The sequence below is a fragment of the Hibiscus syriacus genome, unplaced genomic scaffold (genome assembly GCF_006381635.1).
Source record: "Hibiscus syriacus cultivar Baekdansim isolate YM2019G1 unplaced genomic scaffold, ASM638163v2 tig00000477_pilon, whole genome shotgun sequence".
Taxonomy (NCBI): Eukaryota; Viridiplantae; Streptophyta; class Magnoliopsida; order Malvales; family Malvaceae; genus Hibiscus; species Hibiscus syriacus.
This window is the reverse complement of record NW_024061790.1, coordinates 3,402,615-3,460,174: the sequence shown is the minus strand read 5'-3', so window position 1 is coordinate 3,460,174 and position 57,560 is coordinate 3,402,615. Positions and strand designations below refer to the sequence as shown.

Here is a 57,560-nt window from a genome sequence, read left to right as displayed (position 1 = left end):
CTAGGATGCCTTGGTAAGTTTCGTTGTCAGCTTCTTGAGTGAAACTAGCATGTGGTCTTCAACAACCTGCATTTTAAAATAGAGATTAATGACAGAAGGAGTAAAACGAATAGAAATGCCACGAACCACCACAGCATGTTGATTTGGCTCGGATATGTTAGAGTAAAACTCCTTCACTAAAGTGGTGTTGACAACGGCGGGATGCTTGGTAAATTTCTGCCACTTATGTTTGGTAACAACGTCGAGAACCTCACTCCCTAAGGCAACATCTTCCTCCTCAAAGAAGACAAACCCTAACTCAAAAAAGACATGGCAGTTTTTGATTATTTGGAACCATTCGCGGGTAGAACCATCCATAAACCATGGTGGCGAAGATGGCGCATGAGGGCGGGAACGAACCATCGTTAAAAGAAAAAATGAGGAAAAAATGAAAAAGCTGGAAGTTTTGGACGGTTATGGCAGTTTCGGTTAAGGAGAGAAGAAGAAGATGAGATAAGAAAAAGTTAAAGGAAAAGTGAAAAGGAAATGGAGATAAAAACAAAAATGAGATTATGTGGGGGATAAAAATGAAATGGTGGGGTCTAGGTGGGAAGAAAACAAAAATCAAAAGTAAAAATTTTAATCCTAAGTAAAAGTGAAAAAGTTCCCTCCTTTAACTATTCACTTTTGACGCCCAAATTTCACAACCTTCATCCATACTCTTAACGTGCTAGTCATGTGGGAAATCTCTTGCACAAAAATAAAACAAACATAATTAATTAAAAATAAGAAAGACTAAAATAATGGTAAAGTACAAATTATTTATGCACAGGAGTAAATTTAAAATATCAGGGCATCCTTAAGATGTCGGACCAATGTCGACGTCATGCAAGAGCAGCGTCGACTTGTCACGTACAGGCGGGATTCCCTGGTAGGCCTTTAAACGCTGGCCATTGACTTTAAAGATAGATCTATCGTCCATGTTCTTGATGTCTACAGCGCCGTAGGCGTAAACATTATGAACTTCAAATGGTCCCGACCAATGTGACTTTAGTTTACCAGGGAAGAGTTTGAGCCTTGAGTTGAAAAGCAACACTTTCTGGCCCACATGGAAATGTCGTGGAAAAAGATTTTTGTCATGCCACTTCTTAGTCTTTTCCTTGTAGAGCTTTGCATTCTCATATGCTTGTGCTCGAAACTCCTCCATTTCATTCAAATCGAGCAATCGTTTCTCCCCAGCAAGTTGTGCGTCAAAGTTTAACTTGTTGATTGCCCAATATGCCTTGTGTTCTAACTCAACTGGGAGGTGCAGGCTTTTCCATATACCATCTTGAAAGGTGACATTCCTAGAGGTGTTTTGAATGTCGTCCTATAGGCCCATAATACTTCATCGAGCTTGGGGGACCAGTCTTTCCTTCGAGGGTTCACCACCTTCTCAATGATTTGCTTGACTTCTCGATTGGACACTTCAGCTTGCCCATTTATCTGCGGATGATATGATGTGGCAATCTTATGTCACACTCCATATTTCTGTAATGTCTTGGCAATTAATCTGTTATCGAAGTGGGTGCCCTCATCGCTAATGATGGCTCTCGGTACTCAAAATCGAGTGAATATGTTCTTGTGAAGGAACTTGAGACCCTCTTCAAGCGGTTCCTCGGTGTAGCAATTGCTTCAACCCACTTTGAAACATATTCCACCGCAAGCAAAATGTATAAATCTCCAAAGGAAGATGGGAATGGTCCCATGAAATCAATGCCCCAAACATCGAAAAGTTATATCTCCAGAATATTTTGCAGCGACATTTTGTGTCGTCTGGAAATGTTTCCAGTGCGCTGGCATCTGTTGCACGCTTTGTAAAATTTGTGGGCATCTTTAAATAGTAATGGCCAATAGAAACCCGATTGTAGGACCTTTGCAGCAGTCCTTGAACCTCCAAAATGCTCTCCACAGGTTATTGTGTGGAAATGCCCTCCAAAATTCAGCGTACCACGGAATTGTCGTGGCATATAAAATTTTATCGTCAGAGAATTCTTCTTTAATGTCAAAAATGGCATGACCTTCTAAAATGTTCTCTAGCCTAGATAAGTGGTCTGCAACCTGATTTTCAGTAACTTTCCTATCAATTACCTCTAAATCAAATTCTTGCAAGAGTAATATCCACCTAATCAGTCTAGGTATTCTGAATTCTTCTTTCTTGTTCACTAAGTATTTTATAGCTGAATAATCAGTGTGAACTATAACTTTGGTCCCTATCAAGTATGGCCTAAACTTGTCAAATGCAAATACCACGACAAGTAATTCTTTCTCAGTGGTAGTGTAATTAAATTGTGCATCATTTAAGGTACGGCTAGCATAATAAATCACATGAAACATTTTACCTCTACGTTGCCCAAGCACAGCTCCCACGGTAAAATCACTTGTATCGCACAATAATTTGAACGGTGCCGTCAAGTCTGGGGGAACTACGATTGGTGCAAAAATAAGTCTTTGCATCAGCTCTTTGAATGCGCCATGGCATTTCTGATCGAACTCAAACGGTTGGTTCTATTGCAGCAGGGTATACAAGGGCTTGGATATTATGGAGAAGTCCTTCATGAATCTTCGATAAAATCCAGCATGTCCAAGGAAACTCCGAATTTCCTTGACATAAATTGGCGGGGGAGCTTCTCGATTACCTCGATCTTGGCCTTATCTACCTCAATGCCCTTTGCATAAATCTTGTGGCCTAAAAAAATGCCTTCTTTTACCATGAAGTGGCAGTTTTCCCAATTCAGCATGAGATCAACCTCCTCACATCGCTTCAGTACCTTTACCAAATTGCCGAGGCATTTTTGAAAGCCGTCCTCAGAAAGAAAAAAATCATCCATGAAAATTTCAAGATAATCCTCAACCATGTCAGAGAATATGCCTTGCATGCAGCGCTGAAAAGTTACCGGGGCATTACAGAGTCCAAAAGGCATTCTTCGAAAAGAATAAGTGCCATAGGGGCACATGAATGTGGTCTTCTGTTGGTCCTTTGGTGTGATGACAATCTGATTATACCCCGAGTAATCGTCTAAGAAACAATAGAATGCCTTGCCAGCAAGTTGATCCAGCATTTGATCGATAAACGACAAAGGAAGTGATCCTTCTTGGTCGCCTTGTTGAGCTTGCGGTAGTCCATGCAGATTCGCCACCCGATAACCATGTGTGTAGGTATCAACTCATTATCTTCACTCGTCACCATGGTTATGCCTCCCTTCTTGGGCACGCATTGAACGGGACTTACCCACAAACTATCCGAAATAGGATAAATTACTCCAGCATCAAGCCATTTGAGAATCTCCTTTATCACAACTTTCTTTATGATTGGGTTTAATATTCGCTGCGGCTTTATGGATTTGTCGTGGCATTCTTCCAGCAGGATTTTGTGCATGCAGATTGTTGGACTTATTCCCTTCAGATCTGCCATCATCTACCCTAACGTTTTCTTATGGTGTGACAAAACACTTAGCAAACTCGATTCTTGGTTAGGAGTGAGGGCAGAGGAAATAATCACAGGTAAAGTTTTGTTACTACCCAGATAAGCATATTTAAGATGCTGTGGCAAATTCTTAAGTTCTAGGGTAGGAGCATGTTGTAATGAGGGTTTGGTAGGAACAAATTCTTCGAAGTTCAGAGGTTCAAAATGAGTACCTGAGCTAGCCTTGAGAAAGTTAACCTGCTGTTCCTCGGATGAAAAATCATTAGGCTCTCCGACCGTTAAGTCTTCCAGTAGCCTCTCATTATCATCCAGTTGAATGAAATTGTTCTGGAAAACTTTATCTGCTGCTTTTGTTATTATTGTATCCACTTCTAAAATGCTCTGGCATTCTTCAGAATCATCCATGTACTTAAGTGATCGAAAGACATTTACGATTACATGTTGATCAGCCACTCGTATGGTCAGCTCTCCCCTCTCACAGTCGATGAGAATACGACCGGTAGCTAGGAAGGGTCTCCCCAAGATGATGGGTGTTGTGGCGTCGACCTCACATTCCAGAATCAATAAATCGACAAGAAAAACAAACTTGTCAACCCGCACGATGACATCTTCAATTCGCCCATCTGGTCGAATATGTGAACGATCAGCTAATTGGAGGATGACCGAGGTGGGTCTCGCATTTCCTATCCCAAGCTTGACGAATATTAACTTAGGCATCAAATTCACACTTGAACCAAGGTCACATAATGCCTTCCCAACAAATTTGTCTCCTATTGAACATGGGATGATGAAGTTGCCTAGATCATGTCTCTTTGGTGACAACTTACTTAAGGAAGAGTAAAATTCTTTTGACGTGGCAATTGTTTCATACTGCTTAACCTTCCTCTTCTTGGTAACAATTTCCTTAAGAAATTTGGCATAGGTGGGCATTTGTTCCATCGCCTCCAAAAAAGGAACATTGATTTGCAGTTGACTCAAAATGTCAACGAACTTCTTAAACTGGATATCTTCGCTATGCTTCTTCAGTCTTTGCGGAAAAAGAGGTGGGGGTCTGGCTTCCTGTACTAACGGGGTGCGAACAGAAGTTGCCTTGACATTTTTATTAGCCCTTCAGTTTCCTTACTTAACGAATCCTCAGCCTTTTCCTCTTCTACTGGTGCTTCTTCTTGCACTTCTTGATCATCTTGCTTGATTATAGGGGGTGATTCATCATTCGGTCTTCCCCATAACTTGTCTTCAACATTAATTTATGTACCACTTCGGAGAGTCAGTACACTGCAGTTCTCCTTGCCATGAGGTTTGGTGACTTCAGTGTTACTCGGTAACTGTCCTAGTTTGTGTTCTTGTAATACCGCGGTAATTTGACCAACTTGACTCTCCAGCACCCTCAGCAACGAACTATGGCTCTGAAGCAGGGCCCCTTGATTTTTTATGGAGGTCGCATGATCTTGCATTGTGGTTTCCAAGGAACTAGTGTTTGATTAAGATGACTCTCCCTTGTTATAATTATGCCATGGCCTATTCGATTGATAACCCTGTGAGTCATTGAAATTCTGCCACCGAGCTGGTTGATGGACATTGTTGGATCCTAGATTTCCCCATAAAAAGTTTGGATGTTGACGCCATCTAGGACTATATGTGTTGAAATAAGGGTTATTGTTACCTCGATTAATGTTTCCTACAAAGTTGACGGATTCTTGATTGGTTGGGCAGTCACTCTCATTGTGATTGATGTGGCATAATAAACAAGTTGAATGGGTTGCCTTCACTTCTCTCACCTCACTTGGCCTTTGAAAATTTTTCAGCATGTTGGTGATAGCAGCAAGTTGGGTGGACATGTTATCTTTAGAATCTAGCTCGAAAGCTCCGTGAGTTTTTCGCCCAACTCCAAGCCTTGTGGATGGAAACTGATAATCATTAGTGGCAATCTTATCCAGAATGTCAAATGCCTATGCTGGTGATTTGTCAAGTAGAGTCCCATTTGCTGAGGCATCTAGCATCATCCTCATGGGTGCGTTTACTCCATTATAGAACATAACCACTTGCGTCCAATCTTGAAAACCATAGTTTGAGCACTTGTGAAGTAATGCCTTGTATCAATCCCAGCATTCATACATCGACTCGTCATCAGCCCGATGAAAGGAAGCAATGTCTTTCCTCAGTTGGGTGTTCATATTCGAAGGATTATATCGTAGAAAATTTGTTTTGCACATATCAGTCCACGACTCCATTGAACCCGCTGGAACGCCACTCAACCACGCCCTTGCTCGGTCACGCAGGGAGTACGGAAAAAACTTTAATTCCAGAACATCTTCGTACACCCCTTGTTGGCGGAAAGAATCACATACCTCCAAGAAGTTACGAATATGCTGCCTGGCACTTCATTTGACATGCCCCCAAACTGTCCTATGGAGTTCAACATATTGAACATGACAAGTTTGAGTTCGAAGTTGGCTGCCTGAATATCTGGGGCCACAATTCCAGGATTTAAATCCTCTAAGATCGAGTTTAAGTGATCATGAATGGCACGAGGTCTGGCTGCGTATCTTACATTTAAATTTTCCCCGAAATTCTGATCCTCCTCATGACCAATACCTTGATTTCCGATTTGGTACATGTTTACACGTTGAGAGCGTATTCTTTGTCTAAAAAGCCTCTCAATTTTAGGATCAATCGGTTCTAATGGCTCTTCAGGGTTGCTTCAGGTCATGTACCTAGAAAAATAAATGAAGAAAAATTAAGGAAAGTAGAAAGTAAAGCTAACTAAAAAGAAAATATGAACAAGTAGAATAAAAATGCTATGACAAATAAATTTAACTTCCAGATTCCAAGTCCCTGGCAGCTGCGCCAAAAACTTGTCCGCTCTTTGTGAGTACTATAAAATGAGTGCGGGTGTGTGTGCAAGTATACACAATCGAACAAGTAATACAGTGATAAGTGAGTATCGTCTCCACAGGGAATTGGGAAAATCAAATAGGTTTGTCAAGGAACTTTACTTTGTCACCTAAGTAAAGTTAGTGATGGTATACACAAATGAGAATGCTCTGGCAATATGGAATGATTGATGTGGAAATGAATGATGGCAGTGAGGTAGCAATTGATTATGTTGTGGCAAAGTGGATGGGAATGTCATGGCAAATTAAATTGTGTTAAGTGCAAACAAATGGAAATGTCAAGGCAAAATAAAATATAAAAACTAGATGTAATATATAGGACTTTGGTTTTCTCACACGACAAGCTGCTATGGGAATGACTGATAGGAGTCACCGGGAAAATCTAAGTCTACTTCACCAAATGATATTTCTTCTATGCCTAGCCTGCCCGACAGAGTCTACTAAGGTGCCCTATGCTATCTCTAGTAAGGGATTCGACAGATTAAAGATGTCCTGGCAAAACTGATTGGCGTAAACCCCAAGGCATTCTCTCAAACCCTCAAGATCTCCTAAGGAAATGCTACTCTCGTAGCTCCTATAACCTTAAAGCATTAAGTTTCACAAACAATACAGGTTAAAGCATAGCAAAGCAACCATTCATTGGAATAAAAACATAAACATCTAAGTGAACTCCCACCAAATAGGATTAGTTCATGGTGGGTTCGAATACACAAGCACAAAGCAAGTATCATTTGTTCCTTACAACCCGAGCAAACTGGCTCCTCTCGGATGCTCAGGATGCCACTCCCTCAGGCTTGTCAAGGAGAAATTACACGGTAAGTAGGATAGACGGAGAAAGATAAGACCTTCTCTCTCTAACTTTTTAATCTCAAATCTGGGTGGAACCAAAGTCTCTAACGTTATGGTTTCATCCTCTATTTATAGGGGAAAATTAACCCTTGAACTAAGAGTTGACTTTCCCAAACCATGGTGAACTCGCTCGGGAGTCGGGCAAGACAGGTGATGATACAGCCTGGGTAGCTGGCATGAGTGATCGGCATAATCCCGTTGCAGGAGCCCAAGGATAGACAGGATTTACAGGGTCAGGCGGCATCATGAGCAGAACCGGCAGTTACAGTGCCGGTCCCTCCAGGTGGATCTTCGAGGTGGATTTTTCAGGTAGAGCTCTCGGAAAGTTGGATACAGCTGGCTTCAAAAATATCTTCTTGCACTTTCGAAATGCCAGTCGAACTTGGCATTTTTCTTTAGCTCAGCAATCTCCTTATGTCACGGCATTTTCTTTCCTCTTTTCCTTGCTTTCAAAACCTGTAAATCATCAGACAAGTACCTTTCCCATAAAGTAGCACCGCTGTAAAAATAAAACGCCACAGCATACCGAAATTCACCACACAACTAAATGCTTCTAAATGCATCTATATGTTCCTAAATGAGCCTCTAGACATTCAATAACATAATTTAAAAGGTCCCAAAATGTGAACTTTTACGGAGTTATCAGTGTTAATGAACATAGAATGACATACATATAACATGTCATACATAAATCATCATTTCATTATAAAATTCACATTTGAGCATGTCAAATGGATTAAAAGTCCATTAATGCATTTTCAGTCACTTTTTAAGAACTCGCCTAGTCAGATATATCATGTTTGGCCATTAACAACTCTAGCAAGTGTATTATGCCTTATTAACATAGTGCAAAGCTGGTAAACAATGCAATTGAGGATCCATGTTTTAACTTTGATGTAATATGGAAACTAAAAGTCCCTCCTCGCATCCAAAGTTTTCTTTCAATGATGATCATCAACCGAGTTCCGACCAAGGCGGTTTTGTTATGGAGGTGATTTATTTGGATACTTTGATGTGCTGCTGCCCATGGTGTGATTTAGTAACGAAGAGTGACAACAATCTCTTTGTGGCTTTTGGATTCACTAAGCTATTACGGTCCAACGTTTTCGAATGGTGGAATTTATCTTGAACGACCTCTTTATCAATTAGAGAGTTGTGTAATTTATGTTTTAACATTTCATTGTTAAGGTTATTTAGAAGTATGCGGCTTATTAATTTTAGTGTTAATGAACATAGATTGACATACATATAACATGTCATACATAAATCATCATCTCATTATAAAATTCACATTTGAGCATGTCAAATGGATTAAAAGTCCATTTATGCATTTTCAGTCACTTTTTAAGAACTCGCCTAGTCAGATATATCATTTTTGGCCATTAACAACTCTAGCAAGTGTATTATGCCTTATTAACATAGTGAAAAGCTGGTAAATGATGCAATTGAGGATCTTTGTTTTAACTTTGATGTAATATGGAAGCTAAAAGTCCCTCCTCGCATCCAAAGTTTTCTTTCAATGACGATCATCAACCGGGTTCCGACCAAGGCGGTTTTGTTATGGTGGTGATTTATTTGGATACTTTGATGTGCTGCTGCCTATGGTGTGATTTACTAACGAAGAGTGATGATAATCTCTTTGTGGCTTTTGGATTCACTAAGCTATTACGGTCCAGTGTTTTCGAATGGTGGAATTTATCTTGAAAGGCCTATTTATCAATTAGAGACTTGTGTAATTTATGTTTTAATGTTTCTTTGTTAAGGTTATTTAGAAGTATGCGACTTACTAATTTTAGTGTTAATGAACATAGATTGACATACATATAACATGTCATACATAAATCATCATCTCATTATAAAATTCACATTTGAGAATGTCAAATGGATTAAAAGTCCATTTATGCATTTTCAGTCACTTTTTAAGAACTCACCTAGTCAGATATATCATTTTTGGCCATTAACAACTCTAGCAAGTGTATTATGCCTTATTAACATAGTGCAAAGCTGGTAAATAATGCAATTGAGGATCCATGTTTTAAATTTGATGTAATATGGAAACTAAAAGTCCCTCCTCGCATCCAAAGTTTTCTTTCAATGATGATCATCAACCGGGTTCCGACAAAGGCGGTTTTGTTATGGAGGTGATTTATTTCGATACTTTGATGTGCTGCTGCCCATGGAGTGATTTAGTAACGAAGAGTGACGATAATCTCTTTGTGGCTTTTGGATTCACTAAGCTATTACGGTCCAGTGTTTTCGAATGGTGGAATTTATCTTGAAAGGACTCTTTATCAATTAGAGAGTTGTGTAATTTATGTTTTAACGTTTCTTTGTTAAGGTTATTTAGAAGTATGCGGCTTATCAATTTTAGTGTTAATGAACATAGATTGACATACATATAACATGTCATACATAAATCATCTTCTCATTATAAAATTCACATTTGACCATGTCAAATGGATTAAAAGTCCATTTATGCATTTTCAGTCACTTTTTAAGAACTCGCCTAGTCAGATATATCATTTTTGGCCATTAACAACTCTAGCAAGTGTATTATGCCTTATTAACATTGTGCAAAGCTGGTAAATGATGCAATTGAGGATCCATGTTTTAACTTTGATGTAATATGGAAGCTAAAAGTCCCTCCTCGCATCCAAAGTTTTCTTTCAATGACGATCATCAACCGGGTTCTGACCAAGGCGGTTTTGTTATGGTGGTGATTTATTTGGATACTTTGATGTGCTGCTGCCCATGGTGTGATTTAGTAATGAAGAGTGATGATAATCTCTTTGTGGCTTTTGGATTCACTAAGCTATTACGGTCCAGTGTTTTCGAATGGTGGAATTTATCTTGAAAGGCCTATTTATCAATTAGAGACTTGTGTAACTTATGTTTTAATGTTTCTTTGTTAAGGTTATTTTGAAGTATGCGGCTTATTAATTTTAGTGTTAATGAACATCGATTGACATACATATAACATGTCATACATAAATCATCATCTCATTATAAAATTCACATTTGAGAATGTCAAATGGATTAAAAGTCCATTTATGCATTTTCAGTCACTTTTTAAGAACTCGCCTAGTCAGATATATCATTTTTGGCCATTAATAACTCTAGCAAGTGTATTATGCCTTATTAACATAGTGCAAAGCTGGTAAATGATGCAATTGAGGATCCATGTTTTAACTTTGATGTAATATGGAAGCTAAAATTCCCTCCTCGTATCCAAAGTTTTCTTTCAATGACGATCATCAACTGGGTTCCGACCAAGGAGGTTTTGTTATGGATGTGATTTATTTGGATACTTTGATGTGCTGCTGCCCATGGTGTGATTTAGTAACGAAGAGTGACGATAATCTCTTTGTGGCTTTTGGATTCACTAAGCTATTACGGTCCAGTGTTTTCGATTGGTGGAATTTATCTTGAAAGGCCTCTTTATCAATTAGAGACTTGTGTAATTTATTTTTTGTTTCTTTGTTAAGGTTATTTAGAAGTATGTTATTTAGAAGTATGCGGGTTATTAATTTTTGTGTTAATGAACATAGATTGACATACATATAACATGTCATACATAAATCATCATCTCATTATAAAATTCACATTTGAGAATGTCAAATGGATTAAAAGTCCATTTATGCATTTTCAGTCACTTTTTAAGAACTCGCCTAGTCAGATATATCATTTTTGGCCATTAATAACTCTAGCAAGTGTATTATTCCTTATTAACATTGTGCAAAGCTGGTAAATGATGCAATTGAGGGTCCATGTTTTAACTTTGATGTAATATGGAAGCTAAAATTCCCTCCTCGCATCCAAAGTTTTATTTCAATGACTATCATCAACCGGGTTCCGACCAAGGCGATTTTGTTATGGAGATGATTTATTTGGATACTTTGATGTGCTGCTACCCATGGTGTGATTTAGTAACGAAGAGTGACGATAATCTCTTTGTGGCTTTTGGATTCAATAAAGTTTATCTGAGAGGCCCTCTTTATCAATTAGAGACTTGTGTAATTTATGTTTTAATGTTTCTTTGTTAAGGTTATTTAGAAGTATGCGGCTTATTAATTTTAGTGTTAATGAACATAGATTGACATACATATAACATGTTATACATAAATCATCATCTCATTATAAAATTCACATTTGAGAATGTCAAATGGATTAAAAGTCCATTTATGCATTTTCAGTCACTTTTTAAGAACTCACCTAGTCAGATATATCATTTTTGCCCATTAACAACTCTAGCAAATGTACCATGCCTTATTAATTATTTATGACTAGTACAAATTCACAAATACACACAAGCTAAGTTTTAGGCATCTCAAGTCCCATTACATGCTTGAACATCTACTTAAATATGAACATCAACATGCTAACATACCAATTATGCATCACATTGTCTTCTTTTGGATTCAGTACAATATAATGTTTACTAATAAGAAAAGAATGATGAAATCAATGAAGTGTACGCATCTCATTGTCTTATTTTTTATTCTTTTGAACAAGTTTCTTTTTTGAGGGACTTGTTAATGTGCAATACGAAAAATAAGTGAAAGACGTTGTCATTCAAATACTTGAATTCAAATTATGGTGTAATTCTTGAAGAATATGTTGTTTCCATTATAGTTTTTGGTATAAATTCTATCCCTATAGGGTATTCTAATACTTGATTGCGAAGACTGAAAATCTTAATAGGCAAATGAAACATATTCTGAGGATAAACCTACATATACCATGGGAGGGTTAATGTTACCCCAAACTTTTTGGTCCAATGGTATTTTGGTCCCTATTAGTTTAAATTTTATCCAAGCTAAGCCTTGACCTTAATAATTTTTCGATTTAAATACTCAATAGGTCTTTAATTTTTAAGCTAAGCATCCTATCCCTTCTTGGTATTTGATCCTAATTTCGTCTGGAAGCTATAAACAAAACTAATATTTAGGAACTCTAATTCGATTATTTATTATTCTAGATATTTTGATTCTTGGTTGATATTTTGAGATATTTTGAGATATTTTAGGTTTTAATTGAGAAACCCTTTATTATCCGCTGTCTTTTGAGCCATCAATTCCCTTATTAACTACTTCTTGGTCAAAGAAACCAAAATGCTAACCCTCCTATCGAACACTGAATTAATTAAAGCGTCCTCCACATTTGCAGCAAGCCTTGCGAATAACTTGTCAATTATTGCATCTCCAAAATGATTGCAGATCATTGGCTCTATAACAGCTCTGATGGTATTTGCAATATTTTTCCCCATTTGCGTATAAATGTTGAAACCAAAGTCTTTGTTACGGAGCATCTCATTTGTATTTATAGGATCGGCATCCACTTCGAAAACTTGTAGATCAGTAATTTCAAATGATCCTTCCCTCTCCGCAATCTCAGCCACTTCTTTGCAAGGTGTATAAAAAGGAAGGCTGAATGAATCCACATCTCTCTCTTCTACAACTCCCTGCAATTCATAATTAAGTTAGTTTATTGCGTTCAACTAATCATAGAAATAGAGTAAATGGATCATCTGGCACCTGCGCAACCAAATCAAGAATTGATTTAGCAACAAGCTCCCAGCCATAGTCCTTCGTTGGAGGGTCGACATTTTTCCTAGCATAAAGGTTAGCACCATACGGCCTTGGGATATAATTTCTTTGGAGCGCAAGCTTAGAAAATTTGTGAAGTCTTTCTGAAATTGGTCGGCATATGCTTGGAAAACATTGGGAGGACTTGATCTTGCCATGTATACGTTTCCCTTATTGTTCTCTAGCCCAACTGGGAGCTAATGGCAAGATCAAAGTTAAATGAGATTAAAATAGATTCTTTACTAGATCAAAGAGAAGGATTTTGGTCAAGTAACCGACCTGTGTTAGCCGATGAAGCGCATACGAAGAATTGACAAAGTGGAGGCTTCTAGTTGAAAAGAGTCTGTCATAGAAAGAGCCCGCAACTCCTCCTATAAAACACCTTTCTTGCACCATATCTCCTTTCGTTTTCTTCATCCTCTCAATGAAATCAGGAACCGACCTAAACACAGAGTTGAAGTCATTGTCTGGGAGATCATTTAGAAGCACTTCAAACTCTGGAAATTTCAACTCTTCTCGCTTACATATCCCATGGATAGTGACAATAACTTGAGATATAGTGTGGAAGGTGTTAGGTTCTGAAGAGCAACCCAAGTCTGCCACCTTTATACAAGCTGGAGCCATTTCCTTGAACATATCTCTAATGGATTCTTCAAGGATTGGTGTTACCTTTGATATTACTGCTTTCTGCAAGCACAAAGAACTGGTTAGCATATTTTTTCAAAAAGAAAAAAACATCATGTGTTAGTTCTGAAGAGCAACCCAAGTCTGCCACCTTTATACAAGCTGGAGCCATTTCCTTGAACATATCTCTAAGGATCTTCAAGGATTGGTGTTACCTTTGATATTACTGCTTTCTGCAAGCACAAAGAACTGGTTAGCATGATATTTTTTCAAAAGAAAAAAACATCAAATGTAATAACGGACTTGGAAAACTGAATTATTATCATAGCTAATTTCATGATCTGCTGCATTCATGCGAAGAACCTTTGCTTCTGCCATTTTGCTTCCTTAATTTCTTTACAAACTTACGTACTTTACTGTTTTCTGGTGAGTTTTCCTTAACATTCTGCTGTATATATATACATATATGCATGCATGCATGAAACAATGATCATTGTTTAAACGCTGAAACTGTAGGGTTTTTCTCACATGGTTTTGTCATCAATTTTTAATTAGGTTCATTATGGTCAGATAAATTTTCGACATACTTTTGGATGAGCTGTCCAATAAAGACTGAAGCTTCTTTACGAATAAGTTTGTTAACAACAAGAAAATGACGAAATCAATGGTTTAATAATAAGGAAAAGATGTCCGCTAGCTAAAGCAGACAATGTTTGGTAAGCCTGGAAACAAAATGAAGAAATGAAACATTAAAATTGGAAGAAATTAAAACGTGGGATATCTATTTTATTTCTTCATATTTCCATGGTTTTCAGAACTGGTCAGGTTAGCGAACCGATCATGCTACCGGTTCATTGGTTCAACCGGTCGAACCGGTCCGACCGGTCGGAATAACCGGACGACGTCATAATTATTTAAAAATTAAATAAAATTACCAAAAATATTTAATAAAAAATAATTTTTTATATATATAAGTTAAAAACCATAAAATCAAGTGAAACAAAATTATTCAAATTAACTACAACATAATATTTAAGGTAAAACATATTAAATAATAATATAATTACATACTATAATTAAAAATAAATTTGGTGCTAAAAAAATCATAACAAAATGATATTGTTTGGTTTAATTTTTTTTATAAAAACGATCTCACATGGCTAAGAAACATAGAAGAGCATCCCAAATGTCCAAAGAGTAAAAATATGAGAACAAAACAATCCCACATGGCTAAAAAACATAGAAGAGCATCCCAACTAACTTCTATAAATAATAGAGGTAATTTGGCATTCAAAATCATGAAGCCTTTTGGTTAGCATTGAATGAAATATTCTTTCACTTCAATCGAGCTTCTTATTGTTTTTTTGAGTTCAAGCCTTTTCGAGTTCAAGATTCAATATTATATTTCGAGTTTGAGTTGAACTTGATAATTTTTAGCTTTTGAGTTTGAGTCAAGTTGAGCTTACTTTTAAAGTTTTCAAGTTCTAGTCGAGCTCAGCAATACTCGAGTTCGAGTTGGCTTGTTTAACAAACGAGGTCGTTTGGTTTAATTTTTTTTTTAAATAACAAAATTGGCAGTTTTTCCTGGTTTTTAGCCGGTCCAGTTCAAATGGTTCAGCGGTTCCGGCCGGTTCACTAGTAGCGGTTCAACCGGTGTAGATTGAATCAGACTAGACAGTGGTTCCCGGTTGAACCGGCCGGTCCGGTATGATTTCCAAAACATTGAATATTTCTTTAATACCAAATCAACCCCATTCCCCAAATAAATTCATTTTCTTAATTAATTACGCACGTGGAGCCTTGGTGAACTATGAAAAAGTAAATTAAAATAATATAGGGTAAAATATAGTATTTTTTCACTAAACTATGTCTAAGTTTATCTTGTTGCCGCCAACTATGAAAATTTATATTGTGATCACTCATGTCAATTCATTATCACTTTGCCCCTTTTATTATTATTCATCATATCTTATGTTTTTCATCAGTGGCCTCGCATTTCTTAAGTCGCTCCTTCTCAGCCCTCCTTGACGTCGTATTGTTTTTTAGGTCCCCTCTTCACTTTAGGTGTCAAACAAAACTGCAAGGGGCATAATCTTATGTTCATGATACTTTAATTTCAATCCTGCTATTATTAATGTATTCTTGAAGCATTCTAGGACATAGTTTAAGGAACAGATAAAAACCTAATTATGATGCATTTTCCACAACATTCCCAATGGTATGAGAACTATATGCTCATAAGCATAGAAATTCTAAACTTCTGAGGTGACAACTACATTTATTAACCCTCAGGCCACTGTCGTTTAAAACTAGTTATCAATTAGAGACTTTGTAATTTATGTTTTAACGTTTCTTTGTTAAGGTTATTTGGAAGTCTGCGGCTTATTAATTTTAGTGTTAATGAACATAGATTTACATACATAAACATCATACATAAATCATCATCTCATTATAAATTCACATTTGAGAATGTCAAATGGATTAAAGTCCATTTATGCATTTTCAGTCACTTTTTAAGAACTCGCCTAGTCAGATATCATTTTTGCCCTTAACAACTCTAGCCATGCCTTATAATTTTTATGACTAGTACAATCACAAATACAAACAGCTAAGTTTTAGGCATCTCAAGTCCATTACATGCTTGAACATCTACTTAATATGAACATCAACATACCAATTAGCATCACATTGTCTTCTTTGGATTCGGTACAATATAATGTTTACTAAGAAGAAAGAATGATGAAATCCAATGAAGTGTACGCATCTCATTGTCTTATTTTATATTCTTTTGAACAAGTTTCTTTTTTAGGGACTTGTTAATGTGCAATACGAAAAATAAGTGAAAGACGTTGTCATTCAAATACTTGAATTCAAATTATGGTGTAATTCTTGAAGAATATGTTGTTTCCATTGTAGTTTTTGGTATAAATTCTATCCCTACAGGGTATTCTAATATTGATTGCGAAGACTGAAAATCTTAATAGGCAAATGAAACATATTCTGAGGATAACCTACATATACCATGGGAGGGTTACTGTTACCCCAAACTTTTTAGTCCAATGGTATTTTGGTCCCTATTAGTTTAAATTTATCCAAGCTAAGCCTTAAACCTTAATAATTTTTCGATTTAAATACTCAATAGGCCCTTAATTTTTAAGCTAAAACATCCTATCCCTTCTTGTATTTGATCTAATTTCGTCAGGAAGCTATAAACAAAACTAATATTAGGAACTCTAATTCGATTATTCTTATTCTAGATATTTTGATTCTTGGTTGATATTTTGAGATATTTTAGGTTTTAAGTTCTCAAGTTGCAACCAGCCGAAATAACTTATACACAAATCAAAACTTACAAAGGTAATGCATGACTGATAAATGTGAGTATAAAGAGTACAAACCAGTGAATATAATTAAAGAATAAAAATAATAAAGCTTGGATACATCATTGTACGGCATATTGAGAGTGGGAAATGTTGAAATGGTATATAAGGTCTAGTTGTTTCAGAAGTCCATTCATAATTGATTTGCAGTCATTTATTAATTCATTTGATATATTATAAAGAGAGAACAATACAACATCCAACCACACATAAAACTTGAACATATTCAAAAGTTTTAATTGAGAAACCCCTTATTATCCGCTGTCTTTTGAGCCATCAATTCCCTTATTAACTACTTCTTGGTCAAAGAAACCAAAATGCTAACCCTCCTATCGAACACTGAATTAATTAAAGCGTCCTCCACATTTTCAGCAAGCCTTGCGAATAACTTGTCAATTATTGCATCTCCAAAATGATTGCAGATCATTGGCTCTATAACAGCTCTGATGGTATTTGCAATATTTTCCCCATTTGCGTATAAATGTTGAAACCAAAGTCTTTGTTACGGAGCATCTCATTTGTATTTATAGGATCGGCATCCACTTCGAAAACTTGTAGATCAGTAATTTCAAATGATCCTTCCCTCTCCGCAATCTCAGCCACTTCTTCTTTGCAAGGTGTATAAAAAGGAAGGTTGAATGAATCCACATCTCTCTCTTCTACAACTCCCTGCAATTCATAATTAAGTTAGTTTATTGCGTTCAACTAATCATAGAAATAGAGTAAATGGATCATCTGGCACCTGCGCAACCAAATCAAGAAGTGATTTAGCAACAAGTTCCCAGCCATAGGCTTCGTTGGAGGGGTCGACATTTTTCCTAGCCATAAAGGTTAGCACCATACGGCCTTGGGATATAATTTCTTTGGAGCGCAAGCTTAGAATTTTGTGAAGTCTTTCTGAAATTGGTCGGCATATGCTTGGAAAACATTGGGAGGACTTGATCTTGCCATGTATACGTTTCCCTTATTGTTCTCTAGCCCAACTGGGAGCTAATGACAAGATCAAAGCTAAATGAGATTAAAATAGATTCTTTACTAGATCAAAGAGAAGGATTTTGGTCAAGTGACCGACCTGTGTTAGCCAATGAAGCGCGTACGAAGAATTGACAAAGTGGAGGCTTCTAGTTGCAAAGAGTCTGCCATAGAAAGAGCTCACAACTCCTCCTATAAAACACCTTTCTTGCACCATATCTCCTTTCGTTTTCTTCATCCTCTCAATGAAATTAGGAACTGACGCCAGACAGAATAGTGATTATCCTGTAGGCTAGCTCCGACAGACGATTCACAAGAGAAAATTCTCCCAAAAACCAGAGAAAAAGTCTCTAGGGTTTAATAAAATATTATAAAATCAAAACTATCAAAAAGCAGTCCACAAACCGGACTGTTATAGCAAAAAATCGTCTTTATTCGAATTTTGCCAAAAATAGCAAAATCCCGAAAATCACTCTAAATTGAAATTCGAAATAAAATAAGCAATCTCCCAAAAATCCTGCCTAAATCGGATTTAAATTGACTTCCTAATTAACAATCGAAATATTACCATAAATAGTAAAAAATAACTAAATCTAGTGATTCGGAGGGGGAAACGGCAGAATTTGAGGTTGAAAAAAAGGCCACATGGAGCGTAGCTCAATCTGGAGAGCGTGCGCGTCGAAAAGAGCTTTCCGGATTGGGGTCTTATGCGCGATTCTGACACCTGTAGCCAAAGTTATGGCCAAAAGACTGAAACATACTCAAAACGACCCAATGAGGAACATGTCACAATCAATTCCCGCCTTTGCGCTGATCTGCCAACTCATGGTATCTCAGCGCCATCAACGTGCAATCTGACAGCTCAGCATCATCTGTCTCGGATCCCCCTGCATCAGGAACCGACATAAACATAGAGTTGAAGTCATTTTTTTTATAGGAATGATGATTTATTAAAATCAAGAGACGAAGAACAACTTATGAGCCTCATTAAAAACCTCCCTAATCTAATCGGAGGAAGAGAGTGCTACATAAGAACAATACAAAGAAAATACCAATATCGAAAGTCAGGCTTACAGAGACAACAAAAGCGAATAGAGACAATTCCAATGGAAAACATTGCAACCGACCGAACAAAGCAAGAACTACAACCAACTAAAGATACATATCAAATCCATCCGAAGAGGCAACGTTGACTACATCAGCTCAAACAGAGACAGCACACTTTGATGATCGTGAGAAACAATTTCAATTTCCTAAATGCCAATGGAAGCCAACAAACCTAGGGTCCTGATTGCTTTCCCTACCAGCTAAATCACTGAAAGCGACAATTCCTCATGAAATATTTGCCTGTGATCTTGATCCGTTTGTAAATCCAGATTTAGCATTGCACCACTATGAGCAGGAAAAACATTAGAGCTTGAGGAGCCATGAAAGATGCCAGAAGAGAAACCAACTGGAACGAATAACAGAAGGTCATTTCTAACACTTCGAACTTGAATAAGATACGGGTTTATGCTGTTGGAGAATTCCTCCGTTTGCGGAACACTCAGCTTATCTCATAGGCTTTGCTATGCCACATGCGATTCAGCTCTAAACTTGTTCATATCCATGACTAAGATGACACTTGCACCTTGATTTAACTAAGATTCTGTGGATTATCCTATCCAAGAACCACAAGCAACACCAGATCAGCTTCCAGCAGGAAAATGACACAATTCAACGAGTTTAATATTCCATTCCCAAGTTCGATGATCACTTTTGAATGAAATGCTTAAGGCCTCCACTTTGCACTGCCTCGGGAACTTTGAGAAGTCTTCATGGTTACCCTCCAAAGCTGTGCACGGCACCCCCCACAATGTCCCCTTGCGCCCCACTAACCTCATCCAATAAATTATGAAAACCAAACAAATGGCACAATGTAAAATGCGTTGGTTTCCCACTACACAATGCTTTGGATTTCAAAATTCCACCTCCAAAATGACCACAACATCCACAACGATCCCCTAAAGCTCACGCACCCACTCCCATGTGCGCCCTACTCACCACCTCCAAGACATTGGAACTAGTTGGACAGAAAAGTGGGCATAACCACCAAAACACTATGACTGGAGACCAACAACCAAAGCCCCACTAAAATGAAAAAACCTTGCTTAAACTGCCCTCCATAGCTCAATGTTTGGAGAATAAACACCAAAGCCCCCTAATATTATTAAAAACTAGAAAGTGACCGTTAAAGATGCTCGACCAAAGCCATTCAAAATATGGCCAGAAAACCAATGAGACTTGTCAGAAGAGGAGAGCAGAAGTGCGCGTATAAATATAAAACTAAATAACTAAAGTTGATCATCTCCTAGACCCTCCAATATCACGACCAACCAAACCTTACCACTTGCCAATACAAAAATTTAAAAGCTGGCCAATAAGACAGAACCTAACTTAGTGCTTCCGAGATGGAACGATAACTAACAAATACACACATGGGAAACAAAAACGCACATCACGCACAATTGATTAAAAAATGGCACACCACCCCACCTGAAAACCCCCGAGCACCAAACTATCAGCCTCCGAAGCAAAGCACGAGCCACTCATAACGAGGATGCTAAATGACTAACACTCTTTAAACAAACTTATTTCTCCCGAGACCTAAACCCGTAAAACTCAAAATAAAAACACATATAACCCCTAAAAACCAACTCCAGGACCTCTAAAAAAACTACAACACAATCTTCAAGCGAAAGCAACCAAATAAAATTCTTAAACCCATACCACCCCTTCTAAAATTCACTATAGACGACTTTCACTTCCTAGAAAAAAAAATTGAAAATATCCCGAAACTAAACCCCCACTACAAAGCAAAACAAAACAACAAAAAACCCTATAGCTAATCTTCTCCAGGACCTCCCTCAAACATCAAATACAACAGAACAAATATGCCTGCACTACACCTCCCTCCCTACTCTCAACACAATTCTAACGACACTAACTCCTCAAGAACCTTCCTATCATGTCCAGCAAACGTAGTACCAAGCATCTTCGCTACTGACAAAGTCTCCTCCGCTTCAGCAAACGCAGCATCCCCTTTTTCTTCAAGTCCGAATCTGAAATAGATCTACCTGATAATTCACTAGCTTCAAGATCAAACTTCTTCAACTTGGAATTCTTCAACGCTCGATCTCTTCGATTCCTCTCCGCTTTCGAAAGGACAGAGTCCTGGATATCCATCATAAAACCAAATTTTTGCACCTTCTTTTTATTCCTAGAGACCATTTCTGGCTCACATGACACATCTTCTAAGACTCCCCCAATACTCTCTTTAATAGGGATATTCGATTTACTAACGTCACCTAATTCCAAAAAGTTAACAGGACCCAAAACTAAATCGACACTCTTCCCACCTGAATCCAACCTAAAATCTTTATGAGAATCCAATAAAGTTTCAGTCTTTAATCTCATCCTTGAAGGAAGCTCTATCTCTGGCGAAACTACATCAGAAACGCCCACCAAGACTCTATCCTCCAACTTTGAAATCCCATCTACAATAGGACTAGTCTCTTTTGACTCTACACCCAAAGTATCAACCCCAACAATATCCAAACTTTGCAACCCCACGTGATTGCAATGATCTGAAATTTGAAAGCCAGCATTCTGACCGCCATCCTCGACACCACACTCGACCTCAATCGGTTTCCCAAAACTAGAGCATGCGACATCACAAGGGATGCCAACAGAATGAGACCCTATCAAGCCGTCAGAACTTCCCGACTCAGAAGCCACCGATAAATCATCTTTAACCGGTGAACCGCATGTAATATTAGCCCCAACCTCAACCTTGTCCTTCTCAACCTCAATCTTTGATTTCTTCAGAATTTCAGATTGTGACAGATATCCTAATGAATTGTCCACCATCCTAACTTCAAGGACACGAACAGAAAACTTTTTATTTTCCACCACTACATCTACAACTTCATCAATCCGAGCTTCCGAAGAAGTAGAAATCAACATATTAACTTTTTCACAATCTAAATGATGGCTAACATTATCTCCAAACGCCTCAAATCTACCCCACAAGCCAACTAATCACTTCAGAGTGACAGCATTCCACCAATGCAACGGTAATCCCTCTATCTCTAACCACACAACTCTCTCCTTTTGGCAAAAAGACTCTGTCCAAAGAATAACATCCACGAAAATCTCCTTCAAGTAAGACCACCGAAGGTCTTCAAACATGACAAAAAGATCTTCATCCTCGATGGAGAGCAGAAAAGAGTTCCCACGAAGTCTTTTTACTTTGATATCCCCTAAACCCCAGTTATATAGTCTATCAACAATACTCCCAACACTACAAACACCAGCCATAACACCCACCAAACATCTCTTCAACTTTCTTACTTCTTCCTCATCCACATGCCCCTCAACTTCCTTTCAGGAAGCACACATTAGGCTAGCCTCCTTCGTTTGAGCAATACCAGTTGCTAAAGGATTTGCAGTTTTACCTTTCCATGACATCTTACACTGCACACATTTAACCTTCGAAGCCTTCAAAGAATACTTAGCAAAACTCACGGAGATGCTACTACCATACACCATAAGACCATTCAAACGTTCCTTAACACTATTGTCTTCTACCATGTTGCCAACTTTTACGAAACCAAACCTAGAACCTGCTCGACTCCTCTTTGACGGAAGATACACACTCAGAACCTCACCATAACGACCCATAATTTGCCATAACCCTTTCCAATGAATGGAGTTTGGTAAGTTATCCACAAACAAAGAAACAAAATCCGACAGAGAACCTGAACCATCGTCGGCCCGTCTCGATTCATCCATAGAAGATGATGTTTCTTAACCTATAAGCTTTTTTTTTAATCTTTTCTTTCTTTATGCTTCCCAGAGTGAAGTGGAGTACATACACAGAGTTGAAGTCATCGTCTGGGAGATCATTTAGAAGCACTTCAAACTCTGGAAATTTCAACTCTTCTCGCTTACATATCCCATGGATAGTGTCAATAACTTGAGATATAGTGTGGAAGGTGTTAGGTCTGAAGAGCAACCCAAGTCTTCCACCTTTATACAAGCTGGAGCCATTTCCTTGAACATATCTATAATGGATTCTTCAATGATTGGTGTTACCTTTGATATTACTGCTTTCTGCAAGCACAAAGAACTGGTTAGCATGATATTTTTTCAAAAAGAAAAAAACATCATAATGTAATAACGGACTTGGAAAACTGAATTATTAGCATAGCTAATTTCATGATCTGCTGCATTCATGCGAAGAACCTTTGCTTCTGCCATTTTGCTTCCTTAATTTCTTTACAAACTTACGTACTTTACTGTTTTCTGGTGAGTTTTCCTTAACATTCTGTTGTATATATATACATATATGCATGCATGCATGAAACAATGATCATTGTTTAAACGCTGAAACTGTAGGGTTTTTCCCACATGGTTTTGTCATCAATTTTTAATTAGGTTCATTATGGTCAGATAAAATATTTCGACATACTTTGGAATGAGCTGTCCAATAAAGTCTGAGTCAAGCTTCTTTACGAATAAGTTTGTTAACAACAAGAAAATGACGAAATCAATGGTTTAATAATAAGGAAAAGATGTCCGCTAGCTAAAGCCAATACAACAAAAGTGTTATGTAGTAGCGATTTTAGCAGCGTTTTCAGGATAAACGCCACAAAATTTAAGCATGTAGCGGCGTTTACAATCCAAACACCACAAAAAGATACTTTAGCGGCGTTTCTTCGACAAACGCGTAATTTAATAGAAATATAGCGGCGCTTATAGCTAAAATATTGGAACAGAGTTGTTTATAGCGGCGTTTGTGCAAAAACCGCCGCAATAGAGTTGTAATTTAGAGGCGTTTTTAAACAAATGCCACAATAGAGTTGTAATTTAGCGGTGTTTTTAAATAAACACTGCAACAGGGTTGTTTATAATGGCCTTTGTCCAACAAACGACGCTATAGAGAAGTAATTTAGCGGCGTTTATCAAACAAACGTCGCAATAGGATTTTTTATAGCGGCATTTGTGCAAAAAATGCCGCAATAGAGTAATAATTTAGCGGCGTTTGTACGCCGTAATATATTTGTTTATAGCGGCATTTTTTTAAAAACGCAACAAAAACATTTACTACGATGGAGTTGTTTTAAAAAACGCCACTAAAGGGTCAATATATGCTCCACCTTTCTCTACTGCTCAATCCTTAAAATCATTTCAACTCTCCTTCCTTAAAAGGGATTTCTCTGGTACAACAACGGCCCTCACACGATTCCAGGCGACGTCGTCTTCTGTCTGGCGACCAAATCGGCCCTCCCACCGGTGAACAGTTATCTCACGATTGCACGGTTTGATCCCTGCTCTCACTACTGATCTTTATCATTTATTTTTTGTTGGTATTCTAAAAATGGGGAAAACCCATAAAGTTAACGTAATGGAGAAAAATAATAGCTTTCGAATAGGAAAATAATATCTATACATATTGTTTCACTGGTTTACTGGTAATTGGGAGCAGTGTTTTTATGCTTTCGAATAGAAGAATAATAACTTTTGAAAATCTGAACAAATGGTTGTGGTACAAAGAGTAGGTGTTGCATTCAGTAAGAGAAATTATTGTCGGAATGTCCACGTGGCGTCTTTGCTCTGATGATGGATCAAATTATCGTTGGGAGGCTATCAGTCCGAACTTGCCGTCGAAACTCGATGATGACCCGAAAGGCCCTCCTATTGCAAAACACCCCCATGTCTGATCTCCTAATTGAATGTAATAATTAATCGCTGAAAGTTCGTGGCGCTATAATTTTTTTTACTCTAAAATTTCATAGATCGCACGCATGTAGGATGTTCAAAGCTTAATGAGAACGATGATAGAGGAGTGGATAAATACCTGATGTTTAGAACCAAATTTGGTAACTCTGTGGCGTTGAAAGAATCTTCAATTACAAAAGAAACATCTATCCTTAATGAAGACGATGTTGCCTCTACTGTTACTCCAAGTAAACCTTTATATCATCTATTTAAATTTTTGTTAATGTTTGATTCTGTTTCCAAGCCACCTCTAATCAAGTTTCATATTTTAGGTGGAAGGTCGTTATCTGTTTCATGTGAAGCACTGAAGAGCGCAAGGAGTCTTCTTGGTGAACCGGAGGTAGGGGATTTATTTGGTGAAATGGATGAAGAGTTTCTCCATATAGAGTTTTCACGGAGGAAAAACTTAATGATGCGTCGTCAAACAAGGAAAACAACTTTCTTACGTCCTTTCCCCATGAAGGAGCAATGAAGACTAAATTCTAGTGAACAATATGGTGAAGACTGTTTATGCATAACTTTAATGTTTCTAAATTTTAATGTATTTTGTTGTTAAGTAATTGTATGCATAACGTGTGTCTTAATTAAAATATATTGTTGTTGTTAATTACATTAAGCTATATGATAGTAAATTAAGTTTATGTAGAGAAGAAATGAAATATTTAAAATCAATTAATCTTATATAAATAAAGGTAATTAGTGGCGTTTGTATAAAAAACGCTGCCATAGACCTAACTTTTTGTGGCCTTTGTATAAAAAACTGTCGTAATAGGTTCATCCATAATGGTGTTTTTCCAAAAAATACCATTACAAGGATAATGATTTAGCGGCGTTTTCAACAAATGCCGATATGGATAGTACTTTAGCGGTGTTTTTATACAAATGCCGCAATAGATTTAATCTATAGTGGCATTTTTTAGAAAACGCAGCAATATAATAGAACTTTAGCGACATTTTTATGAAAATGCTGCTATATAGGTTTACGTTAGTGGCGATTTTTAAACAAACGCCGCTATATATTTGTACAGTAGTGGCGTTTTTTAAGTAAACGCAACGATAGATTACAACTATAACAGCGTTTGGATTACAACTGTCGCAACGTTATATAAAAACCCTAAATTTTACGACTGAACCCTAGCCCTATTCTGTTCATCGTATTATTCCCCAATCAGTTGCTCAGTTTCCTCCATCAATTCCCTTGTTAAGTTCCATTACCATCAACTCCCTCACATCGGTTTTCCACCATCGGCGACAGTCACAAAGGTAAGAATATCTTCCTCCACCATCGACCTTTTCGCTCTTATTTTTCTTTATTTCTCCGCGTTATAAATGAGATAAGGTAAATGTGTTGTCTTCCTTTGGTTTGATTTCTTCGCAGCATTTCGTTATGATTCATTTTGATAGCACTTAATTTCTATTCCGAATTTCTGCTAATTTCTTCATTTTGATTCAATGGACATTGTTCCTTTAATGAATTTTTAGAACCCATGTCCCGAAATGTTGATTAATTTTTTTTAAATGAAGCACCGTGCACACTGGGTCTTTGTATTTTTTGCAATTTGTCCATTGTTTAAAATATTTTCTGCAATTCATCTTTATTGCAGAGGAATTGCTCTACATTGCCACTGAAGAGTTTGGTAAAATCACTGTTAATCAGGGCTGGATATTCTTCAAGGTTAACATTCATTATCACTCTGCCTTTTTCCGTTTTTTTTTTTTTTTGTACATTTATATGTGTTTTGAGTAAAATGTGTTTTACTAGTATCTTTCTATCTTCATGTATACATATGGTCAGGATCAAACTTTGAACTTTCTTGTGTATGTTATTGTTATTCTTTCTCTAATAAGCAAAAAGTTACGAAGCTTAATGAGGTTACAACTTTCATTGAGACAACACCAAAAATAAAATACAAACAAACCTTTCCATATCATAATCAACCATTCGACCAAAATCCGACTTAAATTTGCAAAATCCGACTTAAAATTTCAAAATCCTTTAGTCATACGAGGAAATAAAGCAGTTGACATTACCAACACCGACTCTAAGAAATTAAAGAATTGAAGTTGTGGTCATGGTCAAGGAGAAATCATAAAGTTAGCATTCTATCTCCCTCTCTCCAAATTAATTTCAAAGAAGGAAAAAAGGGTAAATTATTAGGGAGACAAGTACCATATATAACTGTATGAACTAAGCTGTTATTAAACCTCAGGATTCCCCCTTTTCTGAATTTCGTCTCTGAATAGCTATTTGTCTTGGCCAAACATGAATAGGAACCTGCAAAGTTATAACTTGAATATGTTTAGGTCTGTTTCTGTGTCAACCTTGCAAGAAACTAAATTGGCTGATGAGTGTTTAATCTACAGTTCCACCCTGATAACAGCTATTAGCAGCTACTCTGCCCTGCAACGGCCAACTTCAGTTAGAAACATACATTTCTTGGAATTATTCATAACTTTGACTCCTCTTCTGTCCGATGGAAAATAGCCAAATCAACAAGGGAAAAACATACAATAAGCAAGACATTTGAGCAAGTAGACAAGTCTGAATTTCACCAAGGCCTCACAACAACTTTATGCAATAATTCTTTTTTTTTCTTCTTAACATCAAGTAAATACCTTTGATACAATAGAGACATGATCACGAACTGCTGCTCTCCCCCTAGAACTACGTAGTCTTCTATCCTGTGGCAGGAGAAACAAAATATGATCAGAAGTCCTAGAAACAATTGAAAATTTCATCATGTTCACATGTATGACATGAATACACTCAACTACACATGAGAAACTTGAAGGGAAAGAGGGAAAGAAGAAGGAAAAACTAAAAGAATAACAATAACATAAATCACTGAACCTGCTATATGAATGTAAACTAATAAGTAATTCTAATTTCCAAATGTAGAAAAAATAGGCATCTCTCTCTTTTTTAATGACATTTAAAAGTTAATATCATGGCGACAAAGTGGAAAATCAAAATCACTCTTTTCTTTTCTCCTTTTTCTAATGAGATGCAATGGTCGGGATTCCAATGCCACAACTAGCCAAGGCCGTAGGGTCCCACTGCGTAATATATATAAAAATAAGGCTGATTTCAACAGTGCAGAAAAGGCCAAATACCAACGACACCCCCATTATCTTCCCCCTTTAATGCTATTTCTTTAGTGATTAATTAGCCTTATTAATCTAATTCAATCAGAGTAGTTAGTATCATTAATAATAAACGTAATATTAAAAATATCTTGCACATCCATTTTGTTTTACTTCTTGTAGTAGTTTATCTCCCCCTACATGCATGTAGTTTTCTACTTCTATATACGCATTATTAGAAAACCTTATCACTTTGCTTTGCATGCATGACACTAACTAATAGAATAAGTAGTACATGATTTATTACATGCATATAATAATTAATTTAAAGATTTAGATATAGTTAACAGTGAAGAAAATGGTGGGTGGTGGGGTTGGAATCTAATTCCCTATCTCTGTTAACCAAAACGTTACCCCCTCATAGTTTCACATGCCACTCTGACACCAATAAGATTCTTCACTGCAACTTCATTGATATTAGGAAATCTTAGTATACGTAGATACTGTTTAATGAATTCCTCGAAATCTTACGGAGCTTATTGAAAACATGGTCAATATGTTGATGATAAGTAACATAGTATTACTCTTATGAAAATATTAATATGCAAATATTAGGAGTGATTAGTTCTATACTATGCAAATATTATTATGCACTAAATCTGATAGTTTAATGCTTCTGTTTAGGTTCTAAATTTATCTATAATATTAGCAATTAACATTTGAAATTGAAACTCCAGAAATACGAAATGGATAAAAGTTGGATGGATTTCTCAAGGGTAAGCGTCGAATATCGAAATGGAGTCGAAAACTTTCTAAATTTAGCTTTTTTGAATGCAAGCCAAGAGAATATGATTCTTTGCCCTTGTAAGAATTGTGTGAACATTAATTCTCACATTCGTGAAGTTGTGTACGAGCATCTAGTTGTTTTTGGATTTGTTCGGGGTATAGAAAATGGATCTTTCATGGAGACTTTGTATCAGATAGATCTGCATCCACGAGTTATTCGACTTATCATGCTCCTTCTCACCATCCAACTTTTAGAGAAGGGATGTTACGAGATGCATTTAATATGCACACTCATCAGCCGTATGTTACAAAAAATTATTGTCATAATGATGTTAATGATTTCACTAAGATGGGAAGAATTGAAAGTGATGAAGAGCCAAATGGAGAAGCAACAAAGTTTTACAAGTTGCTGAATGAAATGAATGAACAACTTTATGAGGGATCAAAGTTTTCAAAGCTTTCTTTATGCATTCGTCTTTTCCACTTAAAATGCATGGGAGGTTGGACTGGTAACTCCTTTACGCAATTGTTGGAGTTACTAGGAGAAGTGTTTCCTTTTGCAAAATTCCCTAAATCATGAAAATATATGAAGAAAATGATAAAAGATTTGGGTCTTGGATATGACAAAATTAATAGTTGTCCGAATGATTGTATGTTGTATTGGGGTGATCGAAAAAATCAGGACTATTGTCATGTATGCGGAAAATCTCAATGGATGATTAGAGAGGCAGAAAATGTTACTGAGGATGAAGCTCAAGCACGATCAAGAAAGAAACCGGTCAAGCGTCTACGATATTTTCCTCTCATACCAAGGCTACAAAGATTGTTTATGTCCTCCAAGACTGCTGAGTCTATGAGGTGGCATCATGAAGGCAGAACCGATGATGGATTATTACGGCATCCTGTGGATTCTTTAGCTTGGAAGTCATTTGACAACAAGTATCCAAGTTTTGTGAGATATCCTCAAAATGTCAGGCTCAGTCTTGCAACTGATGGGTTTAATCCATTCAAAATCATGAGTACTTCGTATAGTACTTGGCCTGTTGTACTTGTTCCATACAATTTACCTCCCTGAATTTGCATGAAATAATCATCTTTCATCTTATCCATGATAATCCTCGGCGAGAAAGGCCCCGGAAATAATATTGATATTTACATGCAGCCGCTAATTGCAGGTTGAAACAGTTATGGGAAGGGGTCGAAACGTACGATGTGTTGATAAATGAGAACTTTAATTTATGCACGACTTTATTATGGTCAATTAACGATTTTCCTGCGTATGAAAATTTATCTGGTTGGACTACCAAAGGTCGTTATGCTTGTCCTTGTTGTGCTATACAAACATGTTCGAAGTGGTTGGTTAATGGAAAGAAGTTCTCTTATATGGGACATCGTCAGTGGTTACCTGATAATCATAGATTTAAATGTCAAAAGAATATGTTTTATGGTGATGAAGAGTTTCAAAATGCTCCTGACCAAACAACCGGCTCTAAAATATTCAAAATGTTGAAAAATATCAATTTTACTTATGGAAAGATGAATCATGCAAGTAGTACACGATCAAAGAAAAAGGCAAAGCAGGTTAATGAAGAGGTTAAAGTTGACGAACAAATTGATGATGAGTCTGGTGAAGAGGCTGATCCAAATGAGGTAGGCTTGTGGAAAAAGAGGAGTATATTCTTCGAGTTGCCTTATTGGAAAAAGTAGATTTGGACACATAATCTTGATATAATGCATATTGAGAAGAATGTTTGTGAGAATATTATCGGGACCATTCTGAATGATGGCAGAAAATCTTAAGATAATCTTAAGAGTCGACTTGACTTAGTGGACATTGGATTTGGCATGATCTTCATCCGCAATTACATCCGAATGTAAGATATTTCTTGCCACCTTCTATTTTTTCTCTTTCGAAGAAAGAAAAAGAAGTGTTTTGCACGGTGTTGAAGGATATAAAGGTCCCAGATGGGTATGCATCAAACATTTCTCGATGTGTCAGTGTTAAAGATCGAATACTTTAAGGTTTAAAGTCACATGATTATCACATATTAATGCAAGATTTACTGTTAGTAGTTGTTCGCGGTTGCATGCCCAATAAGGTGATGTCTTGTATCATTGAACTTTCTAATATAATGAAAGCCATATGTGGGAAAGTTCTAATGGTTGAAGAACTTGATAAACTACAAGATTGAGTCACCTTGACTTTATACAACTTGGAGAAGATATTTCCGCCTTCATTCTTCACAATTATGGTGCATCTGCTAATTCATCTTCCTCACGAAGCAAGAGTTGGTGGACCAATTTTCTATCGATGGATGTACCCAATAGAGATGTGTTAATTGAATTACATGTTTCAAATTACTACTGATTATACCTTTTAATAAAATGTATTTATGTAGTATGTTGTTTTGTGTATAGGTTCTTAGGCAAGTTGAAGTCTTATTGTCGTAATAAGCGTTATCCAGAAGGATCAATTACTGAAGGGTATTTGGTAGAGGAATGTATGCCATTTTACTCTAGATATTTGGAAGATGTTGAAACAAGATGGGAGAGAATGTAGTGAAGATGTTAAATGACTTTCTCAAGGTCTGAATAGAATAGTTAAAAGATATAATGCTTTCCTCATTAAAGGGTTCAGGTTCCACATGAAATCTCATGAAAGATTAAGGAGGACACAAAATTGTAGTGTCATAGTAACTTCGTCAACTACAAGTTATGCTACTGTCAGGGACAATAATCCATAGGAGGGAGAGGTCGATTATTATGGAAATCTTACGGAAGTTATTGAGTTAGATTATTATGGAAAACAAAAGGTTGTGATGTTTCGGTGTGACTGGGTTGATGTAAACAGATGCATAAAAAGAGATAAATTCGGGTTTACAAAGGTGAATTTCTCTCGATTAATTCACACGGGTCAACATTTGATGGATGAACCATATGTATTTTCTTCTCAAGTGAAACAAGTATTTTATTGTCACGATTCAATGGATGACGGTTGGTATGTTGTGCTCCGAAATACTCCTAGAGACTTGATAGACATCGGGGATGGAAGTAGAGATGAAATTGAAACAAGATCAGAATGTTTATCTCTACTACCACAAAACTTAGATGAAACTGTCATAAATACAACATAATTTTAGTGGCTTCGGGAGGATGTTGATGGAGATATTTATGAAAACTGACATTACATAAGAATGTCATACGATTTTATATCTTCATTTATTTATTTATAATATTATAACCTTTAACATTTTGTCTTTTAATATGTTCACTAATTAATTCGTTTTTTATTACACATGTTTGTTTATTACAAATATCATGCCGAGGAGAAAAATAACTGATTTATGGGTTGTTCGAGCTTTTGAAGACCATGGAGAAAGAAATAATGAGGAATTGAATGCACATGAGTCTTCTGAAGTTCCTGAAACTGTTGAAGAAGAAGTATAAATTCAAGGTAAACTTCGAAACTTTATTTACTAATTTCTTCATTTTCAAAACTGACATTTAATAGTTTCTTATATAGTTGAAAATGCTAGAACGCGCAAGACTCAAGGACGTACAACTTTAAAGGAATTATATCAACTTCCTCCTGGGACTCGTGTCAAAGTTTCAAGAAATGATGTCGGTCAACCTATTAGCCCAGAAGCACGTCTTCTAGCAGGTTACTTAGGCATAGTTGGACTTAATGTGAATATGTTACCGATCAATAATGAGTCATGGAGCGAAATGCCTAATAGTAACAAAAATCAGGTGTTGGAATTTATTAAGGTAATAATGTCATTATTAGTATATACTCTATAGAAATTCAATATTAATGTATACTTACGGTGCACACTTATTTTCTGTATAGGATAAATTTTCTTTAGAGGTCTCTGACGATTATATGAAGCAAACTTTAGGGAAGAGATAGAAGGACCACAAGATCTCCTTAAAGAAGAAATACTTCAAGAATGATCTCAGCCTTGAAGAGAAGCTGCAAACATTCCCACTTGGAATGTTCAGGTACAAATGGGAAGATGCACTCAGATTTTGGAGTTCAAAAAAAGGGCAGGTATGATGTATTTTTCAGAAATAATTGTAACGAATTATAAATCATCATTAAAAGTGGTTGTTTGACATTGTAGGACCGAAAGCATGTTGGTGTTGCTAGCAGGCAACAACAAAGGTTTACGCACACGGTTGGATCGAAGAGCTTTGCTTGTATAGCTAATGAGGAGGTATTATAGATTATTGAAATTGTTTTTTGAATTCCATATACATACTAACTCATAGTAATTATATTATGGTACATTGTAGGAAAATACATCTGCTTCTAAAGTTGGCCGAATCCAACATGACACATACGAAGAATGATGGCGCACTCCTATGACTGCTGAAGCTGCAGAAATTATGGTACGTTTATTGGGTAGATGTTTTAAATTTACCTGACTTTATTTATATTTGTACCATGGCATTTTTTATTTTAATTAATTATTCACCTTATTATTAGGAAAAATTGAGGGAGAAAAGGGCAGAGTATCATGATACTAGTTCGAGTCAATGTCTTGTTAATGATGATGACATTGAAACTGAGCTATTAATAATGTTTTGGGTCCTGAAAGATATGGATGGGTGCACTTTCAAGGATCATTTGTTACTCCCACCAAATATTTTGGATCCAGTTCATCACAGTACATATCATCACATTCTCAATATTCCCAATTAGAAGTTAGTCGCTTAAAACAAAAGTTGGCTGAGATGGATCAACAAATGGCTAACATGAAAGCGAAAAATGAAGCAAGGGAAGCAGAGAGAGCATCAGCAGAAGCAGCCAGAGCAGTAGCGGAAGTACAGAGAGAAGCAGAGGCAACACAGAGAAAAGCAGTGGCAACACAGAGAAAAGAAGCGGCAGCACAGAGAGAAGCAGCATATTAACAGAGATGTGAAGAATTTGAAAAACGACTCAATGATATGATGCAGATGATATAGAAAACTCAACCTCAAAATCCACCATCATAGTTTCATTTATGTTATCAGCATTCTGTTAATGTTACTGAACCATGTTCAACTGAACTTATATTATGTTAATGAAAACTTTTATTTATTATATTGGATTTGATGTTGCATGTTATGGATATAGAGTTTGATGTTATTGTTGTCATGTTTGTTGGATAATGGAACACAATGAAAAAAGAGATTTGGGGTAATCGACAATAATTTTTTAATTGGTTAAATTTTATGTTATTTAGCGGCGTTTGTAATAAAAAAACGCCGCAATATATCATACATTTAACGGCATTTGTATAAAAAAAATGCCGTGAAATATTAACACCTATTGCGACATTTTTGATAAAAATGCCGCTAAATACCAACCTTTAGCGGCGTTTATATCCTAAAAATGCCGCTATATACCAGACCTTTAGCGGTGTTTGTATCCTAAAAACGCCGCTATATACCAGACCTTTAGCGGCGTTTGTATCCTAAAAATGCCGCTATATACCAGACCTTTAGCGGCGTTTGTATCCTAAAAACGCCGCTATATACCATACCTTTAGCGACGTTTGTATCCTAAAAACGCCGCTATATACCAGACCTTTAGCGTCGTTTGTATCCTAAAAACACCGCTATATACCAGACCATTAGCAACGTTTGTATCCTAAAAATGCCGCTATGTACTAGACCTATAGCGGCGTTTTATCTTAAAAACGCCGCTATATACCAAATCTTTAGCGGCATTTGTATCCTAAAAACGCCGCTATATACCATCCTTTTAGCGGTGTTTTCATAAAAAACCGCTAAATCTCAACACTTATTACGGCGTTTATGATAAAAACGCCGCTAAATCTCAACACCTATTGCGACGTTTGTCTATCTATTGCAGCATTTGTTGAACAAACGCCGCTATATATCGTTACCTATTGCGGCATTTTTCATTAACAAACGCCGCGATCTTTAGCGACGCTTTTTGTAGCGTTTGTCATAACACCGAAGGTGTTTTTTGCGGCGCTTAAAAATGCCACTATAGGTAAAAACAAACGCCGCAAAAAGCCTGGAAACAAAATGAACAAATGAAACATTAAAATTGGAAGAAATTAAAACGTGGGATATCTATTTTGTTTCTTCATATTTCTTTAATACCAAATCAACCCCATTCACCAAATATTCATTTTCTTAATTAATTACGCACGTGGAGCCTTGGTGTACTATGAAAAAGTAAATTAAAATAATATAGGGTAAAATATAGTATTTGTCACTAATGTATGTCTAAGTTTATCTTGTTGCCGCCAACTATGAAAATTTATATTGTGATCACTCATGTCAATTCATTATCACTTTGACCCTTTTATTATTATTCATCAGATTCTTATGTTTTTCATCAGTGGCCTCTCATTTCTTAAGTCTCTCCTTCTCAGCCCTCCTTGACGTCGTATAATTTTTTAGGTCCCCTCTTTACTTTAGGTGTCAAACAAAACTGCAGGGGCATAATCTTATGTTCATGATACTTTAATTTTAGTCCTGATATTATTAATGAATTCTTGAAGCATTCTAGGACATAGTGTAAGGAACAGAGGAAAACCTAATTATGATGCATTTTCCACAACATTCCCAATGGTATGAGAACTATATGCTCATAAGCATAGAAATTCTAAACTTCTGAGAGCCACTTTTGTTTAAAACTAGTTGTCATTAAAGTTGTAACGAACTTTAACTTTGATAGATTCATGGTTAGGCTGGACATTTCTATGTTAAAAAACATAGTGCAAAGCTGGTAAATGATGCAATTGAGGATCCATGTTTTAACTTTGATGTAATATGGAAGCTAAAACTCCCTCCTTGCATCCAAAGTTTTCTTTCAATGATGATCATCAACCGGGTTCCGACTAAGGCGGTTTTGTTATGGAGGTGATTTATTTGGATACTTTGATGTGCTGCTGCCCATGGTGTGATTTAGTAACGAAGAGTGACGATAATCTCTTTGTGGCTTTTGGATTCACTAAGCTATTACGGTCCAGTGTTTTCGAATGGTGGAATTTATCTTGAAAGGCCTCTTTATCAATTAGAGACTTGTGTACTTTATGTTTTAACGTTTATTTGTTAAGGATATTTTGAAGTATGCGGCTTATTAATCTTAGTGTTAATGAACATAGATTGATATACATATAACATGTCATACATAAATCATCATCTCATTATAAAATTCACATTTGAGAATGTCAAATGGATTAAAAGTCCATTTATGCATTTTCAGTCACTTTTTAAGAACTCACCTAGTCAGATATATCATTTTTGCCCATTAACAACTCTAGCAAGTGTACCATGCCTTATTAATTATTTATGACTAGTACAAATTCACAAATACACACAAGCTAAGTTTTAGGCATCTCAAGTCCCATTACATGCTTGAACATCTACTTAAATATGAACATCAACATGCTAACATACCAATTATTATCCCTATAGGGTATTCTAATACTTGATTGCAAAGATTAAAAATCTTAACAGGAAAATGAAACATCTTCACAGGATTGATAAATGTTCTAAATCGATATTATTTGCTTGTTAATTCTTAGATGTTATGGATTTATTTGTACAATAAAGAGGAAGCTTACTGGATCGAGAAGGTAAATTTGGGAGAGCATGTCTCAGCTATTTTCCAACGAAAGTTGCCACCAAAACTGAAAGACCAAGGTATGTTCGTAATACCCTGTAAAATTGGTAAAGTTAGGATAAAATGAGCCATGTGTGATATTGGCACCTCTAATAATGTAATGCCTCGCTCTGTTTACAATATGATTACTAATGATCCTTTAAAGGATACAAAACTATCAATTCAACTTGCTGACAGATCTGTCATTTACCCGGAATGACTCTTAGAAAATGTACCGGTGGAGGTAAACGACTTAATATTTCCCGCTGGTTTTATGTAATTTACATGGAGAATAATCACACCAGTATTTCTTTCGATATTCTATTGGGGCGTCCCTTCCTAAGTATAACGCATACAAAAATTGATGTAAGAAGTGGAATTTTAACCATGGAGTTTGATGTTGAGATCGTTAAATTTGATGTGATAAGGCAATGAGATATCCTGACAAAGTTGAGAAGATAAATTATGTTGGTATTATTGATCCATTGGAAAATGAGTTTGTAGAAACTATTTTTTCTTTTGATCTATGCAGGGAGTTAGAAGATCATTATGAGGAAATCAGGAAGTTAAGAAAAATATTTTTAGATTGTGCCAATTTAAAATTGATTCTTTCTAAGACTAAAGTTCTGCCTTCTGTTTTGCAGGCACATGAGATAGAACTGAAACAAATGCCGAAAAACTTAAAGAGTGCCTTTTTATGAGAAAATACTACTCCACCAGTTATTTTGGATAAGCTTTCAAAAGTAAAAAAGATCTGAAGAATTTCTCATAAGGAAATACTTAGTTGGAAAGCGTATAAAGTGGATGAAGTATTTCTCTTAGAACATGTAGTCTGAACCAGATCGTCGAGCTAACGACGTTAAATAAAAACGCTTTATGGGAGGTAAACCATTTTTAATTTTGTTTCATTTATTTTATTTTATTTTGATTGAGGGAATTTCATTTATTTTTTAGCAACCAAATATTTTTAATCAAGCTTAAATGATGAAGGTTTGCGCAAATTATATTTGAACAGTGTAAAAATCGGACCCAGGGGTCTATAAAAATTGCACAAAGCATTGGCAAAATTTGTTCCAGTGTAGTGCGCACCGTTTTATTAAAAACGTCACACGTTAGCATTCCCCTATTAAGGCCAACATATTTTAGCCAATCCCAAAATCATCTTTTTCCACCCATTTTGAAACATATACTTGTTGCCGCCCATTACACCCTCTCTCATTCTTTCTTTCCTTTCACGTGGGCCCCACCATTATCTTCACTTTTTAAAATTTAAAACCATTTCTTTTCCCTTTTGTTTTAACTAAAACACCTACACCCTACCCTATCACTTATTCATTATTTTAATTTCTTTTTACCATAATTTCAGCCAAATTAAAATACCACCCCACGTGCCTTTTTAAACACAAAAAAAATCCAAACTCGTAACTTTTTCATCATCCCCAAACCATACACGTCGCCTCATTCCTCTACCCACATCGGCCTTGCAATTATTTCCCATCACGTCATCCAAACACTCCGTCGTGCTCTTACCCGGTTGCTCCTCTCCATAATGGTCCACACATGACACTAGTAGAACAATGAAGCGACACTGCCACCAATCGTTCTCGACGAGCGTCGTCAGCTCAACGCACCGACCTTTAATGATGTGACAGTGATTCTGAGCAGCAACCACCGTAACTCTACCCCACACAGTGCAAGGTTGAGGCCACACACCCAACTCTCTGCCTGCGCCGTATCATTCGGCATTCGCACTCATTGCCTCTCTCTAGACCGAGCACTGTTCGTTGTTCATACTCTGCTACTCTCTCTATCACCGTTATTTCAGTCCATGCCAACCGTTACCTCTTCTTCCTCACATCCACGCCCGTCGGATTTCTCATCATGTTCAATGCATTCGACAGCATCCAAAAAATTCTCTCGAGGTAAATTTGGATCCGATTTTCGTTCAACCATTACTAATGTACTATCTCGTTTATGGCTTTATAGGGGATTTAGATGTTAGTTTTCCACCTATCGCACACTTGATGATGTTTCTAGTTCACAACATCAACCCAGACAACCCACTTTTCCGTCCCAGCGCCTCTCGCCGTGGCCGTAGTCGATAGTAAATCCGGGGATTACTCTATTCCTTATCTTGTACTTTAATTTTACGTTTTGAGGCAAAACGATTTAAGTGAGGGGGAGTAGAGTATAGTTTGAATTTCCCATTGCTTATTTTTATGTTTTGATGCTAGTTTGTGTTGATTGGATTTGTGGAAAATTTCATTGAATTCCTTTGTCTTGTTGAACATTTTTGGTAGCCATGCTTGTTTGGAAACACATAATTGTTTAGGTTAGGATATTCTTGATAGAAGATAGCATGAATAGTGATCAAGTTAGATTTCTTATGATATTCCATGATTTTGTTGTTGAAATGTGCTTAGCTCAATGTATGAAAACAATTTGGTGAGATTTGAGCCTTTACGAGCATATCATTTTTCTCTCATTTTGTTGGATTGAGTGTATCGAATTTGACATTGGTATTCTAGAACCTGCATTTTAAATACTGTCAAGATTACACATGAACATGATGCTTAAAAATGATTTAGGCACTTTAGTATTAACCACTCCGTTTTACCCACTAAATTGCCTACCCATGTATTTTCCCCTAGTTAACCACTCTTGAGCCTATTCTCATTCTTTGTTTTCACCACATTTATAAACTTGATTCTTTTTATTTTATCCCGCTTTTCTACCCTTTTTAGGACAAATGAACAATATATCCGGTGTATGCTCCATGAACAGAAGAATATTTATGGTGTGATGTACAAAAGAGATGAAAAAAGGTTCTTATTTCATTTTTCGGAAAAAAACAACAAAAGTAGTAGATTGAAAAAGAAAAAAAGAAAAGAAACATAAAGAAACATGAGCAAAAAAATGAAAAAACAAAGCAACAACACAAGTACGGAAAAATCAAATTCAATTTGTGTTGTTTGATGGTATCGTGTCTTTTGTCTTGTTGTACTTGGTCAATTGATGGAGTATAACTAATTATTTGTAGTTCATTGTCTTGAATTTTTAGCCATATATTTAGCCTTTTCCATACCTTTACCTAAGCCCTATTACAACCAATAAAAGACCCTTTGATTTATGCATCTTGTTCTTATTAGTAGTGGAGATTTGATTTACTTGCAGGCTTATGGTAATGTTGTGTCGGTTCTGACATTGAGCGTTTCTATACCCCAAACACATTAAGTGATTTGAGTGAATCCCAGTAAGGTGTTGAGTTATGGGCATTGAGATTAATGAATAAATGGATGTTACAATTGTATTTAACTTGTTCCAATTGGTGATATTCAATTGATTGGTGTCTTGACTTGGATAATTATTTTGGTGTCTACCTTGCTGACTTGGATAATTATTGTGGTCTCTACCTTGCTTTCTCGAATGTGCGACTTGACAAAGAAAGGTAAATGGAATTTTATGACTGATTTGATTATATCATAATTGAGGAAAAGCATGAGATAAATGAGGAGGAATTTGATGAGTGTTCTAAATCGTTATTATTTGCTTGTTAAATCTTCGATCTTATGGATTTATTACTACTGACTTGGTTGTGTTATGCTTATTTTCATGCAGGATCTTACTTTTCAGAATTAGCAGTAAAACGAGTGTATTCTGTATTTTGTTTATTATTTGGTCACGACTGGAGACATGGGCACGACTCTGGGCATGACACAGTCTGATGTGGCATTCTCTAGAAGGTCCAGTAAGCATCAGTTTTCTAGAAGATCTAGTTAGCGCCTTTTGGAAGGTGGAGAGACAGAGATATCTTAGGAGACTTATTTTTTAAATTTTAAAGTTTGAATTTAGAAAACATTTGGAATTATCTTTAGGGAATTTTAGAAAACATTTGGAATTATCTTTAGGGTTATTTTAATTTTAATTTCTTTGTTTATCTCTAAGTTTTTAGAGACTATAAATACCTTCTTGAAGTAAGCCTAAACACACAACTCATAATTTACCCTCTTGAAGTAAGCCTAAACACACAAATCAGAATTTATTCTTCTTCTCCATTCTAGTTTTATAAAAGTTCTCTCTTTTATTTTTCAAGTTTTCAATTTTCTTTTCTTTTTAAGTTTTGTTTTTAAATATGCTAAGTATAACTTTTGTCATGCTTAGCTAATTTTTTCATAAGCCGAGAGCTGAAGCGATGACTCAATTCCAACGTGAGAATTGAAAATTACTTGAATAACTTCGGAATATCTCTCTCAATCTCTGCGCTTATTTTTCAAAATCAAAACAGTTTTCAAAATCAAATATTGACTTTGCTCAAGATGTTGTTGCGATTAAATGTGTGGGAGGAAGGATCGGCTTATTGAAAGGACATTTGACTTCCTGGGAACACAGTTGGCGAGATAGCCTTGCCGAGAGATATTTGAGATCGAAATTAGTAGTTATTGAAACAACAATCTGAGTCGGTCTTCACGAACTTAAATTGTTATTGATATACGACAATTGATGTTGATCAGATCAATTTCCGAAGCCGAAATCAAAGATTGCCTTTGGGTATTCGGTATACAAAATAGAGTCACGAGGATTGCCCTTATAGACAAAGTAACATGAATCCCGAAGGGAAAATCTAATTCGATGATATATAAGAAATTGAGCCAAAACGAGGCTTGAGGCTGTTTTACCATATTCATTTTCAACCTTAAATTTTTATTTTCTTTATTTTTCTTTAAATCGCTTTTATTATTATTTAATCTCTTTTTACCAAAACAGAAATTTGGAATTTTCTAAGTCCTTGAGGGTCGACCCCTTGCTTCTCTTTACTATGTATTTCCTTTATTTATTAATTGAGAATGAGTAATTTATTTTGAAATCAAAACGACAATTGTCAAGGATGAACCTACATATATCATGGTAGGGTTACTGTTACCCCAAATGTTTTGGTCCAATGGCATTTTGGTCCCTATTAGTTTAAATTTTATTCAAGTTATGCCTTAACCTTAATAATATTTGGATTTAAATACTAAATTGGACCCTAATTTTTTATGCTAAACATCCTAACCCTTCTTGGTATTTGATCCTAATTTCTTCTCAAGCTATAAACAAAACTAATATTTAGGAACTCTAATTCGATTATTTCTTTTGCAAGATATTTTGATTCTTGGTTTATATTTTGAGATATTTTAGGTTTTAAGTTCATTCAAGTTGCAACCAGCCGAAATAACTTATACAACAAATCAAAACTTACAAAGGTAATGCATGACTTATAACTGTGAGTATAAAGGGTACAAACCATTGAATATAATTAAAGAATAAAAATAAGAAAGCTTGGATACATCATTGTACGGCATATTGAGAGTGGGAGAAATGTTGAAATGGTATATATAAGGTCTAGTTGTTTCAGAAGTCCATTCATAATTGATTTGCAGTCATTTATTAATTCATTTTGATATATTATAAAGAGAGAAACAATACAACATCCAACCACACATTAAAACTTGAACATATTCAAAAGTTTTAATTGAGAAACCCCTTATTATCCGCTGTCTTTTGAGCCATCAATTCCCTTATTAACTACTTCTTGGTCAAAGAAACCAAAATGCTAACCCTCCTATCGAACACTGAATTAATTAAAGCGTCCTCCACATTTGCAGCAAGCCTTGCGAATAACTTGTCAATTATTGCATCTCCAAAATGATTGCAGATCATTGGCTCTATAACAGCTCTGATGGTATTTGCAATATTTTTCCCCATTTGCGTATAAATGTTGAAACCAAAGTCTTTGTTACGGAGCATCTCATTTGTATTTATAGGATCGGCATCCACTTCGAAAACTTGTAGATCAGTAATTTCAAATGATCCTTCCCTCTCCGCAATCTCAGCCACTTCTTCTTTGCAAGGTGTATAAAAGGAAGGTTGAATGAATCCACATCTCTCTCTTCTACAACTCCCTGGAATTCATAATTTAGTTTATTGCAATTTGCATTCAACTATTCATAGAAATAGAGTAAATGGATCATCTGGCACCTGCGCAACCAAATCAAGAAGTGATTTAGCAACAAACTCCCAACTATAGTCTTCGTTGGAGGGGTTGACATTTTTCCTAGCCATAAAGGTTAGCACCATACGGCCTTGGGATATAATTTCTTTGGAGCGTAAGCTTATAAAGTTTTGAAGTCTTTCTGAAATTGGTCGGCATATGCTTGGAAAACATTGCGAGGACTTGATCTTGCTATGTATACGTTTTCTTTATTGTTCTCTAGCCCAATTGGGAGCTAATGACAAGATCAAATTTAAATGGCATTAAAATAGTTTCTTTATTAGATCAAAGAGAAGGGTTTTGGTCAAGTGACGGACCTTTGTGAGACAATGAAGCGCATAGGAAGAATTGACAAAGTTGAGGTTTCTAGTTGGAAACAGTCTATCATAGAAAGAGCCCGCCACTCCTATAAAGCACCTTTCTTGTACCTTATCTCATTTCTCTTTCTTCAGCCTCTCAATGAAATCAGGAACCGACCTAAACACAGAGTTGAAGTCATTGTCTGGGAGATCATTTAGAAGCACTTCAAACTCTGGAAATTTCAACTCTTCTCGCTTACGTATCCCACGGATAGTGTCAATAACTTGAGATATAGTGTGGAAGGTGTTAGGTCCTGAAGAGCAACCCAAGTCTGCCACCTTTATACAAGCTGGAGCCATTTCCTTGAACATATCTCTAATGGAATCTTGCACAATGATTGGTGTTACCTTTGATATCACTGCTTTCTGAAAGCACAAACAACTAGTTAACATGGTAATTTTTGAAAAATAAAATGTAACATATATAAGCAGATATCATGTAATAACGGACTTGAAAAACTGAATTTTTTTTTTTTGCTCGGCAAAGGTGAATTTATTTAATTAAAACTACAGCCGAAGTTATAGTTATGAGTCTCGTTAAAAACCTCTCTAAACTAATTAGAAAAAAATAGTACTTCATAAGAGAACAAAACAATCATAACGAACCAATACAAAAACCAGAACACTGAAAGGAACACCACCACCTACAAAGGCAACTCTAGAGCAGAAAGCACCACCATCCTAATGAAGCAAAACACTACAACTAGGCTTCCTAATGCCACCAAGCTTGGAGGCAGGAAGCTCTCAACAAACCAACAATCACCAGCTAAGCAACCATTCCACTAGAGTTTTTCAACTAGGAAATCAATTTCAGAACACATAGACCACATTTTCCATGGACGATTAAACGGATTCACAATCCAATTTAAAATCACCCTAGAAGCAATTTCCACTATCAGCATCGCCTTCCTCGCCCAACTTGCCTCCACAAATAGCTCCAAAGCTATTTTAAAGAAAACAACTTAGCATTTTATTCTAATAAATGCTTGGTTTGTTTAGTAGTGGATGAAATGTACTTTTCATTATTTTATTCCTGCAGATAAAGCGGCCAATGTTTTGTTAGTGTGGAAAATAAAGTTATGAATAATAATAAAATAAAAAATTAAATATTAAAATTATAAGAAATTAAAACGTGGGAATCGGTCCATACCCTTTATTTCTTCAATATCAAACTAACCCCAAAAACCTTACCTTTTTTTATGAATTACGCGCGTGGAGTCTTTAAAGTAACAAAATTAATCCACTTGTCTTTATATATATATATATAAGGATGATAGTAAGATTTAATATCATGGGTTAAAACTTGAGAACTTTTATTAAATGTTTAAGAATACAAAATTTTAAGGAGTACGAAATTAAATTATTAATATAAAATTCAAAAAATATTTTAAAATCAATAAGTATGATTGCACCTTAATATCCCTCGATTCATCCTCGACATATGACCAAGATAATTTATAATCCCAAACTATAAATTTAAAATATGAATTACGCCACGTGAAGTCTTTGAAGTTACAAAACGTGGAAATCGACCAATGGAGTCTTTCTATGAATCCACTGCCCCTTTCCCTACATACACTATGATTGATGTAGGGATGTATACAAGATTTTATATCAGGAATGTGAATTTAAGAACCTATATTAAAAATTTAGAGGTACAAAATTATAAAATTTCAAAGAGCATGAAATTAAATTATCAATATAAAATGAAAAGAAATATTTAAAATATATAACAATTTAAAATTTAAAGAAAGTGTACCGCATTTCAACATCCCTCCAATCCACTTCTAATCAATGTCTAAGAGAATTTATGATTTCAAATTGTGAATGCATGCTTTTTAATATTAGTTTGATTAATTTATTTCGAGAGATTTAGATCAAAACTTGTTGGTTGGAAATGCAGATCCCTTTCGTTCGCAGTCAGAGTTATGTTGATTAATTCGATCCTCTTAGCACTCCCTATGTACTTCATGTCAGTTTTGTAAGTCCCAAAAATGGTTTTGAGGAAGCTGGAAAAGATGAGAAGGAATTTTCTGTGGGGTAATTGGTCAGGATCCAGGAAATTATGTAAAGTCAGTTGGAGCACAATTTAAAAAAAAATGGTGGTGCAGGGTTGATTAACATAAGAGCGAAAAATAGCGCTTTGTAAGCCAAGTGGGGGTGGAGATTCTTCTTAGAAAAAGAGGCGTTATGGTCTAAAGTAATAAGCACAAAGTATGGAGATTCGATATAGAGGGAGGTGGATAGAAAGCGATACGCAAAAAAGATGTCAACTATATGGAAGGGTGTCTTGAAGAATTTGTCAAAATCAGATGTCAGGAGTTGACTGAACTTTGAGGCAATCAGATTGAAACTGGGGGACGGGAAAACAATCAGATTCTCGGAAGACTCCTGGTGTGGTGATAGGCCCTTTGGGTCCACCTTCCCGGCTAAATTACATAACTGACACCGTTTGTTTTTAATTTTACTTTTCTAACACCGTTCGACCAATATTTCCAAAACTAGCACCCTTTCTGCTGAGTTGGCAAAGGCGCGTCCCCGGGGACGCGCTTTACCCGTGTTTTCGCTGAGTTGGATGCCATGTGTGAAAGGCGCCTTTGCCATATCAGCAGACACGTGTGGAAGGCGCATCCCCGGGGACGCGCCTTCCATTAAATGTCATAAATGCCCCCATCCGTTTTTCCTAACTACCCCTCCTCCTCCCTTATATAAACCCCCTCAACCCTCACTCATTCTTCACACCAAAATCATCTTCTCCTCTCTTATATAACTCAAATTCTCCAACTATTTGAGTTTTAAATTTGTTATTAGTGGTAAGAAATTTATTTTTATGTTAGTATTTTTTTAAATAGTTATTATTTTTTATATTAATATATTTATGTAAATATTATTTTTTATTAAAATAATATTTATATAATTATTATTTATTTAGAATTATTAATTTTTTTGCTAATTATATTGTTTTGTCTACAGTTATAATGGAAAACGAAATGCTGTTGCGATTGGATATTGATCATATCTCCAGACATTTTAGCGATATGGTAATATTTTTTATAATTAATGTTAATATTTAAATTTATTTTATTTTAAAGTTATTATGAATTTATATTAATTTTTACTTTTTATATATATATTATTTAGGATGCTGATCGTATTTTAGAAACTTTTATTAAAAATCCACGTATACCGACACCGGAACGTATTTTGCCATATTTGGCTTCTGCTGGGTTCGGGTATATTGCAACAATTATAGGCGGTTGCAAACTCGAACCTGTCCTAATTTCTGCACTGATTGAGAGGTGGAGGCCCGAGACACACACTTTTCACCTTCCATGTGGAGAGGCAACAATTACATTGGAGGATGTCTCTATGCATCTGGGGCTTCCCGTCGACGGAAATATGATGTGTGGTATGGCGGATGGTGATTGGCAATCAATGTGCATTGATTATCTTGGAGCTGCTCCGCCAGAGTTTAATGGAGGTAGAATAGCTTTATCTTGGTTGAAAGCTAATTTTGAGGTTTTAAATGAAAATGCTTCAGAGGATCAAGCAAAGGCATGTGCTCGGGCATATATTCTACGAATAATTGGAGGAATATTGATGCCCGACAAATCTCGCAACCAGGTGCATTGTATGTGGTTGCGGCATCTGATCGATTTTGATGAAGCTGGAAGATATAGTTGGGGTGCTGCAGTTTTGGCATTTCTCTTTAGAGAAATGTGTCGGGCGACGAATTATAAGAAAACTGCTATCGGTGGATGTCTTCTGCTTCTACAATCATGGGCGTGGTTCCGCATGCCTTTCTTATGCCCGATCGTGAATGAACCATACGTATTCCCCTTATTGTTGAGGTAATTTTCGAACTAAATTTTGATTTAAATATTTTCAATTAAATAGGGTGATATTTAGTTTATATTATATTTCATAGGTGGTCGATGAAAAGAAAGGACCATAAAAGTATACCTACTGGGTTAGAGGAAATTCGTTTACTTATTGATACGAAAGCTGGGTCTGAGGTATGTTTTTAAATTTGTTTAATTATTAATATTTTAATTTAAAATATTAGATATAATTAGAATATTTTATTTATTTGAATTGTATATTTATATTTCAGTTTCAGTGGATACCTTATGCGAGCGATGAAGTGAAAGCTTGCATCCCACCCCACCTTAGTGGGTCATTAGAGGTATGGATATCGGTTATACCTCTTATATGTTATGCTATTATTGAGTGGCATCCAGTTGATCGCGTGCTCCGTCAGTATGGTTGTACGCAATATATTCCTGGAGCTCCTAGAAATTTAGACGACGTGCATAACATAGATAGACAGGGAAAGAAAGATGTTAACTGGGTGGTGAGACACAGAGATTGGATTGCGCTTTAGGAGAACCGATATACACTGTTGGCCCCTCGACAATATTACGCTGAAACTGGTCATATGGTTACGGATAACTATATGGACTGGTTTAATGAAAATGGGAAGCCGTTTCTACTTTCGGCGGAAGCACGAGGGGTTAACATTCCTAGGCGCCGAGAAAGACGTCAACCGTCTCAATATCATCGTCCCCCGACGCGTGGACGGAGAGAAGGCGCTACCGGTTCTGCATCAGTCCCACCACAACATCCTTATTCGTCGATGTCGCAGGGGTACATGCCCAGCCCTCCACTTCATATGCCAAGCCCACCAGTTTATATGCCATCTCCACAGGGTTACATTCCGAGCCCGCAGGGTTACATTCCTAGCCCGCCAGGTTACATGCCTAGCCCGCCAGGTTACATGCCTAGCCCGCAGGGTTTTATACCATATGGAGGTGCATATACGACTATGTTTAATGATCCAGCATATGCTTCATATGCATCTTATTTGGTTGGTGGTGCTTCTCCGTAGACACCTCAATCTTCATCTGGATCACATACATCGATGCCAATGTTTCCACAGTTTCCACAGTTCCCGGGGAGCGGTGGGATTGTTACTAGCACTCCTCCAGGGTCGTTATTTTATACAGGCCCTTCAGCCCCTTCAGCGTCATCTACACCAAATGAAGAAAATGCTGCTGATGATGATAGTGAAGATGAGGAGACTGAAGAACAAGTTCCACGAAGAAATCCTCCACGAAATAGGCAACCACCGCCATGTGGAACTCATTCGAGAAGACGACATCGGTGATCCAGTTATATTTAATGTTATTTAAATAATTAAATTTCAGAATTTTATGTAATTTGGTTATGTTATTTAAATGTTTCATGGTTGTTACATACATATTTTTTAATGTTATTTTTTATTCACATTTAACATTAAATGTTTGATAAATTTTTTTAAAATACAAATTATATTATTCGAAATTTAAAATAAAAATAAAAATAATATTATTCAAATTTAAATTTAAAATATAAATTATAGTATTCGAAATTTAACATTAAATTTCAACTTAATATTCCAATTGTATTCGAAATTAAAAGTTATATTCCAATTATAGTTCACAATACTTAAATTGAAATTAAATTTATCCATACATATGATTTTATCATTAACATATATATTAAAACGTATACATTAAAATCAACTTATGTTGAGTTCATCGATCGACGGAATCAACCAAGAGGGGGGTGAATTGGCAATTTATTCAATGTCACATTTCAATGCTCATTCCATACAATTTCAATGTCACAATCAACTTATCACTTCACATTTATTCAATTTATCCATAACATTTTATCTAATTTATTCAAACTTCACATAACGTTTTAATTTAAGTTATTCTTAACTTGTTGAACTTTCAAAAGAAGTTAAATTTAAGTTATTCCCCGAGGGACATGAGTGACATAATAGGGCAATGATAATATTCTCTGACGAAATAATGGAAGGCGCGCCCCCGGGAACGCGCCTTCATGTGAATAGTGAAATAATAGGTACTGATATATCTAGTGTCCCCGAGGGACATGAGTGACATAATAGGGCAATGATAATATTCTCTGACGAAATAATGGAAGGCGCGCCCCCGGGAACGCGCCTTCATGTGAATAGTGAAATAATAGGTACTGATATATCTAGTGTCCCCGAGGGACATGAGTGACATAATAGGGCAATGATAATATTCTCTGACGAAATAATGGAAGGCGCGCCCCCGGGAACGCGCCTTCATGTGAATAGTGAAATAATAGGTACTGATATATCTAGTGTCCCCGAGGGACATGAGTGACATAATAGGGCAATGATAATATTCTCTGACGAAATAATGGAAGGCGCGCCCCCGGGAACGCGCCTTCATGTGAATAGTGAAATAATAGGTACTGATATATCTAGTGTCCCCGAGGGACATGAATGACATAATAGGGCAATGATAATATTCTCTGACGAAATAATGGAAGGCGCGCCCCCGGGAACGCGCCTTCATGTGAATAGTGAACCGATTATAGACACTATTATATGCAACGTATTATAAACTTTCAAAACAAACTTCAGTTCACAATCTTTCAAATTCTCAAATTCCCAAACTCTAAATTCTCAAATTCTCTGAAAATGAGTCGTCTTTCTGCTGTTGTTTTGTATGATGGAGAAATTAAGGAAGCTGAAGAGGGGGTTGTTTTTGAGTCAGATCATTATATCCCCTTAACCTTGAAGAGAAACATCACAATTGAGGAGTTAATCACAAAAATTTCGTTAAAGATTCGTGTAGCAGGCCAGAGAAGACTATCTTCACTTCAATACAGATTTCCTACTGAACTTTTTCCGCTCACGTATACATCATTTCAGCTTTCAAATGATGATGATGTTTCTATGATGGTTGATGCTCATATGGGGAGTACACAATCTCTTATTGAAATGTATGCCACTTTTATTGAGGTTCGTGTAACTCGTGGTCTCTCATATTCCTCTCACTTTGGCATTGCATATCAAACTGATCAAGTTGATAGCCCGACACAACTTATCTGTAATGATTTCACATCATTAATGGCGGATCCAACGCCATATACCATGCCATCAAGTTCAATAGGAAGGCATTCATCTGCAACTGCTTATGATCTCAACCCACGTGGCTTCACCAATAATCCATATGGCAACATCTCTTCTACTTCAAGGGGCAGACATTCATCTGCCAATGTTTTCGACTTACATATGGAAATGCCAACGAGACGACAGTCTATTCACATCCCACATGATACAATGGCCTCAAGTTCAAGGGGAGGACACGCAAGCGGGAACTTATTTGACCTCAACATTGGATTATCGGAGGAACCCTCATCTCCACCAGAAGAACCTCTTCGGGAGCCAGGTGCAGATGGTGCTGAAACGGGATTATTCGTTGAACCTGACTCACCACAGTTTAACGTACATTCTGATGATGACGAGGATGACGTTCCGATAAATACAACACCAGCCGAACTTCCTGCACATATGTATGAGGCTGATTATGATGCAATGTATGAGCCTGAATTTCCAGATCTTCCTGATGTTGGCAACTATGGACTTCAATCATCAGTCAATGACGGTAATTTACATATTGGAATGGAGTTCGCATCGAAGGAGGAAGCAATGATGGCAATAAAGAGTTACAATATTCGTAACTCAGTTCAGTCCCGAGTTGATCGATCTAACACGGAGAAATATGTCTGCTACTGCGTCCAACGTCACAACGGATGTCAATGGATGGTCCGTGTATCAAAGAGGAAGAGGAAGAACAACTTATGGGAACTAACAAGATACAACGGTCCTCATACATGTTGTGCAACAAGTATAAACCAGGATCATCCCAACTTGGACTCCAACATTATTTGTCAAGCAATCATGCCCATTGTGAAGCAAAGCTCTCATATAGCTGTTGCAGTGTTGATTTCTGCTATACAGTCACAATATGGGTACACTGTCTCATATAAAAAAGCGTGGTTGGCAAAACAGAATGCCATTTGCAAACTTCATGGCGAATGGGATTCCTCTTACAACGAGCTGCCCAGTTGGTTTCATGTTGTGCAAAGACTTAATCCCGGGACAATTGTTGAGTTCGAAACTCAACATCATTACGTGAATGATCGAATGGTTCGCGATCGCTGCCAATTTTACCGAGTCTTTTGGACTTACCCTCAGTGTATTAATGCAGTCAAGTACTGTAAACCAATTGTCCAAATTGATGGTACTTTCTTGTATGGAAAATACAAGCAAGTTTTATTATTGGCTGTGGTCCAAGATGGAAACCGCAATATTCTTCCTGTTGCGTTTGCCCTCGTTCAAGGAGAAGACACTGAGTCTTGGGCTTTTTTCCTTAAAAATTTACGTTTACATGTTGTCACCAGGGAACGACTATGCATTATTTCAGACCGAGGAGCCGGGATAAAAGCAGCAATGGACTCTTTGGGTACAATGTATAGACCTCCACATGTTCAACATCGTTATTGTGTCCGTCATATTGCTGCAAACTATTACGGAAAATACAAGAAGAACGATGAACGTCAGTTAGTCGTGCGGATGGGTATGTTACTTTTTCCCAATTTTTCTATCAATTTCTTATTACTTATTTATACTTCATATTAACTATTACATATTCCTAATGGCTTAGGTTACGAACTCTTACCTCAAAGGTTTGAGTCGATGCTACAAGAGCTGTTTGGCAAAAATAAGAAGGGGTGTGAGTACATTATGGACATCAGCAAAGAAATGTGGACAAATGCATATGACGGGGGGTATCGCTATGGTCATATGACAACAAACTTGGCTGAAGCAATAAATTCAACCTTAAAGGGGGCGCGTCATTTACCAGTCACGGCGTTGGTCAAAACGACTTATTTTCGTTTGGGTCAACTCTTTGCAAAACTCGGTGGACAAGCTCTTACTTGGATGCAAAACGGACATATTTACCACCCAAGACTAGTAGCCGATTTACAGAAAAAAGTGGCTACATCAAATGGGATGTTAGTTACAAATTTTTCTCGCACCCGTGAATTGTTTCGTGTAACCGAAATGCCACGTCCGCTGCAAGGGATTGAAGCTAACTCTTTCAGAGTTAATCTGCAAGAGAGGTGGTGTGATTGTGGTTTCTTTCAAGCACTCAAATATCCATGCTCTCATGTCATTGCTGCTTGCTCACATTCGCATTTGGACTACAAAAATTATGTTGATCCCGTATACCAACTTTCACAAGTTTTCAATGTATATGAATTTGAGTTTCCGCCCATAGGAAACGAAAGAGACCCAAATGAGATTCAAACTTGGCTTACAATTGTACCAGATCCATTGCTATTGAGGGACTCAGGTCGTCCAAAATCTACTAGAATACATTGTGATATGGATATTCGGGAGAAGTCAACAGAACAAAAACGATGTGGGCATTGTAGAAACATCGGGCACAATAGAAAAAAATGTCCAGCTCTGTTATCATCATATAACCGTTAACTCTTATGTAATTAAAGTTTTTAAATGAATGTTTTTATTTCTAATAATTTAATGTTATTGCATTTATATAATTTGTCAATGTATGTACACCTAAATAATTTTTTTTAACTTTTAAATACATAAATATATTTAATATATTTATTTAATATAATATTTAATATTATTAGTTATAATTTTTTTTAAAATATAATAATAATTCCACCTTCTAAGTAGAGAAAAATATTAAATTAAACAAATTAAAAGTTATTAAAAAATTTATGTATACGATGACACATTTCATGTTCTGATTAGAGGATTAAATTTATTAAATTAAATTTTCAATAAGACTAATTTTATAAAATATGTAAGTCTTGAAGATTAAATATGTAATTATACTAATTTATTAACTTATGCATTAATATTTTCGTTAAATATTGATATGAGATGACTATATTGATTGATAACATTTAAATAATTAACTGATAAATTAATAGATCGATAATCAAAATCAAAAATACTCGAAACTTGATAATTCTTACATTATAATCGAAACATTTTACATAATATATTATTAATTTATAATAATAATAAAAATAAACTATTTATTATATAATAAAATACGTGTCTGCTGAGTTGGCAAAGGCGCGTCCCCGGGGACGCGCCTTTCACACGTGGCATCCAACTCAGCGAAAAACACGGGTAAAGCGCGCCCCCGGGGACGCGCCTTTGCCAACTCAGCAGAAAGGGTGCTAGTTCTGGAAATATTGGTCAAACGGTGTCAGAAAAGTAAAATTATAATCAAACGGTGTCAGTTATGTAAAAACCCCCCACCTTCCCTAGATTATATAGGCTAGCTTTAGGGAGAGGTTCGACAATAGCATCAATTACAGAAAACAAGAAATGGGAAGAATAAACTGGGCAGAGTGATTTTCTAGGCCCCTTCACGACATAGAAAAAAATTGGTTGGAATCGATTATTCATTGTTGTAAGGATGAAAATATCAATAGTGTTTTTCCCTACAGAATTATATGGGTTCACGATCAAACGGGGATATTCTCAGTGGCGAAATTATAAAAGTTACTGGTTAACATGAAGATTGAAGGCACCACGTTTAATTTCGACAAAATCTGGAAACATAAGTGCTCCAAAGGTAAAAACGTTCCTCTGGTTGGTAAAATTTGGTTGAACCCCAACAAAAGATTTTCTTTTTTCTAGAGGAGTGAACTTGGGCGAACTTGAAATCAGTTGTCCCTGGTGTAAGGCGGAAATCGAAACTGCATATCACCTTCTACTGGAATGTAGGTTTATTGGGAACTTTTGGAGGATTTTTTTTAGTTGGTGGTTTAACAATTGTAGACACCCATTTTTTGATTGGGATTAAAATATATATTATATTTATTATTATATACTATAGTATGATTATTATTAGTATTAATATTATTTTACAATATTTGCAGGCCCAATTATAAATACCAAAAGGCCCAACACCAGTGACCCAACAAGCAAACTCAAGCATCCCAAATGACAACCCAACAACTTTAGAGTTTTTGAGAGCCTAATCTCTAAACCAAAGTCGCCGCCAGCTTCCCCAGCCACGCCATATACTTCACCGATCCAACAGCTGCCGCACACCAGTTCATCTTGAGCCAACAGCCGTTGCACACCACCAATTGTAAGCCGAAGCCATGAGATATCAAGCCAAGATATCCCGAGCTGCCACCATCGATAAACCTGCACAAATCTACCAAGTCAACGACAACCCATGTCAAAACAACACCTAATCCCAACTAAACACATCAAAATCTCACCAAACGCATAGAAAATAAGCATGCAATGACAAGAGGATTTGGTATTGTGAAGAGAAATAAAAAGGAAGAAGAAAACACAAAAAAAAGGGAACCATCAAGGATTCGAGGGAAGAGGATCAACAACAGGGGGTTCGGGTCTTCAACAAAAAAAAAGAAAAGAGGGCAGAACACACAAAAAAAACAATTTAAGGGAAATCGACCATTGGGAAGCATTTTTCATCAAGGAAAAATGAGGAAAGCAAATGTAAAATGGGTTCCAGCAGTGTAAACCAAGGGATTGCTCCCTTCATTTTTAAATGAATAGAAAGCAAGGTAGACTGATTCCATCTTTTCATCTTCTTTACAAGAAAAAAAAAACTTTACAGAGGTATCAAGCATGGGAGTTATTTTAAATTAAAATCAAAGCAGCCACTGGAAAGATTAATCATAGTAACATAAAAGTAGAAAATCGAACAATATAAATATAAGCATTTTTAGGTTTTTATTTTCATTTCCCAGTAATCATTTTATTTTATTTTATTCCTTTTGTTTTGAAATACAAGAATAGAAGGGAGATGAGTTAGCTCGTTTACCTTTAGGTTCGTCTTTCGTTTTGGCCTCGGGTTGAGGTGGAGTGGTCGATCACCATTTATAGTGGCTCAGCGTCGAGAGGTCTAGGGACTGGTTTTGGTCCTCTAAAGGTCGATTTAGGGGGGTTTAGTCTCATCGGTCGTCGTAGTTGGCGTTTGGAGATCAGAGTGGTGTTGATTTATGTTGGCTGAGTCGGCGACCGAGTTGATTCTCTGGTGTATACGGTGTACAATCGAGGGTTGAAGGAAAAGATAAAGAGAGGTTAGGGAGAGGAGAGACAAGCGGCTGAGGAGAGGATTAAAACAAATGAATTTAGGTTAAAATATTTTACTTGAAAAGTGAAGCAATACCAACTTTAGTTTAGGAATTGTGTGAAACAGCAGCATTTAAAGTCCAAGATATTTTGTTTTACAGCGTGTGGGTTATTTATTTGATGAGCCACTTTAATTTTCATTGTAATACATCTCGCTCCCTAATCGTAAGTTTATATGTTTATAATTTTATCTCTGTATTTTGTGCATATTTAATTTTAGTCATGAATGCTAATATTTCCTTTCATTTATACATTATAGCTCCAAGTTTTTGCATATTATATTTTGGTCCTAAATGCGTATGGGTTTATTTCGATTTTAGTACATGAAATGTGATTATTTGTGTTTTGTGACTTGATCTTTGTCTAATCTTTGATTTTAACCCTAACTTTATTTGTTTATTTATTTTAGTCATTATGTTGCTATTATATATTTTCATTATAATATACATGTGATATATTAGTATGAAATTTAGTGTTTTCGATTAAATATGTGTTTAGCTTTATATATATATATATATATATATATATATATATATATATATTTTATATTACAGGTGTATGTAATTTATGTTATGCGTTTTTTTATTTTTGAACACTAGTTCATAATTATTGTATATATTTATATTGAATATGCTTTGGTTATTATAATTGTATGATGTTTCTATGTATTCTATATTACATGTGTTTAACTTATACATATATATATATATATATATATATATATATATATATATATATATATATATATATATATATATATATATATTTATATCGAATAGGTTACTTTGCATAATAGCTCTTTGTGTATTCTTCAATGTATATGTGATCGTTTGACAATTTTTTTTTCATGAATTGTATGATATCCTCATGTGCATAACTCGACTCCTATTAGATAATTTGATCTTTGTTACTTTTATTTTTATCATATAAGTATGTTTATATATATTTATTATCTTTATAATTTGGTCTATGTCGTTTATATATATATTATATCATATTATTCATATATGTGTATATATATATAAAAAATTAATTTACCCTTGTATATTTATATATATTACTAACGTCTATTTTATTTTGTTTGACTTTATTTATTTATTTCATTTTATAAGAAGCTTAATTTATATTCGAATTGCGTTTCTAATCAATGAGGAGGGAATATTCTTTATGGATAAGAAATAGTCGAAATAGTTTTTCCAATAGAGAATTGCTAATCTCGAAATTTCTTTTCAAGTTAAAGAATTTTCCCTAATATTTAGTTTAAAGCAATTAATTAAATTTCAATAAATAAATCATAATTTAATATTGTATTCAATTCAGAATTTCCACTATTAAGACAACGTGTAAGTGACACAGTACTAATTTTGGGCGTTGTGGGGGTGTTAATCTTTCCCCACGCGTAACCGACTCCCGAACCCGTTTTAAACGAATCTTTGGTAAACGCAGACTAGCTTTTGTCTTAAAAAATGATTTTTCTTAAAATTATTTTTAAAAGACGTTTTTAGGTATTCGACCTACCTAAATCAAAGGTTGATGGCGACTCTTTTCGATTTAATCCAATTTAATCCAAAATAACCTATTTTTACAAAATTAAAAGTCGTAACTTGTTTTTAAAACAATCAAACGATTGTCCCCGCTGAAAAACGGTTACGATAGCTTGGCGACTCCACTAGGGACTTTTTAGAGAGTCAGTCTGTAAGTCGCTTACTCATTGTTGTTGTGGTGAAAATTATGAGTTCAAGTCTTTAGTTAATTTATGATTCATTTATTGAAGTTTTTTAATTGCTTCATTTTTTTTATTATTATACTAACATTTGATTTTTTTTCTTTCAGATTTGTCCAAATTTTTATCGAGTGGTGTCGTTTTCCTTTTGAGTCAAAGGATTGAATGTTCCTTGTCACACACGTCACGGGCATTTGCATAACATAAGCTCTATACCCGAGCTCCGAACCTTTCTAGGTGGGGGCGAAAGCGACGCCTTCATGAGAATTTATTCTCCGTGCAGGCCTAGCAAGTAACCTTCGGGATTCATATACCTTATGTCTTCGTATGAATTTATTCTCCGCATAGGCATAAGGGAATGTATCCTCTTGAATTGAACTCGATCCGTTTAAGCCTATAATGGGTGAGGATTGAGGGTTTGGCAGCCCAAGGGGGCACTAGCATCAAGACCAATTCGAGTACCTTTTCTCTTATAGAGCTGAAACCATGCATATAATGAACCGTAGAATGGTCACTCTAGGTATAAATATATTGAACCTCTGTCTGTCAGTAGGAACTCAAAATTAAGTGTATATATAGGAGGAGTGTTTCTAAACCCTTTTGCTTTAAATTCGTAGAATATATTTTTCCTTTCGAATAAATGCATGTGAATTAGAGATCATGTGGTTAGGTTTGTTTTTCAAAAAAGTATGCGAATTAAATATCATGCGGTTAGGATTTTTTGTAAATGACAAAGCATGAGGGTAGATATCATGTTGGATATGATCTATTAAAGCATGATTGGGTAGTCAGCATGTGAGGGTACGTTTTATTATTTTGTTTATATTATGTGTACTAACCTATTTTGGTTTTATGGATTTATTACATTTGCATCTTCATGTCATCCAAAGGTGTTAATTCGCAAGTGATTGACTAATAAGAAGGCTGGTTATAATGAGACAAGAAATTCTTAACCATGTAGTCAAAATCGGGAGATCCAAAAATGTTCAAATGATCCATGAAGAAGGTCATCCGATGAATGAAGAAATCTAAAGCTGATTGAAGACTTCCTTTAAAGGTTCAAAGGTTGAGATGCTCCCTCAGGAGACAGATACAGTCATACCAAGGACGAGAAGACCCTTCACAAAGACATGAAGACTACTTCGTATTGGAAGTAAAATGGAAATTTCAAGATTCAATTTAAGGACATCAGACATCGTCAAATGTGATAAAGTACACCGAAAACTTTGGATGCAATGTTAGATTCCATGAAGAGTACGACTCAAGGAAATGAAAAGTTGCAATTGTATTTTGACTATATGGAGTAATGAATTATTGTCGTCTA

General features: G+C 36.0%; 1 long non-coding RNA gene and 2 pseudogenes across 1 annotated transcript; 1 reads left to right on the top strand and 2 right to left on the bottom strand.

Moving 5' to 3' along the window:
• Positions 1-12,220: 12,220 nt before the first annotated feature.
• LOC120206443 lies at positions 12,221-13,775 on the bottom strand (annotated as a pseudogene).
• Positions 13,776-17,036: 3,261 nt separating this feature from the next.
• On the bottom strand, positions 17,037-23,084 carry LOC120206426 (annotated as a pseudogene).
• An 8,664-nt stretch (positions 23,085-31,748) lies between these two features.
• Positions 31,749-32,420, top strand: LOC120206436. Its single transcript, XR_005524114.1, has 3 exons — positions 31,749-31,895; positions 31,965-32,209; positions 32,292-32,420. It is a non-coding gene; the product is annotated as an uncharacterized LOC120206436 (long non-coding RNA).
• The last annotated feature ends 25,140 nt before the right edge of the window (positions 32,421-57,560 follow it).